Source organism: Thamnophis elegans, chromosome 1, assembly GCF_009769535.1.
Source record: "Thamnophis elegans isolate rThaEle1 chromosome 1, rThaEle1.pri, whole genome shotgun sequence".
Classification (NCBI taxonomy): Eukaryota; Metazoa; Chordata; class Lepidosauria; order Squamata; family Colubridae; genus Thamnophis; species Thamnophis elegans.
The window spans coordinates 113,374,031-113,445,670 of record NC_045541.1 but is presented as its reverse complement, the minus strand read 5'-3'; the positions used below and the strand labels follow the sequence as shown (position 1 = coordinate 113,445,670).

Sequence of the window (71,640 nt, the reverse complement as noted above, 5' to 3'; positions counted from 1 at the left end):
TGCAGAGAGAAGATTAGCAGTTGTGATCTCCCTGAATATTGCAATGGGACTTCAGAGCACTGCCCAGAAGATGTGCATGTGCAAGATGGTGCCGTGTGCAATGATGGCGTGTATTGTTATCATGGAAACTGCACAACTCATGATATGCAGTGCAAAATAATATTCGGTAGTGAAGCAAGAGTCGCTTCTGAAGTTTGCTTCAGAGAAGTGAATAATAAAGGTGATCGCTTTGGCAACTGCGGCCTTAAACATGGAAAATACAAGAAATGCAATACTGGAGATAGCCTGTGTGGCCGTATCCAGTGTAAAAGTGAAGAAATTCCTTCTTTGGAGGATCACACTACAATAATTCATACTTCCATTGAAAATGATAATTGCTTCGGCACTGACTATCACACTGGGATGAAAGTAAATGATATTGGAGCCGTGAGAGATGGGACTCCTTGTGGCGATAACATGTTGTGCATTGAGGGTAGTTGTGTCAATGTGTCCATTCTGAAATATGACTGTAATGTCACAATGTGCCACAATCAGGGAGTTTGTAACACTCTCAAACACTGTCACTGTGATACTGGATGGGCCCCTCCAGACTGCACAAATAAAGGCTATGGAGGTAGCATCGACAGTGGGCCACCTCCAGTTACATTTCTGTCTAAAGCTAATATGAAAACCTCAGCTGTAGCTGCAATACTCTCTGCTTTTTGTCTCACAAATGTTTGTGCTGGCCTGGTTATTTGGTTCAAGGATAGACTAAGAAGCCAATCTGGAAAATTTCAGGAAGGAGTCCATGCTACGAAATCAAACGATGAAGGAACACTCACGGTTGCTTAGAATGCACAAAGCATCCAGTATAATCACAAGAATTAACTCTCAATTTTTTAAAAGGCACTTGAAATTTCAATGTATTAAATTAAATTAAATCATTTTAATTTTTTTAATTTAAAATTCCAAGTTCCAACTTTGGGAGGAAGAGTTAATTCACGTTGTTCCAGGCTCCTAGTTCCTATCAACCTGCAGAAAGCTGTACTAGGAAGAAAGTACAATTACTACTTTTACTACTATTTCTGCTAGTATGTTTTTGTTCTCACTAAGAATTAGTCCAGCCAGCTGGAATTATGTTTCCAGCATTCAGCTTTGATTTTAATATTTTGCTGACCCTCTTGATATATTCCTTTTTTGTTGACTCTTTGGCTTTTCCATTCAAGATGTTATCTGCTTCCAATATGCCTAGGTACTTGTAACCATCATCCTTTGCTAATGCTTTCACTATATCTCCATTTCCCAGTTCTATTCCTTCTGGTTTTTTATTTTTATTTTTCCTCACTGCATTGATAATATAGCACATTTTTCATGTCCAAAGATTCATCTCTGCCAGCATCCTGGACTGTTGGAGATGCTGGCCTGTGCTGAACACACTCTCCTTCTTTTCCTGTTCTTCTCTCCAGCCGTTTCTGCTACTCCTCTAACAACCGACCAGTTAAATATGCCATGGTTAAATCCTGTCCTTGCATGGACTCTAGACTAATCATAAGAACATCCCATGAACTGTCCAAAGACCTAAGCACCACATATGCCTTGTGTGCTTCAGTAAAAGTCATTCTCTTTTCTTCCAACTTAAGGAATGTCCTTCTCATATTCTGCAAATATGTGGAAATACACTCTCCTGGCTTCAGTTGTGTCTTATACATTTTCCAAGTCAGCAACACCTTGCTACCTGCAGACTCTCTCACATAAACACTACGCAACTCCTCCCAGCACTGTTTTGCAGATCGTTTTTTAAAATGTTTTTTATTAGATAAACATTAAAAACATTGGACATAGTGCGACAATTCTGGCATAAGCATTTCCATGTAGTTTTTGAATCTTACAACAATTACAGTTTATATCCATTATGTGTATATATGTATGTGTAGTCAGTCAAATTATCTGCCTATTAATCCCCTTTTTATATAATTACTAACAAATACTTATCCAATTCCTACATATCACACAATCTTAATACCACATTTCCCAATTCTTAACTTGTTTGCGTTTTTCTGTCCTGATTTTTTCCCCTCATTTCTAACCATCAGTACCATTTGTCCCAAATTTCATGATATTCCATCTCACCCTTGTCTTTGAGCTCTAGAGTCAGTCTGTCCATTTCTGCGCACATCAGTATCTTATTCATTATTTCTTGTTGGGCTTTATATTTTCCATCCCATAGGAAGGCACGCCACCCCATTTGCATACCACGATGTAAATAAAGCTTTCAAAGTATCTTTTGATGTTTTCCTTCATAATGTAAAATACCTAGAAGAAACTGCTATCATATTTCTTAATAGCAAACCACATCTATGAACACCAGCATCAAGAAGACACAATAAAAACTCCTTAATCCCACAACACATGGACAGACACAACCATAATTTGAATGGGGAAATGGTCATCATCTTAGACCTAGATCAAGCTAATTCTCTACGTGCAAGTGAACTCTTGGAAACTTGGTAGTCAAACAAATGAGCTATCAATAGGCACATAGAGATAAAACAACAATTGCAGACCATTGGAAACAAATAATGAAAAAGGAAGCAAAGATGCCAAAACATTCATGTTGAGCATCTATTTTTAGTAGGCTTTTGATCCCACTCAACATCAGATGCATAGAATTTATAGAACCCAGCACAATCTTTGTTGAAGAGGACAATGGTTCTTGTTGATCTCTCATGTAACATAAAAGTACAGTCTATTCAGCCTTTAAAATTGGGTTTATTTGTGCTTAGAGTCCAACTTTGTGGTCTTTAATAGATTCTGTCCCGCTCCCCAATAACATTCTTACAGCAAAGACTGAGGCACTTGGTATGGAAAAGTATCAGATCCTTTTATAGTCAAAGATAACCTGTATGAAAGGAGCAAAAGCCAAATAAACATGAATTAGAAATTAGAAGGTTCAGCAGGTTATTGATTTGGAGCTCTTACAAAACCACACATCACCTGGTGTGATAGGCTACTTCAATATCCACTCAAATTATTGAATTTCAATTCACACCTTGAGCCAACTAGAGAAAATATCAGTTTATTACTGTTAGAGAGCACTAGGATATGAACAGTAGTTATTCTACATTGGTTGTTTAAACTCCGCCTCCATTCCAAAAATCTATTGCATTTCTGTTGCTACTGGTATGTTCAGAATTCTCATTTTCAAATCTTCAAATTCAAAACCCTAAGTCAATCTGTCTGTCTCCCCCACCTCTCCTTCCCTCCCTCCCTTGCTCTCTCTCTCCCTTTTCCAGAATAGGGTCAGTTACTACATTCGTTCTGCGAAAATGAGTGTCTATCTGTCACTGTTGAGTGTGATATTGCTTAAGATTGTCCAAAATGCAGCTTCTGGACAGGCACCTCCTCAGGGCTTCAGATATGCCTCTTACGATGTGATCATCCCAAGGAAGCTGTCTCCCAAGTATGGGCAAGAAGAACCTCAGGATGTGAGCTACCTCCTGCCCGTTGAAGGAAATCCCCATGTGGTATTCCTCAGGCAAAGAAGGAACTTCATCCCTAAAGTCTTTCCTCTCTTCACCTATAATACAGCAGGAGATCTCCAGGTGGACAATCCTTTTATCAAGGATGATTGTTTCTATCATGGATTTATTCAGAGAAAGTCCCCTTCTCGAGTCACCCTCAGTACATGTTCAGGAGGCCTGAGAGGTCTCATACAAATGGAAAATAAGACCTATGAAATTGAACCAGTTCAGGAATCTTCTACCTTTCAACATGTGGTGTTTCGGTTAGAAGTAGAGGAAGGGGCTCCCCGAATGATTTGTGGAGTAGGAGAAAAACAACAGAGCCATCAAGAATTCATTACTCCTGAAACACAGAATCTTGGAAACAAAGAATTTTTTGGAAAATCCTGGTGGCCACATACAAGATATGTTAAGGTAGCAATTGTGATTGATCATGAACGATATTTGAAGTTTCACAGCAATGAATCTTTTATTACGATGCAAGTTCTAGATATTATTCACACTGCAAATTCATTTTATGATCCACTTTCTGTTCATCTGTCAATAACAGGCTTAGTGATCTGGTCACAAAAAAATCTCATAGACATTACCCATATAGCAGATGACACACTTTTATCATTTAATGAATGGAGAACAAACCATTTACTTGATATTTTAAAGAATGATGTTGCTCACTTATTTGCTTATAAAGATTTTGGGTTAACAGTAGGACTTGCATATATAGGTACTATATGTAACAATTACATGGCAAGTGCTATTGAATCCTATAGAACCCCCAGTTTGTTTTATATGTCTGTCATATTTACTCATGAACTGGGACATGTTCTTGGAATGCAGCATGATGAGCCATTTTGTCATTGTGAAAAGAGTGAATGCATTATGGCACCATTTGCAGCAGAGACTGATAAATTTAGTAACTGCAGTTTCAAGGATTATTTCCATTATAGAAACACTGAATGTTTATTTGTCCCACCAGACACTAACACAACATTTAAGTTTGAATCCTGTGGTAACAAAAGAGTGGAAAAGGGAGAGCAGTGTGACTGTGGGTCAGAAACACAATGCAAGTCAGATCCCTGCTGCCAAGGTAATTGTCGTTTGCGCCCCAGGGCTGTTTGTTCCTTTGGACTGTGCTGTACTAACTGCCAGTATCGTCAACGTGGAACTGTTTGCAGAGAGAAGATTAGCAGTTGTGATCTCCCTGAATATTGCAATGGGACTTCAGAGCACTGCCCAGAAGATGTGCATGTGCAAGATGGTGCCGTGTGCAATGATGGCGTGTATTGTTATCATGGGAACTGCACGACTCATGATATGCAGTGCAAAATGATATTCGGCAGTGGAGCAAGAGTCGCTTCTGAAGTTTGCTTCAGAGAAGTGAATAATAAAGGTGATCGCTTTGGCAACTGCGGCCTTAAACATGGAAAATACAAGAAATGTGATACTGGGGATAGCCTGTGTGGCCGTATCCAGTGTAAAAATGAAGAAATTCCTTCTTTGGAGGATCACACTACAATAATTCATACTTCCATTGAATATGATAATTGCTTCGGCACTGACTATCACACTGGGATGAAAGTAAATGATATTGGAGCCGTGAGAGATGGTACTCCTTGTGGCGATAAAATGTTGTGCATTGAGGCGAGTTGTGTCAATGTGTCCATTCTGAAATATGACTGTAATGTCACAATGTGCCACAATCGTGGAGTTTGTAACACTCTCAAACACTGTCACTGTGATATTGGATGGGCCCCTCCAGACTGCAGCAATATAGGCTATGGAGGTAGTATAGACAGTGGGCCACTTCCCATTTCAGTAGAGGCTAAAGGTAGTGTGAAAATCTCAGCTATAACTGGAATATTCTGTGCCTTTTGTCTCACAATTGTTTCTACTGGTCTAGTTATCTGGTTCAAGGATGGGCTGAGAAACTCATTTGGAAATTTTCAGGGAAGAATCCATGCTACAAAATCAAAAGATGAAGGAGCACCAATGTAACTCATCTTTGGTAAGAATGAAAAACCCATTCAGTATAAGCCCAGGAATTAACAGTCAATTTGAAAAACAAAGACTTCCAAAATTTCATTGCTTAAAGTTGTCTCCCCAGACACATTTTTTGAGGTCGAATTTGGCTACTTTGGAGGGGAAGAAACCCCCAATCTATGTAAAGTAGAGTTAAAGCAAATCTTTCATTTCTAAATAATAATAAATAGTTTTAATTTTAGATCTCAAAGCTTCAAGTTCAAAGTGGAAAGAAGAGATAATTCAGAGGCAGCTTGTCCCAGTGTGATGGTTCCTAGTTTCTATTAACTGGCAGAAAGTTGTAGTAGCCAGAAAGTGCAATTAAAACCCACCATCACTTTTTAATTACTTCTTCATTTTTCTGCTGGAATGTTTTTATTCTCCCTAAGATTTAATGCAATGAGTCATCATAATAGATTAACTAGTGTCTTCTCTCTGGAAGTCAGAGAATTTATTTTCAGGATTAATGAAAAACTGCTTGCTCCTATCCTACCAAAGCCATTGACTGAAAAAACTGCTACATATACAATGATAGGTGGCTTTCTCTGTAGCCCAATAAATACTTTTATTAACCCTTGAGTAAACTCTTCAATGAATTTTAGAATCATCTGAAGCTGCTGATTGAGTCTGCTTCTGGATTGACCTGCAGTGATCATCAATCGGCCACTGAAGAGAACTCTCCAGAATAGGCTTGTAAATGAAGCATGTATGAGATGCAGATACATTGACCAATACACAGCTATGCCAACAGTACATTGGATGTCAAGGAAAGATTGAGAAGCATTGTTGATTATAGGTAATTTGGGCTGCCAACACAGCACTGCACATCGATCTTTCTCTAACTCTGCCCCTGTAAGATTAATGATGAAATTATTATGAATGTTTAGTATTGTGGAGGCACTCAATGACTACTGGAGAAAGACATCTCCGACATGGGCCTCTGTGTTATTCAGTTATAACTTTTCTCATCAGTTCTACTATGATTGATCTGTTTGAAATAAATTGTTTTTTAGATTTTTATCCCACTGGAAACATTAGCTTTCAGTGTCATCTGTGTACCCATGTACCAATTCCTCACACACTGCAAAACACACACACACACACAGAAACATACATTCAGAGATAGAGAGAGAAACAGACAGACAAAGAGAACAACACATTCATATAACCAACTCCCTGCTGCTCTTCATCTGATAGAAGGTTACCTTCATTCAATTACCACCCAGTTGTCTTCTGGCTCTTACCCAGAACCAAGAATCAATCAATTTTTAATGGTATCTGAAACAAAGAAATGCAGCCATGTTGATTCTTCCTTTCTTCTTCCTGGGGACAGTCCCAGTGTGGCTCCCTCTCCATTCTCCACCATAATGGGAATGTTAACTGGACAGCCCTTCCTTTTGCTTCCAAGGCTGGTCAATTGTGCTTGTGTTCAGCTCAGATCAAGACTACTGTACCAACAAGGAGAAAGTCCACCAGTGCGTCAGCTCCAAATGCAGTGGATGTCCTTGCACAAAGATCTATTCCTTCCTTGATCCATTGCTCTGTGACTCCACTTGTGGTGTTTCTTCTTTTTTTTTAAAGCCACCTTGTGAGTCTTTGGTGACCAAGATCCCAATACGACTAGGTTTAACTGCCAGTCCTTCTCTGTCTTGTGCTCTACTGATGCATTTTTAACTTGGGGAGAAACAGGGTGTCACATCCAAAACATGTCACACTAAGTAAATGAAATGGTAACAAGGGGCCCAAAAGATGATTTCTTTCTCTTTTAATGTTATTTCCTTTGGCTAAACTGTTATTGTGTGGAATTAGGTGGGGTTGCTATCTAACATTTGTGCAGCTTCCAAGAGGGAAAAGATGTCCTGTTCTACTTTCTGCTCCCATTTTACCCCTTATTTATTCTGGGACATGATAGGAATGCTATCCACAAAGATTATTCAGATTTAAGAGAATGACTAACATGTCTTTCTGTATATTTCAAAGCATGATGAATGTCTGAAGGACGCTCATTAATCTAACGTGGAGTCAAACAGGAGGGGATTATACACACTTGGTATTTCCACTAAGATAGTAGTTCACTTAGCCAGTTCTCAATAGTCTATTCCTGGCCATGAAGAGATAGCGGATGAATTGGAATTTAGTATCAGTCCTAGTATTTGCCAGTCTATTCCTGTTGCCGGCTGGTGAATGAACATTTGGGCAAGTGGATGGGGCTGGGGTTCAGTCTCAATCTTTGTTACTAAAATTTAGTTTAAAACTCCACAAGATCTCAATCTGCATCTTTTCTCAAACTTTTTTGAGTATGCGATCCTGGTAGTTTTCTTAATAGTGAAGCCAAACTTTTCACCCAAATGCACGATTTTTGAATTTTTTTTCTATGGTGTTTCTTCGAGTCAGTTTGGACAATTTTTCTAAAGCCACTAATGAGATTATATTTTCCAAATTTATTTAATGTGGTTTAATCCCACTTAACTGGGTGTTAATTTCTCTGACCAGGTGAACTGGTACCACTGACTACTATAACAACAGGGTATCACCATTAGCGCACTAAATAAACTAAAGGCCTCCAAAACACCTTAAGTAAAGTGGAAAAGTAGAAAGGCTGAGAGCGGAGAAATTGGAAAGGTACAGGTTGATGAAACAGAGAAGAGGAGGTGGATGATTTATGACTGTGTGTCTTCCCTGGACTCACCTGGATTTCAGTGAACTACCTTCTGTGTGCTGTGATCAATTGGAGCCAAGGCCCAACAGCTATCTCCTCCTGGGGAAGGAGGAGACTCTGGTCCACCTGAAGGGGCACACTGAGAATTTTGTGGATTTTCTGGATGACAACATCACTCAACTTTGTTCCTAGTTAGAGACTGGCATGATTGCTGGTCCACTGGAATATCCTGGGGCAGGTTCTTGCCGTGTTTTTTGGGAACATTTCACTGGTGGGTTTCAAAAATTGTTCGAACCTGCTCTGTGGGTGTGGCCTCCTTTGTGGGAGTGGCTTGCCGCCCATGTGACCGGATATGAAGATACCGACGACACTTGTCAGAACCACCTTAAATTACCTCACACACAGCACTGCCATGCATAAGAATATGATGTAAACTTGTTTTTTAAAAGGCATCTTTGGTTTGCGTTAAAAAAACTTCAACAACGCAATGTTCTGATTGCACCACAAACGTAGTAGTCATCCTTACCTTTCACAGAGGCACTGAGTTTTATAAATATGAGCATGATAGTGTAGAATAATCATATCCAAGGACCAGTGGTGGGTTTCAACATTTTTTGGAACATCTTCTGTAGGTGTGGCCTGCTTTCCGGGTCCACTGGTGGAACCTCTTCTAACCAGTTCGGTAGATTTGATGAACCGGTTCTACCGAATAGGTGCAAACTGGGAGGAACCCACCTCTGGAACATTTCCATTCTTGCTCCTGAGGAAGTGGAAGGTTCCTAGGGTGTTTGAGCGCAAACACTTTTGTCTTAGACCCATGTTCCCTCCAGGCTTATGAAAGGGAAGTGATATGTGGGTGGATTCTGCTGATGATCAATACTTCCTTATAGGATGGGGTAGCTCCCCAGCACTTTAAGTAGGCTGAGGTCTGCCCTCTTCTTAAAAACCATTGCTGGATTCACCCTGTTGGATAATTTCTGACCAGTCTCCAATTTTCCCTTTTTGGGGAAGGTTATAGATAAGGTAGTTGTGTGGCAGCTCCAGAGGGTTTTGGGTGAAATGGAGTATCTAGACCTCTACCATTCAGGCCTGGATATGGGACAGAAACACCATTGGTCTCATAGTTGGATGGTTTCTGGCAAGAAATGTGCATCCATCCTTGCTCTACCTGACCTCTTGGCTGCTTTCGATACCATTGACCTCGGTATCCTTCTGGAGTGATTTCGGGAGTTGGGAGTAGGGGTCTTTGTGGTATCCTGGTTCACTTCCTCCCTCTGTAGCCACTCCTGGTGTTAATAGGAAGCAAGAGGTCCAGCCCTTGTGCACTTGTCTTGCGCAGTTCTGCAGGGCTCGGTACTCTCTCCGCTTCTATTTTACATCAACAGGAAGCCATTGGGTGAGATCATCCATCACTATGGACTGAGATATCATCAATATGTTTACGATACACAGCTACACATCTCAGTCCATGGTGAGTTCAGTGATGCCCCGATCTCCTTCTCGCAGTACCTGGAGGCCATTAGGGACTGGTGGGGGAACAACAGGTTGAACCTGAACCCTGGTAAGATTGGGTGGCTCTGGGGTACTTTGGTCCATGGGCAATTGCCATCTTTGATCTTGGATGGGGTGGTTCTGCTTCAAACAGACCAGTAAATAAATGGGATTCTCCTAGATTTGTGATTCCTGCTTGAAAGAGCAGGTGATAGTTGTAGCCAGGAGGGCCTTTGCACAATGCAAATTATGCACCATTTACATCCTTTCCTGGGCCAACAATCCCTGTTCACGGTTATTCATGCCTTATTCACCTGTCTTGACTATAGCAATGTGCTCTACATAGGGCTGCCCTTGAAAAGTCTCCGGAAGCTCCATTTGTTTCAGTATCCATTGGCCTGCATGGTTTTGTGCAGACCTCTATGTGCACATATGATACCTCTTACATGGGAATTACATTGGTTGCCAATTTGCTTCCGTGTGCAATTCAAGATACTGGTTGTCCCCATTAAAGCCCTTCATCCTTGGGACCAGGTTATCTGAGTGACCATCTCTTGCCGATCACATACAGCTGACACACTAGAGTGGGGAGGAAAAGAATGTTGTGTGTCCTGTCCTCTATGGAAGTTCATCTGTTGGGACCCAGAAGAAGGGCCCCTTTAGTGTCTCTCTCTCTCTGGAACCTTATCCCTCAAAAAATTAGACTGGCGCCCACCCTGAGACTCTTTCATAAGGAACTGAAGATATGGTTTCACCAGCAGGTTTGGAGAACAGAGAATGGGGTGCAGCCCTTTAAAAGGCTGATTTGAATGTGTGTAGTCACTGAGGGGGCCGGGGAGTTATTATTTTATTTTAATTTTATAATTATTTTTTATACATTTTCTATTATTTGTAAGCCACCTAGAGTCACTGTGAACTAGTAGGCTGCTATATACATTCTCATAAATGAATGAATGAATGTGGTCTCCTCTTAAATATGAAGATCTGAGGTTAGTTAGACTGACATGCCCCCACCATCTCTCTCTCTGCCTGCCTGCCTGCCTCTCTGTCTCCTCAATTCAATAAGGTTGCAAATTCTAAGGCAAAGGCTGGGCCATTTGACTTGTACAAAGTCTCAGTAATTTTTATACCTAAAAATGTGGTTTGTTAATAGAGGAAAAAATCAAATGAGCTCTTACAAAACTACACCTCTTCTAGTATGATAGGCTACTTAACGTGAACTAATTGACTTCAATTAAACACAAAGTCATCATAATAACATTTCATAAATCTTGTTTGTTTTCTCTATTCTCTATTTTGATTCTTTAAACTCCGCCTACATTCTAAACTCTATTGTATTTTCTGTTACTAGGTACAGAATTCTCATTTTCAAATGTTTAAGTATGTCCCAGCATCTCTCTCCCCCCCCCACACAAATACACTCAATTCCCATGTGCCCACCCAAACTGGGATTCCTTTCCTAGAATAGGGTCAGTTTCTACCCTCGTTCTGCGAAAATGAATACCTGTCTGTCATTGTTGAGTGTGATATTGCTTAAGATCATCCAAAATGCAGCTTCTAGACAGGCACCTCCTCAGGGCTTCAGATATGCCTCTTATGACGTGATCATCCCAAGGAAGCTGTCTCCCAAGTATGGGCAAGAAGAACCCCAGGATGTGAGCTCCCTCCTGCCCATTGAAGGAAATCCCCATGTGGTATTCCTCAGGCAAAGAAGGAACTTCATCCCTAAGGTCTTTCCTCTCTTCACCTATAATACAGCAGGAGATCTCCAGGTGGACAATCCTTTTATCAAGGATGATTGTTTCTACCATGGATTTATTCAGATTTAGATTTTTAGATTTTAGATTTTATTAAGAATTTATATGCCGCCCTTTTCCCTGGAGGGACTCAGGGCGGCTTACAATAGTGAGGGGAAGGGGGTGCAAGACAAGACTTAAAGGAAAAAAAAAAAAAAAAAAATCGTGAATAAAAGAAAATTATCCATAAAAACACAACATTCATTCAACATTCGGGCGGGGTGAGAGTAATCCTATCCCCAGGCCTGACGGGATAGCCAGGTCTTCAGGGCTGTGCGGAAGGCCTGGACTGTGGTGAGGGTACGGATCTCCACGGGGAGGGTGTTCCATAATGTCGGAGCTGCAACTGAGAAGGCTCTCCTCCGCGTAGTCGCCAGTCGGCACTGACTGGCGGATGGAATTCGGAGGAGGCCTACTCTGTGCGATCTGATGGGACGCAGGGAGCTAATTGGCAGGAGGCGGTCTCTCAAATAGTCAGATCCACTACCATGGAGCGCTTTATAGGTGGTAAGTAGGACCTTGAAGTGCACCCGACGATCAACAGGTAGCCAGCGCAGCTCACGGAGGATTGGTGTTATATGGGCGAACCGTGGTGCGCCCATAATCACTCGCGCGGCCGCGTTCTGAACTAGCTGAAGTCGTCGGATGCTCTTCAAGGGCAGCCCCATGTAGAGCACATTGCAGTATTCCAGCCTAGAGGTCACAAGGGCTCGAGTGACTGTTGTGAGAGCCTCCCGGTTCAGGTAGGGCCGCAACTGGCGTACCAGGCGAACCTGGGCAAATGCCCCCCTGGTCACAGCCGACAAGTGATGCTCAAAACTCAGCTGTGAATCCAGGAGGACTCCCAAGTTGCGGACCCTGTCTGAGGGGTGTAAATTTTGCCCCCCCAGCCTGATTGTTGGAACATTAGCCAAATTTTTGGGAGGAAAACACAACAGCCACTCGGTCTTTTCCGGGTTGAGTACCAGTTTGTTAGCTCTCATCCAGTCTTTAACAGCCTCAAGGCCCCGGTTCATCACGTCCACCGCTTCATTGAGTTGGCACGGGGCGGACAGATACAACTGCGTATCGTCCGCATATTGATGGTACTTAATCCCGTGCCTCCGAATAATCTCGCCCAGCGGTTTCATGTATATGTTGAATAGTAGGGGGGACAGAACCGAGCCCTGCGGCACCCCATAGGTTAGGGGCCTCGGGGACGATCTCTCCCTCCCCACCAACACCGACTGCGACCTGTCCGAGAGGTAGGAGGAGAACCACTGTAGAACAGTGCCGCCCACCCCCACCTCCCGCAGTCGTCGCAGAAGGATACCATGGTCGATGGTATCGAAAGCCGCTGAGAGGTCGAGGAGAACCAGGATGGACGCGTGGCCTCCATCTCTGGCTCTCCAGAGATCATCGGTCAATGCGACCAAAGCGGTTTCAGTGCTGTAACCGGGCCTGAAGCCAGACTGGAAGGGGTCAAGATAGTTAGCTTCCTCCAAGGTACGCTGAAGCTGTAAGGCCACCACCTTCTCAACAACCTTCCCCAGAAAGGGGAGGTTGGAGACTGGACGATAGTTGTTAAGAACTGCTGGATCCAAAGACGGTTTCTTCAGGAGGGGCCTCACCACCGCCGCCTTAAGCGCGGTGGGGAGGTGTCCCTCCCGAAGAGAGGCGGTAACAACCGCCTGGATCCAGCCTCGTGTCACCTCTCTGCTGTTGGTAGTCAGCCAAGAGGGACACGGGTCCAGTATGCAGGTGGAGGAACTCACAGCTCGCATAGCCTTGTCCACATCCCCAGAGGCAACATCCTGAAACTCAACCCAGAGATGGTCTACCAAGTTATTCCCCTGTGTCCCGGCTGGATCTGCGGGGGTGGAGTCCAGTTCCGATCGAAACCGAGCAACTTTGTCCGCCAAGAACTGACTATATTCCTCAGCCTTACCCTGCAGGGGGTTCCCCGTCTCCCTCCTATTTAGGAGGGAGCGGGTTATCCTAAACAGGGCGGCTGGGCGAGACTCGGCGGACGCTACCAAGGAGGCAATGTGTGATCTTTTGGCGGTTCTCAATGCCCAAATATACTCCTTGGTGCAAGCTGTCAACAGTGCTCGGTTCGATACGGACCTGTCGGACCTCCACTGGTGCTCTAGGCGTCTCCTCCGGCGCTTTATCTCGCGGAGCTCCTCGGTGAACCAAGGGGGTCTCCGCGAGCCGCTGACCCGGAGGGGCCGTAGTGGCGCAATTCGGTCCAGAGACTCCGATGCCGCCGAGTGCCAGGCCGCAGCAATAGTCTCCGCCGAACTGTGGGCGAGAGCGTCTGGAATGACCCCAAGCTCCGTCTGGAACCTAACAGGGTCCATCAGTCGCCTGGGGCGGAACCACCTGGTCGGTTCCTCCTCCCCACGGTGGGGGTTTGGCCTCCGGAAGTCTAACCTCAGTAGGTAGTGGTCTGACCACGACAGGGGAATGGTCTCATTTCCCCTCAGACCAAGATCATAACTCCACTGCTCCGAGAGGAATACGAGGTCGAGTGTATGTCCCGCCAAGTGGGTAGGGCCTCGAATTACCTGGGTCAGGCCCATGGCTGTCATGGAGGCCATGAACTCCTGCGCTCCGTCAGAGTATTCGCCGAGCGAAGGCAAATTGAAGTCCCCCAGAACCATTAATCTAGGGAACTCAATTGCTAGCTCGGCTATTGACTCGAGGAGCGCAGGGAGGGCCGCTGCAACGCAGTTGGGAGGCAGGTACGTTAGCAGCAAACCCGCTTGACCCTTGAGGTCCAACTTCACTAGTAGGGACTCACACCCGGCAAGCTCCGGAGCAGGGATCCTACGAGGAACTAAAGACTCCCGGACTACAATAGCCACACCGCCACCCCTTCCCTGGGCTCTCGGCTGATGAAGCACCTGAAACCCGTCTGGGCACAGCTCTACGAGGGGGACTCCTCCCTCCGTGCCCAGCCATGTCTCAGTAATACATGCCAGGTCTGCCCCCTCGTCTACAATCAAGTCCCGGACGAGGGGAGCCTTATGAATAACAGACCTGGCATTTAGCGACAGCAGCCTGAGACCAGGGTCCTGATCGCTCACGCCATCTGACCTTGGAGTGGGACTCATAGGGCCGGAAGGAGGGATCTCTGCGATATAGCGAACCCTCCTTCCCCGGTAATGGCCAGCCCTAAAGTCAGAGAAAGTCCCCTTCTCGAGTCACCCTCAGTACATGTTCAGGAGGCCTGAGAGGTCTCATACAAATGGAAAATAAGACCTATGAAATTGAACCAGTTCAGGAATCTTCTACCTTTCAACACGTGGTGTTTCAGTTAGAAGTAGAGGAAGGGGCTCCCCGAATGACTTGTGGAGCAGGAGAAAAACAACAGAGCCATCAACAGGACATAATTCCTAAAACAGAGAATCTTGGAAACAAAGAAGTTTTTGGAAAATCCTGGTGGCCACATACGAGATATGTTAAGGTAGCAATTGTGATTGATCATGAACAATATTTGAAGTTTCACAGCAATGAATCTTTTATTACGATGCAAGTTCTAGATATTATTCACACTGCAAATTCATTCATTTTAACACTCACGGTTGCTTAGAATGCACAACACATCCAGTATAATCACAAGAATTAACTCTCAATTTTTTAAAAGGCACTTGAAATTTCAATGTATTAAATTAAATTAAATCTTTTTAATTTTTTTAGTTTAAAATTCCAAGTTCAACTTTGGGAGGAAGAGTTAATTCACGTTGTCCCAGAATCCTATCAACATGCAGAAAGCTGTACTAGCAAGAAAGTACAATTACTACTTTTATTACTACTTCTGCTAGTATGTTTTTGTTCTCACTAAGAATTAGTCCAGCCAGTCACAATAATAGGTTTAACCAGTTGCTGAAAATCAGAACATTTCTTTTCAGGATTGATGAAAAATTTGAAGGATGCTTGTTCCTGTCCATTCTATCATGGATCTTTCAAATAATAGAGCATCTCAACTATCTTTCAAACAAGCAAGGTCTCTGGCCTGTATTGGCCCATTTATGGATTGTTTCCCACCTTCCTGTAATGGAGGGGGCTCAAATTCAAAATTTAGCAATGAATTAACTATTCTTTGGCTGTCAGTTTTTGTTCTTGCTCTATTAAACTCCATTATATTCCAAAGGATTCCATTTATTGTTACTATAGTCAGAATCTTTCAACTTGCAATTCATACACATCCTTCCTTACTTTTTTTCTAGCCCACAAAAGTTATAGTGTACTCTCTTTCCCGTGTCAAAGGTTCTACTTTGATGGGTTTCTTTGTCTCGATGGGAAATGGATATGTATATTTCATGGCTATTTGTGATGCTGTTGAGGAAGAGCTTGGCTGGGACCGTTGAAGAGAGATGGCCTCCAGGCTTTCGGCGTATTTCTTATGAAACAACCATTCCCAGGCAAGTGACACCCAAGTCTGGACATGAGGAACCAGAGCATGTAACCTATTTACTGCAGATTGGAGGGAATAAGCAAGTGGTACATCTCAGACAGAAGTGGGGTTTGGTGCCTAAACATTTCCCTGTGTTCTATTCTAATGAAGAAGGAGATCTCCAGATGGAGCAACCTTTCATCAGAGATGATTGTTTTTATCATGGCTTTGTTCAGGACAAACCCTCTTCTCTGGTCACCCTCAGCTTTTGCTCAGGAGGACTCAGAGGTATTTCAGAATTCGAAAATAAGATAAAGGTTCGCATATATGTGCTAGTCATTCCGGACTCCAGGGTGTGTGTGCTCATCTCCCTTTCAAAGCTGAAGAGCCAGTGCTGTCCCAAAATGTCTCTGTGGTCATGTGGCCGGCATGACTAAACGCCAAAGGTTCATGGAACACTGCTACCTTCCTACCAAAGGTGATTCCTATTTTTTCTACTTGCATTTTTACATGCTTTCGAACTGCTAGGTTGGCAGAAGCTGGGACAAGTAACAGGAGCTCACTCTGTTATATGGAGCTAGGGTTTTGAACTGCCAAACTGCTGATCTTTCTGATCGACAAGCTCAGCATCTTAGCCACTGAGTCACCGTATCCCTAGAAAATAGAACATATGAATTTGAGCCAGTTGAAGAATCTGCTATCTTTCAGCATAAAATTCTAGTTGCTATGAGTGTAACAGATATTCTTCATATGGCAACTTCATTATATGAACCACTGTCTGTTAAACTGTCTTTAGCTGGACTGGAAATCTGGACCCAAGGGAGTCCCATAAACCTTAAGTGGGACATACATAAGACCCTTAGATCTTTCACTGATTGGAGAAGACGAACACTACAAAGACGTCTAAGGAATGATGCTGCTCCTTTATTTGCATTCAAGAATTTTAGTGAGCTAGGATTAGCATTCACAGGAGGAATTTGTAGAGATGACTATGGATCTGCTGTTGAACAATACATAACCACCAGCCTGTTCACTATATCTTTAATATTTGTTCATTAGCTAGTACATAATCTCAGAATGAGCCATGATAAAAAATATTTTTGGAAATATTTTTTATTATTTACATTATTATTATGTACTTTATTCATTAAACATGAAACTCAGCCAACTGAACATTCAGAAATGCATTACAAATACCAGTGAGTGGTGCTAATGGTTGATACGGGTTGCTGCCAGCATCCTAGGTATCAACCAAATACCTTTCAAAATATATGGTGTTCCGAGTAGCATAGTTTTTTTGCAGTTCCGCTGGTGTTATTGCAGGAAGCTGCAATTTGTTGATGTACCTTAGTATTGTATTCTTAGACATGGTGCCAAGTGCCCCGATGACAATGAGTATCACTGTTACATGCTTCATCCATAGCCGTGTAGTTTCGATGGCTAGGTCATGATATTTCATTATTTTTTCTAGTTCTTTTTCTTTTACTCTGGCATTTCCTGGAACAGCAATATCAATAAACTGTACACTTCAGCTCTCTCCATCTATGATATTGTTGTGCTCCAAATGACGATCCATTTGTATTTGAAAGTCCCACAAGATCTTCACCTTCTCATTTTCGATAAGTTTTTCCACTTTATGTTCCCATGACTTTCTGGATACAGGTAAACCATATTTTTTACATTATGACCATTGGATTAATTTAGCAACTCGGTCGTGTCCAGCTTTGTAATCAGTTTGTGTGATTTTGCTGCATTCACATATGAAATGTGAAACAGTTTCGACTTTGTTATTGCAAAGTCGGCAGTTTGGGTTGTCAGTGAATTTCTGTATTTTCACTTTCATGGCATTAGTTTGTAGTGCTTGTTCTTGAGCAGCCAGTATTAAACCTTCCGTTTCTTTCTTGAGGGTGCCCATCCTAAGCCATGTCCATGTCAAGTTGGCATCACATTTTCCTTCAATGTTTTTCAAGTGCTGTCCATACAAACTTTGGTTTTCCATCTATTTAATCTGTCATCCAGTTGTTTTTCCTTATATTCTGCCTTTGTTTCTGTTGTTTTTATGCTGTTCTTCATTTTCACAGCCTGCAGCAATTTTTCTGTACTTTGGTTCACATAATTTATTCAAACTCCATTTTTCTTCTTCTACAGTTTGATGGATTTGCAATAGCCCCCTGCCCCCTATTTTTCTTGGCAATACAACCTATCGATGTCACTTCGTGGATGTAAAGTTGGTACATATTCAAAAGTTTGTGTCTTTTCCGGTCCAGGTTTTTCAGTTCAGCCAAAGTCCAGTTGATTATTCCAGCTGAGTAGTGTATCACTGGAACTGCCAATTTATTAATGGCTTGAATTATGTTTCCAGCATTCAGCTTTGATTTTAATATTTTGCAGACCCTCTTGATGTATTCCTTTTTTGTTGACTCTTTGGCTTTTCCATTCAAGATGTTATCTGCTTCCAATATGCCTAGGTACTTGTAACCATCATCCTTTGCTAATGCTTTCACTATATCTCCATTTCCCAGTTCCATTCCTTCTGTATTTTTCATTTTTCCTCGCTGCATGGATAATATAGCACATTTTTCATGTCCAAAGTTTCATCTCTGCCAGGATCTTGGGCTGTTGGAGATGCTGGACTGTGCTGAGCACATTCTCCTTCCTTTCCTGTTCTCCTCTCCAGCTGTTTCTGCTGCTACTCTAAAAACCGACCAGTTAAATATGCCATGGTTAAATCCTGTCCTTGCATGGACTCTAGACTAGTCATAAGAACATCCCATGAACTGTCCAAAGACCTAAGCACCACATATGCCTTGTGTGCTTCAGTAAAAGTCATTCTCTTTCCTTCCAACTTAAGCAATGTCCTTCTCATATTCTTCAAATATGTGGAAATACACTCTCTTGGCTTCAGCTGTGCCTTATAGAATTTCCAAGTCAGCAACACCTTGCTACCTGCAGACTCTCTCACATAAACACTACGCAACTCCTCCCAGCACTGTTTTACAGATTGTTTTTTAAAATGTTTTTTATTAAATAAACATTAAAAATATTGGACATAGTGCGACAATTCTGGCATAAGCATTTCCATGTAGTTTTTGAATCTTACAGCAATTACAGTTTATATCTATTACATAGGTATGTATAGTCAGTCAAATTACCTGCCCATTAATCCCCTTTTTATATAAGTACTAACCATACAAATACATATCCAATTGCTACTATCACACAATCTTAATACCATATTGGAAACTTGGGTTTCAAACAAATGAGCCATCAACAGGCACATAGAAATAAAACCACCCGAGAGGCAGGGCCGAAGTCACGACGACACGAAGTGTGATCTCAATGCTCAGAGATCGCAGTCAACACTTTTGCCACTGGGGGGTCCAAATAGATCTAAACTGTCCCGAAGAGACAGTGAACAGGAAGAATATGTCTTGCTGATATCTGGTATATCGCAAAATCCCCGAAAGAAGCAAGAGAAGTTCTTCAAGCTGGTGACAAAAATTCCAGCCAAGGCTGATGAGATTGGGGCTTTTGGTTGGGGCCAAAACTGAAGGAATGGAAAGTGAAAGTGTTTCCAGCTGGTGAGGATTTTTTATCATTTTAAAAGAGAGACTGCCTATAAAAACTTAAAAATTGATTTAAATTGAAGAATAGAAGAATCAAGCGGCAAAATTAAACTTTTAATGGTTCTGGGTAGTAGTTATCTCACGTTTTTTAAATACTATCTTTATGGATGGAATCTTTACAAGCCTTTTAAATGCCAGAGTAAAAGAAAAAGAACTAGAAAAAATAATGAAATATTGCGACCTAGCCATCGAAACTACACGGCTATGGATGAAGCATGTAACAGTGATACCCATTGTCATCGGGGTACTTGACACCATGTCTAAGAATACAATACTAAGATACATCAACAAATTGCATAAATTGCATCCATAAAATGGATGGATTAAGTCTTCTTTTTCTACTTTTTCTCTGTGAACCTCTGTGATTTAAAGACCAAAGCTTTCCTCTTTCATTGCTGTGGGTATTTTTTTTAATTCATTTAAAGATTGGACCTCTTTTTCTAATTTGAAATACAAAATAGATATAAAAAAGAAACATCGTAACAGTGCTGCACTGCTCAAATGCTGACAGGTTTTGTTGATTGGAGCTGTATTCAAGTGGAACCTTCTCCTTTCTACATGGTTTTTTTTTATGGCTCATTACAGAGCGATAGGGGTAAGCCAGATGTCCCTTTGAAGTGTCTTTTCAACCAGAGAAGAGGGGAAAAATGGCTTTTGTGAATTCATGTTTTAACTTTAATAATTTTCCAAGCGAGGGCAGCTGTGCTTGTTAAGATGGCACAATGTCAAGAAAATATAGAGATCGTAAGCTTGCAGACAATATTTTCAGAATTACTAAAACTATCAAATACATATGAAAGAATAGAACAAAAACTGGAATATTTAGAGCAGCTTACAGTAAAATATGATGGAAAAATTGAAGATGTTTATCAAATGCAAAATGAGGGGATTGAAACCCAAAAAATTGAAGTGGAAAATGAATATAAAAAGATTAAACTTGCTGATATTTATGGCAATTGGTTTGTTTTTGAAAATGCAAAGAATGGAATATTGAAAAAGGAAATAAATGGAGAGGAAATCTATCTCAAAGGGCAAGATATAGAAGAAGAAGAAAAAATTAAAGGATTTATGGACTATGAAACCTTATCTGCAAAAATATTGATAACACTGCTGACAATAAAAGATAAACGGAACAAAGAAACAGAAAGAGGGCATCAAGATTACATGAGAGATCTTACAAGCAAGGAGTTGCTAAGAGAAGTCCATACAAAGCTGATCAAGAAGATGTTTAGAAGGTTAATATCACAAATGGCAGAAAACATGAGACTGTTTTGTCATTGGAAAGATACAGGTTGATAAATTGATTTGATTGATTTGATTTTACTTTATTTGTATGCCACCCTTTTCCCTGAGGGGACTCAGGGCGGCTCACAATTCAGGGGGAGGGAAGGACAAACAAGTTACAGACATGAAGACAATACATCGTTTAAAAAAAGCGCAACAGTCATACTATTCGAGTGGGGTTGAAGTCTTTAGCCCCAGGCCTGTCGGGACAGCCAGGTTTTAAGGGCTACGCGGAAGGTCTGGAGGGTGGTGAGGGTACGAATCTCCATGGGGAGTTCGTTCCAGAGGGTCGGAGCAGCCACCGAGAAGGCTCTCCTCCGGGTAGTTGCCAGCCGACATTGGCCGCCTGATGGAATTCGGAGGACGCCTAATCTATGGGATCTTATTGGCCTAGTGGAGGTAATTGGCAGTAGGCGGTCTCTCAAGTACCCAGATCCAATACCATGAAGGGCTTTGTAGGTGACAACTAGCACCTTGAAGCGCACCCGGAGATCAACAGGCAGCCAGTGCAGCTCGCGGAGGATAGGTGTTACGTGGGTGAAACGAGGTGCACCCACAATCGCTCGCGCGGCTGCATTCTGGACCAGCTGAAGTCGCCAAATACTCTTCAAGGGCAGCCCCATGTAGAGCACATTGCAGTATTCCAGCCTAGAGGTCACAAGGGCACAAGTGACTGTTGTGAGAGCCTCCCGGTTCAGGTAGGGACGCAACTGGTGCACCAGGCGAACCTGGGCAAATGCCCCCCTGGTCACAGCTGACAAATGATGTTCAAAAGTCAGCTGTGGGTCCAGGAGGACTCCCAAGTTGCGGACCCTATCTGAGGGGCATATTATTTGACCCCCCCAGCCTGAGAGATGGAACACTTGGCCAATTAGTGGGAGGGAAGCACAGCAGCTACTCGGTCTTATCTGGATTGAGTACAACCTTGTTAACCCCCATCCAGTCTCTAACAGCTTCAAGGCCCTGGCTCATCACATCCATCGCTTCATTGAGTTGGCACGGGGCGGACAGATACAACTGTGTATCGTCCGCATACTGGTGGTATTTTATCCCGTGTCGTCGAATGATCTTGCCCAGCGGTTTCATGTAGATATTAAAAAGAAGGGGGGACAGGACCGAACCCTGTGGCACCCCGTATGTTAGGGGCCTAGGGGTCGATCTCTGCCCTCTGACTAACACCGACTGCGACCTGTCCGAGAGGTAAGAGGCTAACCACCGTAAGACAGTGCCTCCCACCCCCACCTCCCGCAGTTCTCGCAGAAGGATACCATGGTCGATGGTATCGAAAGCTGCAGAGAGGTCAAGGAGCACCAGGATGGAGGCATGGCCTCCATCCCTGGCTCTCCAGAGATCATCGGTCAATGCGACCAAAGCGGTTTCTGTGCTGTAGCCAGGCCTGAAGCCTGACTGGAATGGATCAAGATAACTGGCTTCCTCCAAGGACCGCTGGAGCTGAAAGGCCACCACCTTCTCAACAACCTTCCCCACAAAGGGGAGGTTGGAGACTGGACGATAGTTGTTTAGAATGGCTGGATCCAAAGATGGTTTCTTCAGGAGGGGTCTCACAACCGCCGCCTTTAAAGTGGGGGGAAAGACCCCCTCCCGTAGGGAGGCGGCAACAACCGCCTGGATCCAGCCCCGTGTCACCTCCCTGCTGTTAACGACCAGCCAGGAGGGGCACGGGTCCAGCACGCATGTGGAGGCACCTACAGCTCTCATGGCCTTGTCCACGTCCTCAGGGGTAACAGCTTGAAAATCAACCCAGCGATGACCTACCAGATTATCCCTTAGTGCCTCAGCTGGTTCTGCAGGATTGGAGTCCAGGTCCGCCCGAAACCGAGCAACTTTATCTGCGAGGAATTGGACGTAATCCTCAGCCCTGCTCTGCAAAGGATCACCTGTATCCCTCCTATTTAGGAGGGAACGGGTTATCCTAAACAGGGCGGCTGGGCGCGACTCAGCGGAAGCAATCAGAGAGGCAATGTGAGTTCTTTTTGACGTCCTGATTGCCCGGATGTACTCTCTGATGCAGGATGTTAAAAGTGCTCAGTTCGATTTGGATTTACTGGCTCTCCATTGGTGCTCTAGGCGTCTCTTTCAGCGCTCCATCTCACGGAGTTCCTCAGTAAACCAAGGGGCCCTCCTGGATCCACTGCCTCGGAGCAGGCGTAGAGGCACAATCCGGTTAAGAGACTCCGTCGCTGCCGAGTTCCAAGCAGCAACCAGAGTCTCCGCCGGACTGCGGGCGAGAGTATCAGGAATAACCCCAAGTATAATTTAAAACTAGTTAAACCTAGTGAAATTTAGTGATAATAGATATAGTCAAATAAATAATTGATAATGTTACTATTGTATACAATGTGTAGTGTCATGATGAGTAAAAATTGGATATGAATATTGAATGGTACCCATGAAAGGAAGATTAGAAATCCCTTTGGATTATATATAAAGGTTAATAAAAAAGAACTAAGTTAGATACAGTTAAGTTTTGATTATTAGGGGGGAAATGTTATGATACAGGATATAGTCAAATAAAGGAGGGATAATGATGACAACCTATATATATGTATGGGTACAATATAAGGAAACTGGATGAAAATTGCAAACAGTTATCTGGAAAGGAGGATTAGAAAAGTTTGCTATTAAATATTATGGAAGTTTAGCTAGAATAGGACATAAGGATTCAGTATTAATGGAGGAATTCAGATAAATTCATATTTATCTATATCTTCCCCTATGCAGAGCTTCTGTTTAAAGCTCTGAAAACTTGAATGAAATTTCAGTCGTGTCATGATTCTTCATACCAGATGATCAGAACTAAATAGCAAATCTAACTTATAAATTTGATGTGGATTTGAAAATCTGAGATTAGTTAGATTGAAATGCTTCTCTCCCTCCCTCTCCCTCTCACACTCCCACCTCCACTCCCTTTCCCGCTCCCTTCCCCTCCCTCTCCCCGTTTGCCTGTTCCCTGCCTGACTAGCTGTCTGGTTTATCTTCAATTCAATAAGAATGAAAATTCTTAATTCAAAGATTGGGCCATTTGGTATGTAAAAAGCCTCAGTACTCCCCCCCCCAAATGACTTTTGTGCATGGAGAAAAAATTAAATGACCTTGAATTTGAAATTAGAAGGTTCAAATTTTTGGTTTTGAGCTCTTACAAAGCTACACCTCTTATAATTTGATAGGTTACTTCACTTGAACTAATTGACTTCAATTCACACCCTCAGCCAACCAGAAAAAATATGCAGTTCATTCCTGCTAGATAAACTAGACAAAAGTAGGATACGAACAGAAATCAAGCTGTTTGGAGTTAACCTGGGAACTTCAAGTAATTAAACAATGAGTCATCATAATAACATTTCATAAATTTTCCTTTGCTCTTGTATTCTACATTTGGTTGTTTAAACTCCACCCACATTCCAGAATATTTCATTTTCTGTTGCTATGTACAGAATCCTCATTTTCAAATGTTTGAGTCTGTCCTAACATCTCTCTTACACAGACACTCGTAATTCCCCTATAACGATCTCTGTTGCGATTCCTTTCTAAGAATAGGGTCAGTTTCTATCCTTGTTCTATGAAAATGAGTACCTGTCTGCAATTGTTGAGTGTGATATTGCTTAAGATTGTCCAAAATGCAGCTTCTGGACAGGCACCTCCTCAGGGCTTCAGATATGCCTCTTACGACGTGATCATCCCAAGGAAGCTGTCTCCCAAGTATGGGCAAGAAGAACCCCAGGATGTGAGCTACCTCCTGCCCATTGAAGGAAATCCCCATGTGGTATTCCTCAGGCAAAGAAGGAACTTCATCCCTAAGGTCTTTCCTGTCTTCACCTATAATACATCGGGAGATCTCCAAGTGGATCATCCTTTTATCAAGGATGATTGTTTCTACCATGGATTTATTCAGAGAAAGTCCCCTTCTCGAGTCACCCTCAGTACATGTTCAGGAGGCCTGAGAGGTCTCATACAAATGGAAAATAAGACCTATGAAATCGAACCAGTCCAGGAATCTTCTACCTTTCAACACGTGGTGTTTCGGTTAGAAGTAGAGGAAGAGGCTCTCCAAATGACTTGTGGAGTTGGAGAGGAAGAGCAGAGCCATCAAGAGGACATAATACTTGAAACAGAGAATGTTGCCACCAAGGGTATTTTTGGTAAGTCCTGGTGGCCACATACAAGATATGTCAAAGTGGCAATTGTGATTGATTATGAACTATATTTGAGGTTTCACAGAAATGAATCTTTTATTACGATGCAAGTTCTAGATATTGTCCACACTGCAAATTCATTCTATGATCCACTTTCTGTTCATCTGTCAATAACAGGCTTAGTGATCTGGTCACAAAACAACCCCATAAACATTACCTCTGCAGCAGGTAGCACACTTTCACAGTTTAATATTTGGAGAAGAGATCATCTGCTTAAAATTTTAAAAAATGATGTTGGTCACTTATTATCATATAAGTATTTTGGGGGAACAGTAGGACTTGCTTATGTTGGAACAATATGTAGCGGTCACTGGGCAAGTGCTATTGAATCCTATAGAACTTCCAGTTTGCTTTTAATTTCTGAAATATTTGCCCATGAACTGGGACATGTGCTTGGAATGGAACATGATGAACAATTTTGTTATTGTGAAAAGAGTAAATGCATTATGGCAGCCCATGCAGTAGAGACTGATAAATTTAGTAACTGCAGTTACAAGGATTATTTCCGCCGTAGAAACACTAGGTGTTTATTTGTCCCACCAGACACTAACACAAAATTTAAGTTTGAATCCTGTGGTAACAAAAGAGTGGAAAAGGGAGAGCAGTGTGACTGTGGGTCACAAGCACAATGCAAGTCAGATCTGTGCTGCCAAGCTAATTGTATGTTGCGCCCTGCGGCTGTTTGTGCCTTTGGACTGTGCTGTGCTAACTGCCAGTATCGTCAACGTGGAACTGTTTGCAGAGAGAATATTAGCAGTTGTGATCTCCCTGAATATTGCAATGGGACTTCAGAGCACTGCCCAGAAGATGTGCATGTGCAAGATGGTGCCGTGTGCAATGATGGCGTGTATTGTTATCATGGAAACTGCACGACTCATGATATGCAGTGCAAAATGATATTCGGTAGCGGAGCAATAGTCGCTTCTGAAGTTTGCTTCATAGAAGTGAATAATAAAGGTGATCGCTTTGGCAACTGCGGCCTTAAACATGGAAATTACAAGAAATGTGATACTGGGGATAGCCTGTGTGGCCGTATTCAGTGTAAAAATATACAAATGCCTTCCTTGGAGGACCACACTACAATAATTCATACTTCCACTGGAGATAATGAATGCTGGGGTACTGACTACCACACTGGGATGAAGGTAAATGATATTGGAGCAGTGAGAGATGGTACTCCTTGTGGCGATAATACGTTGTGCATTGAGGGTAGTTGTGTTAATGTGTCCATTCTGAAATATGACTGTAATGTCACAATGTGCCATAATCATGGAGTTTGTAACACTCTCAAACACTGTCACTGTGATGTTGGATGGGCCCCTCCAGACTGTAGAAATAGAGGCTGTGGAGGTAGCATAGACAGTGGGCCAGCTCCATTGATAGCACAGTGTAAAACTAATATGAAAATCTCGTCTGTAGCTGTAATACTCTTGGCTTTTTGTCACACAATTGTTTGTGCTGGTCTGGTTATCTAGTTCAAAGATAGACTAAGAATCCAATTTGGAAAATGTCAGGCAAGAGTCCATGCCACAAAATAAAAAAAAAATGAAGGAATACCAGTGTAGCTTATCCTTGCTAAGAATCCACAGTGCATTCAATATAAGCAAAGGCATTAATAGTCAATTTGAAAAACAAAGAGATTTCAAATTTCAATATTTTAAAGGTGTTTCTGAGACACATACCCTTTTGAAAAATCTGGCTTGTTTGAAGGGGAAGAAAACCTCCGATATATGCAAACTAAGTTCTGTAAGAATGAGTTCAGAAAATCTCTGATTTGTAATGAAAAATAACTTTCTGGGATAGCCTTCAAAATGAAGTGTCTGAACTGAAGATCCCTTAACTAGTAGCTGGCTATATCAATAGTACATTGGATTTTAAATAAAGATTAAGAAGCATTGTTGATTATAGATAATTTTGGCTGTCAACAGCAGCGCACACTGACCCTTCTCTAATTTTGCTCTGGCATGATTATTGATGAAATTATTATGGACATTTGGTATTTTGAAGCTACTCAGTGATAATTGGAGAAAGACATATCCAATGTTGTCCTCTGTGTTATTCATTTACAACTTTTCTCATCATTTCTACTATGTTTGATCTGTTCAAAATAAAATATTCTTTAGGTTTTCATCCCACTGGAAAAATTAACTATCAGTGTCATCAGTGTATCCAATTATCATTTCCTAACCCACCGCAAAACACAGACACATAGAGAAGGGGTGAGGAAGAGAAGGAGGGAGGGGAGAGAAAGAGAGGGAGAGGAAAGGTGGGAGAGAGAGAGAGAGAGAGAGAGATGGAGAGGGAGAGAGAGAGATATTTATATAAATGTATAAATAAACTCTCATAGAGCCAAGGTGGCGCAGTGGTTAAATGCAGCACTGCAGGCTACTGCTAGATCAGCAGGTCAGCGGTTCAAATCTCACCGGCTCAGGGTTGACTCAGCCTTCCATCCTTCCGAGGTGGGTAAAATGAGGACCCAGATTGTTGGGGGCAATATGCTGACTCTCTGTAAACCGCTTAGAGAGGCCTGAAAGGCCTATGAAGCGGTATATAAGTCTACTGCTATCATAGACTCACTTCCCTGCTCCTCCTCTGTAGAAGTGTTTCACCCAGAAGAGAGAATCAGTCAATTTTTAATGGTACCTCAACAAAGAAATGGAGCCATGTTGCTTCTTCCTTCCTCCTTCTTTTCTTTTTGGGACACCAACAGGACACTTTTCCCAGATAAGTTATTCCAAAAAATTTACCGCACAAATGAGGACAATCCCAGTGTGGCTGCCTCTGCCTTCTTCACCTTAATGGCAATTCTTCTCTTTTGCTTTCAAGGCTGTTTATGTTCAACAGAGATCTGGACAGGAGAAAGTCCACCAGTGAATCGGCTCAGAATGCAGCAGATATTCTTGCATAAAGATCTGTTTCTTCCTTGATCCATTACTATGTTACTCATCTTGTGGTTTTTCTTTTCAAAAAGCCACATGGTGACTCTCTGGTGATCCCGATCCCAATACTACTAGGTTTAATTGCCAGTCCTTAACTGCATTATGCTCTACTCACATGTTTTTAAATGGTGGAGAAACAGGTTGTCATATCCAAAACATGTCACACTAAGTAAATGAAATGAAAATAAGAGACCCAGAAGATGATTTCTTTCTGTTGAGCTGAGATGGCACAGTGGTTAGGATGCAGTACTGCAGGCTAGTTCAGCCAACTGCTACCTGCAATTTGCCGGTTCAAATCTCACCAGGCTCAAGGTTGACTCAGTCAGTCTTCCATCCTTCCGAGGTGGGTAAAATGAGGACCCAGATTGTTGGGGGCAATAGGCTGACTCTGTAAACTGCTCAGAGAGGGCTGTAAAATGAAATGGTATAGAAGTCTAAGTGCTGTTGCTATTGCTATTGTTTTAATGTTCACAGGTGTCAAACTCATGGCATCACATTGCCATCATGTGACGTATCGTGATGTTTCCCCCCCTTTGTGGAGCTGAGGTGGGCATGGCCTGCACATGACGCATCCAAACTGTGGGACACCAGTTTGACACCCCTGTTATAGCCTATGGCTGCCCTATCTAAACTGTTACTATATGGAATTTGGTAGTGTTACAATGTAACATTTCTACAGCTTCCAAGAGGGAAAAGATGTGTAGTGCTACTTTCCATTCCCATTTTACTCCTTATCTATTCTGGGGCATGACAGGAATGATCTCCACAAAGATTATTCGGATATATAGAAAGAGTAATACGTTTTTCTGCTAATTTTAAAAAAAAACCTGATGCCTGGAAGAAGCTCACTCATCTATCATGTTGGGGGAAGCAGGAGTGGATGATGCAAACTTGGCACTGGCGGTAAGCGTGTTCACATAGCTGGTTCCGGAACAACTATTCCTACTTATGAAGAGCTGGCGGGTGAATATGGAATTTAGTAGAAGCACTTTTACTTGCCAGTCTATTCTTCTGGTGAATGAACATTTGGGCAAGCGGGTGGGCGCATGGCTTAGGATTCGGTCCTAAACTTTGCAAGGGAATTCTTGAAAAATTGGTATTCAGAAAAGTCAGCCATCAACAGGCACATAGAAAAAAATATATTTTTACAGTCCCCAGTTCCACCAGGAACTGGGGACTATAACAGCAGATCTGCTGCATAATCTTGCTGTGCTCCTAATCACTGTAATAGAAAGGTGATCAAGGCTCTGGATCGGATTGCGTCGATATGCCCTCTGCTCACCCATTGATCCTCTCTGACCTCGGGGGTATACAGAGGAACCGAGATGGATGAAAGGGATTAAGAGATGTCTAGAGCACTGCTGGCAGAAGATAAGGGATGAATTTGACCGAACATGGGTAAGAGCTGCTACTGTGGCCTATCCTGTAACCATTTGTGTAGGAAGTGTAAATATTTCCCCACACTAATTGCATCTTCAGATAATTTATCAGCATCATTCTTTAAGGTGAGCAGATAATTTATCAGCACCACTCTTTAAGGTGAGCTCCTGGAGAAGGAGGAGATTGAGGTTCACCTGAAGGGGTGCACTGAGGATTTTCTGTTTCATTGTTAGCCAATTTGACTCCGGGTGCAATTCAAGGTTCTGGTTGTCACCTTTAAAGCCCTTCATGCTTGGGACCAGGTTGTCTGAGTGACCGTCTCTTGCTGATCACATCCAGCTGACCCATTAGAGTGTGGAGGAAAAGAATGTTGCGGGTCCCGTCCTTTAAGGATGTACATCTGGTGGGACCCAGAAAAAGAGCCTTCTCCATAGTGGCTCTCTCTGTCTGGAACATTATCCTTCCAGAAATTAGACTGGGCCTCCACTCAGAAACTCTTTTATAAGGCCCTGAAGACATGTTTCACGAGCGAATGTGGAGAACCTGGGATGGAGCCCTTTAAATGGCTGATTTAGTGTGTGTAGTGGCTGAGGTGTGTGTGTGTGTGTGTGTGTGTGTGTGTGTGTGTGTGTGTGTGTGGTGGCTGAGGGGGGTGGCTTTACTATTTTTTTATCATTTTTTTTTTAAACAGAACTTTTTTATTTTTCTTTAAAAAAAAACACAAATATGTCATCATTTGTCAATCATTAAGACATTGAAGTACAATTTTTTTTTGTTGTGTGTGCCCCTCCCTCCCTCCACCCCCCCACCCCCCTCCTCCTTCCCCCCCCGACTTCCCAGAACCCGTACACGGTATGGATTTTTAACTAACACAGTCTAAAATCTATTGAGAAAAAAGAAATAAAGAAATTAATGACATTCTAGATTGACCTTAGCTTCTTCTTACTGAACTGACTTTTAACAGTTTAAATCATTTCTGATCTTAAGCATAGGCTAACTGGAATTTCTTAGTCCCGTATTTATTTTGTATATAGTCAATCCATTTTTTCCAGTCTCGTTTATATATCTCATTTGAATGATCTTTGAGATATGCCGATATTTTAGCCATCTCGGCTAAGTTTGTTACTTTCAATGTCCATTCTTGGATTGTAGGCAAGTCTTCCTTCTTCCAATATTGCGCCACCAACAGTCTTGCTGCAGTTATCAGGTGCAGAATCAAATTGGTCTCTACCACTGTAAAGTCAGTACATATACCTAGTAAAAATAACTGAGGAATAAACTTTATCCTTCTTTTAAAAACATTTTGCATGACCCACCATATTTTTATCCAAAATGCCTTAACCTTTTGGCAGGTCCACCATATATGATAATATGTAGCATCGAGAGAACCACACCTCCAACATTTAGGCTGTACATTCGGATTCATAGAAGCCAACTTTTTAGGATCTAAATGCCATCTATAGAACATCTTGTAAAAATTTTCTCTCAGATTTTGAGCTTGTGTAAATTTCACATTTCTTACCCAGATTCTTTCCCATGTATCCAACATTATTGGTTCCTCAATATTTTGAGCCCATTTTATCATACAATCTTTAACTAATTCTGTTTCCGAATCCATCTGTATTAATACATTATATATCCTCTTTATATGCATTAAGCTTTGATCTCTTATTTGTTTAAACAGATTATCCTCAACTTGGATAAAACCAATTTTTTGATCTATTTTCCACCTAGCCTGTAATTGCCCATACTGGAACCATGTTTGAACTACCTTCTCCTCTTTTAATACCTCTAAAGATTTTAATTGTAATACCCCCCTTTCCGAGGTAAGAAGCTGTCTGAAAGTAGTTCTGTCCTGTTTTTGTGCTGTATTCATATTTTCAATTGCGTGTCTAGGAATTGCCCACATGGGTATCTTGTCATTTAATTTATATTGGTATTTCTTCCAAACCCGCAATAAAGCATTTCTTAAAATATGACTTTTAAAATTCTTATCCAATTTTTTGTTGAATAACAGGTAAGCATGCCAACCAAATACCAGATCGTGTCCCTCAATATTCAATATTCTATCATTGGTTAAATGAGTCCAATCACTAATTACAGATAATGCCACTGCATCATAATATAGTTTTAAATTAGGTAGTTTCAATCCTCCTCTCTCACGTACATCTTGCATTATTTTCATCTTTACCCTCGGCTTCTTTCCTGCCCACACAAATTTGTTGATACCCTTCTGCCATTCTAAAAGGTTCGCATCTTTTTTAAGTATAGGTAACATTTGGAAAAGAAATAAAAATTTTGGTAAAATGTTCATTTTCACTGCCGCTATCCTACCCAGCAAAGATAAGTGTAATTTCTCCCATTTTTTCATCTCTGTCTGTATGCTATGCCAAAGTGGTTCATAATTATGCTTATATAATTTCCCATTTGAAGTTAAAATGTTAACTCCAAGATATTTGACTTTTTTAACTACCTCACATCCTAGCATCACTCCTAATTCTTCCTTTTGTTTAATATTCATATTTATAGCTAATATTTTGGTTTTTCCTAAGTTTATTTTAAAACCCGACACTTGACCATATTGATTAATCGTATTCATTAAAACCATACTGGATTCCTGCGGTTGTTCCAATATTATGACCAAATCATCCGCAAAAGCGCGGACTCTATATTCTTGCTGCCTAATCTTGATCCCTTTTAAACCATCCAAGCCCCGTATTTTATTCAACAATACTTCCAAAGTTATAATAAACAATAATGGGGACAAAGGACAGCCCTGTCTTGTACCTTTTCCAATTTGAAAAGAGTCTGTTAAATTTCCATTGACTATAATTTGTGCTGTTTGCTGTTGGTATATTGCTTTAATTGACTGTAAAAAATTATCTCCTATCTGCATTTTTTGCAGTATCTTCAGCAGAAATTGCCAGTTAACTCGATCAAAGGCCTTCTCAGCATACAAAAATATAAACGCAGCAGGGATCTGGTTGTTCTTTCCCAAATATTCTAATGCATTAATAATTAATCTAACATTACTTTTCATCTGTCTCCCTTGTATAAAACCTGTTTGGTCCATATGTATCAATTGTTGAATGACCAACATTAACCTATTTGCTAATATTTTAGTAAAAATTTTATAATCTACATTCAGTAATGAAATAGGTCTATAATTTTTGGGTTGAGTAGTATCTTGATCTTCTTTGGGTATCAAAGATATAAACGCTGTCTTCCAAGATGGAGGGACTTTACCTTCCGTTTGAATCATATTAAATAATTCTCTAAGAGGTTCTACCATTTCTAACTGTAAGTTTTTATAGTAAACCGCTGTCAAGCCATCTGTACCTGGTGCTTTCCCTGACTTTAATTGCTTAATTACCTGCAGGATTTCCCCCGAGGTTATTGGTTGATTCAATTTTTGCCTGTGTTCTTCTCTAACTGAAGGTATTTTCTCTTTGTCTAAATATTTGTCTATGTCTAAACCATTAATTTTATCCCCTTTATACAGTTCTGTAAAAAATTCCCAGAAAGCCTTTTGAATCTCTTCCTGTTGAAACACCTCCTTCCCTCTGTAAATCAGTTTAGATATATTTTGAGTTTTCCTTTTTTTCCTAATCTGATAAGCTAACCATCTGCCAGGTTTGTTTGCATTACAAAAAGTATTGTGTTTTGCATATAATAAATTAGTAGCTACCTGGTCAGAGATCAACATGTCAAATTGAGATTTTAATATGTTAATAGCTTCCTTAACCTTTGTATCATCTGGGTTCATTGTTAACTCCAGCTCTTTTCTCTTAATTTCCTCTTCCAGTTCTGCTCGTTTTAACCCTTGCTTATTTCTATGTGTTTTATTTATATTCATCAAAACTCCTCTCATATACGCTTTGCTTGCGTCCCATACAAATTCCATAGATGTACCCTTATTCATATTCAAAACAAAATATTCAGATAGTAATTTTTTACAATCATTAATATACTTTTCATATCTAAATAAGTTTTCATTCAATCTCCAAGACCTTCTTGCCTGCACTACCCTTCCCAACTCCATCCAAACTGGGTTGTGGTCCGAAAGGACCCTAGCTGCAATCTTTGTTTTCTTGACCCTAGAAAGCAAATCATTAGTGGTTAGGATAAAATCAATCCTTGAAAGGGATTGATGCCTGTCCGAGAAGAAAGTGAAGTCATATTCCTCTGCATTTCTTTCTCGCCAAATATCTCTCAATTCAAAATCATCCATAATGTCAAAGAAAGATTTGGGTAACTTTGCTCGCGTCTTGGTATTTAGGCGGGAAATCTTCTTATCTCTCTTAGTATCTATCACTCCATTCCAGTCACCCAATAGTATACAGGAACTATAGTCCCACTGTACTAATTTAGCATGAAGATTTCTATAGAATCTATCTTGCTGTTGATTGGGAGCATAAATTCCCAAAAGTAATGTCTTTTTCCCTTCTAAGATTAAGTCTAAAGCAATATATCTTCCGAAGGGATCTGCTTCTATTAATTCAGCTTTCATATCTTTTCTTAAGTATACAACTATACCATTCTTCTTTTCCATAGCAGAAGCTGCAAAATGTTGACCAAGTTTTGAGTTGATCAAATATTTTTGATCAGTTGACTTGATATGAGTTTCTTGCAAACAAATTACATCGTTCTTAAACTGTTTGAGATAATGAAATATTTTCTTCCTCTTCTGTGGAGAATTCAGTCCGTTGACATTCCATGTTAAAATCTTAGTTGTCATCTTTGGTTGGTTGAAGCATTTTTAGAGCTTCCTGCACGGCCTGTTTAACCTTAGGTCTAGCTCCTCCCACTGCTTCCAGATTTGTTATTGTAGTTCCTTGATCGATGGCCGATGATTGTTGATGCTGTTGCTTTTTAGCTTGTTTCTCCATACGTCTAGTAGTCATGCGGCTAGGTCTTAGTTCCATAGCACCTTGCACTTCTAGAGAAGAGAGATGCTCCATCTTGTCTGGTGGTTGTGTAGTTTGCTGTCTATCCTGTCCTTCTTGTGGTCTTTCTCTGGGTCCAGATGGTGCAGGGTGTCCGGCCTTCAATATATTATAATAAAAATCTCGGGCTTTCCATACAGAGTTGAGGCGGTACCTTTGCTTATCAAATGTAAATATGATGCCAAATGGCGCATCCCATCTATACTGTATCTGACGATTTCTGAGTTCTTCGACCAAAAAAGCGTAGTCTCTCCTGGCTCTTAACATTTGAGGTGGTATCTCTTTCAAAACAGCCAGGTCTTGACCGCCAATTTGAAGCTTAGTGTTATAAGACGCTTGCAGTACCATATTTCTAAGCTCTCTTGTAGTAAAATATATAACGATGTCTCGAGGAAGCTGCTTCTGCTTTGCCAGCCAGGAGTTAACGCGGTAAGCTTTGTCAATTTGCCAGTCTTGGTTGGTCCCTGGTCTTCCCATCAGGCGATCAAAAGCTTCCGATAGGATCTGTTTCAGGTTCTCCTGTTTCTCCTCACGCAGCCCCCTTACTCTTAATGCGAACTCCATTTGTCGGTACTGTATCATAATAATTTCTTTTTCAGCATTTTCCACTTTTTGTTCCACCACCTCTGTTTTCAATGTCAAGTTAGCATTGGCATCATTAAGAACCTCTAGAGTATCTTCCATTCCAGAAATATGTTCTGTTAATACAGTTACAAGACTCAGCATGTTGTCTCTAATTTTATCAACCTTAGCGTCAAATTTCTCATACAGCTCCTGTTTAAGTCCTTTTATTTCACTTTTAATTTCTTCTTTCATTTCTTTTATTTCCTCTTTTCTCTCCTCTCTATTATCTCTAAACTTATCTTCCATTTTAATTGTCTGTGCATTAAGAGCCTCGCTTAGATTACTCAGGAAAAATTCTTTCGTTAACACATCCCCAGCAGGGGGCGTAGGAAGCGGAGGCTGCAGCTTTGTGCCAGGCACTGAAGATGTGCCCCTGGAAGTAGAGGGTGACGACTTCAAGTTAATATTTGGTTTTGAGGCCATTTCAAAATTTATCTGCCTGCAGTTAGTAGAACTCTATTGCCTGAATATGCAGCTTTAAGTAAAGAGGCTTTTATTTTGAAGTTTAAGGCTTGGCAAAACTTTCAGTGAGTAAACATTGTATCAAAACCGTTCAGCAGATTCATCACCATTTAACTTCCAAATAAGCAAAGTTAATGAAGGAGTAAAATTCTTCTATTGTGAAACCAAAACATATGATAAGCAATCTCTTTTGTTTTGAATTCTTGTGAGGATTAGCAAAAAGTGTTCGTTATTACCGGAGAAACCAGCCTGCTCGGCGCCATTTTAAAAGCCTCTAAGTAAATAATTTTTCGGAGGAGAAAAAGAAAAGAAGCTAAAATGTTGATAAACAATTATTGTCCACGCAGTAAACGGATTCAGCTCGTGATAAGATTAAATCAAACAAAACTTTGAGCAGAGTGGGGGAGACTTACTTTGTCCCTGCACAAGGCAGTTTGAAGTTCCCAGCACGGACAGCTGTTCTGCCTTGGGCTAGCCCCCCTTTCCTTGCAAGCACAAAAGCTGCAAAAATCGAAGAGCATTTGCCAGCAAAACAGTTTCTTCTTTCCTTCTTGCCTGAAGGATAAGAAAACCTGATAAGACGTCAGATGGAAGATCCTCTAAACAGGTACGTAGCCAGGAATTCGGAGGCAGCTGATTTTTTGCTGCCTCCACCAGCAAGCTCCTCCCAGGAAGTCCTTTTTTATCATTTTTAATACATTGTTTATTTATCTGTAACCTATCTAGAATCACTTTGAGTAAATAGGTGATTATAAACATTCTGTAATAATAATAAATAATAAATAATGAATAATGAATAATGAATAATGAACAATGAACAATGAACAATGAACAATGAACAATGAACAACAATAAACAATAAACAATAAACAATAAACAAACACATAAACACTTAAACACAAAAACACAAACATTAAAAGATAAAAGATAAATAACTGAATAACTGAATAATGATAATAAATAAATAAATAAATAAATAAATAAGAAAGCAAGCAAGCGAGAAGACCCACTAGCCCCAAAAGAAAAGGGAAAAACATTAGGAGGCATCTACAATATACAGGGTAAGGATTGTAACAGCCACTAGGTAGGATAGGCAGCAGAAAACCAGCACAACATATCCATGAATATCAACACTCAGTGAGATGACACAATGAAACTCCTTAGTCACACAACACAGAGATTGACTCGACCATTCGGATGGGGAAACAGTCAGCATCCTCGACCAAGTTAAATCCCAAAGTGCAAGGAAATCTTGGCATATTTGGTATTCAGACAAGTCAGTCATCAACAAACACATCAAGAAGTTTAAAAGAAAGCTGTCAGCTTCTGCTTTGCTGTTGCTTCAGCTGCCATGAAACGGGGAGGGAGGGCACGGTATTTTGGGTGGGGTTACTCATTGTGCTGGAGGAAGGTTCTGGAGTTCTCTGGATGGACGGACTACGCATGCATGGGGGTTTTCCCGCTTAGACTAACGGCACCGACATTCCATCTTCATGATGCCTTTTGAAGTTATCTCACACCTGACACTTGAAGAACTTATGATTGGACTGGGCCGATGATGCCAGGGTGTGTGGAAAGGGCTATTCTATATATCAACTGCTTTCGCGCCTAATTAACCAGACTTTGCTATGCAACTGCTCTCTAGCCATATGTAATTAGTAAAAGTACTTTTGATTTCCTACACATGGAATCGTTGAGTCTTTCTTTCCTAATTATATTATGGAGGGATGCTGACAAGTAGCAAAGTCTGAAAAACCCTTTCCAGGAGACCAACATCTACCGTGTAAATGTCTTCGCCAGCCAGCAGAGAAAAGGAGGCCGTTTGTGAGGGGGCTTCCACCGAGGCCGGGCCCCCCGAACTCTCGTTTCATGAGGCCGGCCCTCCCGAACTCTCGCTTCATGAAGATTTACTTCAGCTGCAGATTTCAAGCCAGCCTGACCCACCTCCCCCCCGATGGTCCACCTCGGTAGGACAAAGAGAGGAGGGGGCAAGCTGGGATGCGGGGGTTACCCGAAGACAACCCCGACAAAGACCGTTGGAGACGGGAGCTGTGAGAAAACCCCAGAGGAGAGATCTACCTGATTACTGGGGACAAAGGTACTTTGGGGAAATAGGTGGAGAAGATGAAGAGGACAGGAGGGGCTGGGAGCGAGAGTACCCATGCGCTGATTCACCCCCCCCTCGGGCTGTTACACCCCCTGCTGCTGAGGCTTTTGCCAGACCAGGGGCTCCACCTCCCCAAAGACACCGAATGGCCAAAATCCCCCCCCCCTGCCTGTGAGATTTAATGGAGATTCTGCAAACCTGGGGCCTTTTATTATGCAAGTCTTTAATTACATGGAAATCTATGGCCGTGATTTTGAAAGTGACACTATGAGAATAAGAATGATTCTGCTCTCTTTAGATGGCGAAGCGGCTGACTGGAGCAATGCATTGCATCTGTCAGCTTCCCCCCTCCTGAGGGATTTTAATAGGTTCATGGAGGCTTTCAAAAGATGCTTTGATGACCCCCTGACAGAAGCGAAGCAAATTAAAATTTATAACCCTCGAGCAGGACGACAGGCCTGTGGCTCGGTATATTCAAGACTTTCAACGCCTTTCCCAGGACATGAGTGGATGGAGTGAGGACGCGCTTTTGGACAAATTTGCTTTGGGCTTAGATGAGGAAATCTATCAGCAATGCGTCAATCGCAATCTGCCCAGGCGCTTGACCGTCTGGTTTGAGCACGCAGCTGACATCGAGCTGGATTTAACCAGGCTTCGTTGTGCCAAAGAGGAAAGACGAATGAGAGAGAAGAAAGCTGCAAAGACCACCCCCCCACCAGGCCGCAAAGCCCCGTTAGGGGGGAAGGGGGAAGGGTGAGGGGGCCCCTCCGGGAGGTCCAGGCCAGTAACGTGCTTCCGTTGCAGGAAATTAGGCCATCGCGCCCCCGACTGCCGTGCTAAATTACCCTCCACCTCCCAACCCCCACCCAAACGAGAGGAGAAGTCTGGCAGAGCCTCCGACAAGAGGAAGAAGGAAGCTGCCTTTGCTATGGATTCCAGACCCCCTCGCTTCGGCCACGCCTTGGAGGGAGAAGCAGACGCCCCCTCCACCTCTTCCGAGGACTCAGATGATGAAGCATCGCCTCACTGGGTGAGTTCAAACAAAGCCCCCATGCTATTCCCCATAGAATTAAAAGTTCCCCCTGATGGGCAGCCGGCATCCCTTCACGCCTTGCTTGACTCAGGGTGTTCCCGGTGCATGATCAACCCTACCATGATTGAAAAACTGGGTCTCAAATTACGGACTTTGAAAACCCCCATTGCTTTTTGCCAGATTGATGGGTCCATTGCGGGAGGGGCCCCCGCCCATTTTTTTACTGAGCCCTTGGAAATGAGGATGGGCTCCCACACAGAACTAATCTCTTTTATAGTAGCGCCTGGAATGGACAGGCCTCTAATTTTGGGCCTTCCTTGGCTCCGGAAGTGGAACCCTTGCATAAATTGGAGGGCTGGCTGGCTGCGCATTCGCACAAAGGAGCCTCCGGAGGGGGAGGGCATTCCTGAACGAACTGTTTCTGACGCTCCTGAGGTGGCCGCTAGAGGGCAGGAGAGGATTGATGGAGAGGAGAAAATTCCTAAAGTATATTGGGACCTCAAGGAGGTTTTTAGCGAAAAGTCCTCCGACAAACTTCCACCCCACAGGCCTACCGACTGCTCCATTGACATTCTACCCGGGGTTAAGCTGCCAAAACCCCAGATCTATTCCATGTCTCCCAGAGAAATGGAAGAAATGCGCAAGTTCATAGATAAAAATTTAGAACGTGGGTTTATCGAACCTGCTCGACCCAAAGTGGCTGCTCCTGTATTATTCCGTGAGAAAAAAGATGGCTCTCTCCGTTTGTGTGTTAACTTCAAAAACTTAAATTGCATCTCCGCCCAAAACCTCTACCCACTTCCGTTGATGAATGACATGTTGGCCCAGCTGGGAAAGGGCTGCATTTTCACTAAATTGGACCTCAGGGAGGCTTACTATAGAGTGTGCATAAAAGAGGGAGACGAGTGGAAGATGGCTTTCAATTGCCCTCTTGGCTGTTTCCAGTTCCGGGTCATGCCATTTGGCCTGCAGGGGGCGCCTGTGGTTTTTATGCAATTAATTAATGAGATCTTGCATGACCACCTCTACAAAGGCGTCATCATATATTTGGATGATATCCTTATCTATACTCTCACCTACTCGCACCTACGACCAACATGTCGCACTTGTGCGCACTGTTTTGAAGAAACTCCGGGCCGCTGATCTTTATGCCAAATTGTCTAAGTGTGAATTTCATCAAACTAAAATTGACTACCTTGGATATCGCATCTCTCCAGCCGGCATTGAAATGGACCCTGAAAAGGTGAGGACGGTCACTGAGTGGGACGCCCCCAGAACTCGTAGGCAATTGCAAAGATTTTTAGGTTTTGCTAATTTCTATCGTCAATTCATTCCTTCTTTTGCCAAAATTGCGCTTCCTATAACTAATTTGCTCAAATCCAAAGGAGAACCTAAACCTAAGCCTAGCAAACCTCTAGACTGGACCATGGAATGCCAGGCGGCTTTCGAAAAACTTAAACGTCTGTTTGCTGCGGAGCCGGTGCTGAAGCATCCCGACATGGACAAGCCTTTCGTCGTCCAAGCTGATGCCAGCGACGTCACCGTTGGGGCCGTCTTGCTGCAAACCAATGACCAAGGTAACCTACAACCTTGCGCATACACCTCCCGGAAGCTCACGGACACAGAGAGACGTTGGGCGGTTTGGGAAAAAGAAGCATTTGCGGTCCGTTGGGCCCTGAGCACGTGGCGCCATTTCCTGGAAGGCGCTAAACACCCTTTCGAGGTGTGGACTGACCACAAAAATTTGGAAGCTTTGAGGACGCCGCGCCGTCTCTCCCCCAAACAAATGCGGTGGGCCCAACATTTCAACCATTTCAACTTCACACTCAAATACATCCCAGGTGGGAAGAATTTCATGGCAGATGCCTTGTCCAGACTCCCTCAATATAACTGCTCTAAACTGAGCATCGTACAACCAGTGGTCCCCGCTTCCAGTCTGGCGGCCCCGGTCATTACTCGCCAACAGGCCCACGCAAAAGTAGAGGTGCCTCAAGACATTCTTTCTGACCTCAAACTCGCACTTCCTCAAGATGACTGGTTCCTAAAGCATCGGGATGAGTGCACTATGAGGGACGAATTGCCATGGGTCGGCACCAAATTGTATGTCCCTGCGTCCCTCCCTCTCGGGATCCTCCGCCGCGCTCATGACTCCAAACTGGCGGGTCATTTTGGTTTCGTTAAAACTTTACATTTAGTGAAGAGGCAATTCTGGTGGCCCTCTTTGAAGAAGGACATTGAACTTTATGTTGCCAGTTGCCCCATTTGTGTGGCCGCTAAACGGGCCCCTGGGAAACCTCAAGGGTTACTCCAATCTGTTGCCCGGCCTGTTGCCCCTTGGAAGGAGATTTCTATGGACTTTATTGTTGAGCTCCCCGAGAGCCAGGGGCATACCGTCATCTGGGTTGTCACGGACTTGTTTTCCAAACAGGTTCATTTCGTGCCATGCCACAAAATTCCTTCCTCTAAGGCACTAGCTAAACTCTTCATTTCCCATATTTACCGCTTGCATGGGGTACCTGATCACATCATCTCCGATAGAGGTGTCCAGTTCACATCAGTTTTCTGGAAAGAATTTCTCAAACGTATTGGCTCCGCCCAGGGCCTTAGCTCCGCCTACCATCCTCAGACTAATGGCGGCTGTGAATGGACTAATTCTGTTCTTGAACAATATTTACGTTGTTTCATCAATTATCAACAAGATGATTGGGTCGATTTGTTACCCCATGCTGAAGTGGCTTACAACAACTCTGTCCATTCCAGCACGGGGTTCACACCTTTCCGAGTCGTCTATGGTCAAGATTTTGTCCCTATTCCTGAATTGCCTCAGGACCAGCCCCAAGTTCCCTCCGTCGCTGACTGGAGTGACCGTCTCAGCCGCATTTGGCCTTTGACCCTGTCAACTCTGGATGCTGCACATCAGGCCCATAAGAAACAGGCGGACAAAAAGCGTATGCAGCCTTATGAATACCGGGAGGGGGACATGGTTTATTTGTCCACTAAATTCCTTCACACCACGCAGAAGTCCAAAAAGTTGGGTCCGAAATATGTGGGTCCGTTCCCCGTTGTGAAGGTCATCAATCCTGTCTCCGTTCGCTTGCAATTACCCAAGCACCTCAACCGGGTTCACCCGGTATTCCACATTAACCTGATTAAACCTGTCCGGGTTTCACATCTGCGTCCGCCTGATGACCCTCCGCCTGCTCCTTTGCTCATTGATGGTGAACAGCATTTTGAAGTTCGTCAAATTCTTGATTCCCGCAAGCGGCGTAATCGCATCCAATACTTGGTGGCTTGGAAACATTTCCCTCCCTCTCATACGGAATGGGTTGACAAATCCCATGTTCGTGCCCCCCGCCTCCTTCAGAAGTTTTATGATGCTTATCCTGACAAGCCTTACTTTTTCTCTTTCCCCTCCCTATTTCTTTTGTGTTTTGTTGTTCATCTGTTTTTTGTTTTTTTTTAGGCATGATCGCCTTTTTCCGGGGGACGGCCGGATGTCAGCTTCTGCTTTGCTGTTGCTTCAGCTGCCATGAAACGGGGAGGGAGGGCACGGTATTTTGGGTGGGGTTACTCATTGTGCTGGAGGAAGGTTCTGGAGTTCTCTGGATGGACGGACTACGCATGCGTGGGGGTTTTCCCGCTTAGACTAACGGCACCGACATTCCATCTCCATGATGCCTTTTGAAGTTATCTCACACCTGACACTTGAAGGACTTATGATTGGACTGGGCCTATGATGCCAGGGTGTGTGGAAAGGGCTATTCTATATATCAACTGCTTTCGCGCCTAATTAACCAGACTTTGCTATGCAACCGCTCTCTAGCCATATGTAATTAGTAAAAGTACTTTTGATTTCCTACACATGGAATCGTTGAGTCTTTCTTTCCTAATTATATTATGGAGGGATGCTGACAAGAGCTAAAAGAACAAACATTCATTTTTGGAATCTAATTTTAGTAGGCTTTTGATCCCACTTAACAGGAGGTGTATAGACTCTGCAGTATCCGATGCAATCTTTGTTGAACAGGACAATTTTTTGTCTTGCTGTTTCATGTAGTTTAACACCACAACATTTTATACCTGACACAAATATTTGCCATTTTTCCTGCTCTTGTATCTTGGTTCACCCTTTCAAAAATGAAGAAGACTTCAGACTGAACAGCCTTTTAAAGTGGGGTTTTTGTGCTAAGAATGCAACTTATGGTCCTTAATACAGTTTCACCCCACAATATTTGTAAATTTCATCAGGTACAAGCTTTAGGGAAAAATAGTATCAGAATTGTTTTCTACAATCGCCATACAACTTCCGTTGCCAAACCTTCTCTTGGTTACTGTCAATCATTCCAAGCATTATTCCTTCCTATTGCTAAATCAACAGATTAGGCAATAAATTCATATTTATCTATATCTTCCCCTATGCAGAGCTTCTGTTTAAAGCTCTGAAAACTTGAATGAAATTTCAGTGGTATCATGATTCTTCATACCAGATGATCAGAACTAAATAGCAAATCTAACTTATAAATTTGATGTGGATTTGAAGATCTGAGATTAGTTAGACTGACATGCTTCTCTCCCCACCCCTCTCTCTCCCCGTTTGTCTGTTCCCTGCCTGACTAGCTGTCTGGTTTATCTTCAATTCAATAAGAATGAAAATTCTTAATTCAAAGATTGGGCCATTTGGTATGTAAAAAGCCTCAATACCTCCCTCCCCCCCAAAATGACTTTTGTGCATAGATAAAAAATTTAATGACCTTGAATTCGAAATTAGAAGGTTCAAACTGTTGGTTTTGAGCTCTTACAAAGCTACACCTCTTATAATCTGATAGGCTACTTCACTTGAACTAATTGACTTCAGTTCACATCCTCAGCCAACTGGAAAAAATATGCAGTTCATTCCTGCTATATAAACTAGACAACAGTAGGATACGAACAGAAATCAAGCTGTTTGGAGTTAACCTGGGAACGTCAAGTAATTAAACAATGAGTCACCATAATAACATTTCATGAATCTTGCTTTGCTCTTGTATTCTACATTTGGTTGTTTAAACTCCACCCACATTCCAGAATATTTCATTTTCTGTTGCTATGTACAGAATCCACATTTTCAAATGTTTGAGTCTGTCCTAACATCTCTCTTACACAGACACTTGTAATTCTCCTATAACGATCTCTGTTGAGATTCCTTTCTAAGAATAGGGTCAGTTTCTATCCTTGTTCTATGAAAATGAGTACCTGTCTGCCATTGTTGAGTGTGATATTGCTTAAGATTGTCCAAAATGCAGCTTCTGGACAGGCACCTCCTCAGGGCTTCAGATATGCCTCTTACGACGTGATCATCCCAAGGAAGCTGTCTCCCAAGTATGGGCAAGAAGAACCCCAGGATGTGAGCTACCTCCTGCCCATTGAAGGAAATCCCCATGTGGTATTCCTCAGGCAAAGAAGGAACTTCATCCCTAAAGTCTTTCCTGTCTTCACCTATGATACAGCAGGAGATCTCCAGGTGGATCATCCTTTTATCAAGGATGATTGTTTCTACCATGGATTTATACAGAGAAAGTCCCCTTCTCGAGTCACCCTCAGTACATGTTCAGGAGGCCTGAGAGGTCTCATACAAATGGAAAATAAGACCTATGAAATTGAACCAGTTCAGGAATCTTCTACCTTTCAACACGTGGTGTTTCAGTTAGAAGTAGAGGAAGGGGTTCCTCGAATGACTTGTGGAGTAGGAGAGAAACAGCAGAAACATCAAGAGGACACAATTCCCAAAACAGAGAATCTTGGAAAGAAAGATGTTTTTGGTAAATCCTGGTGGCCACATAGGAGATATGTTGATGTAGCAATTGTGATTGATCATGAACGATATTTGCAGTTTAACACCAATGAATCTTTTATTACAATGCGAGTTCTGGATATTATCCACACTACAAATTCATTTTATTATGCACTTTCTGTTCATCTTTCAATAGTAGGCTTAGTGATATGGTCACAAAGCAACCCCATAGAGATTACCACTTCATCAGATGACACCCTTAAATTGTTTAATACTTGGAGAAAAGACCACCTGCTTAAAATTTTAAAAAATGATGCTGGTCACTTATTTGCATATAGGGATTTTGGGGTAATAGTAGGACTTGCTTATGTTGGAACTATATGTAGCAGTCATTGGGCAAGTGGTATAGAATCGTATAGAACTTCCAGTTTGTTTTATATGTCTGAACTATTTGCCCATGAACTGGGACACAATCTTGGAATGCAACATGATGAAAATTATTGTCATTGTGGAAAGCCTGTTTGCATTATGGCACCCTATGCAGCAGAGACTGATAAATTTAGTAACTGCAGTTACAAGGATTATTTTCACTATAGAAACACTTGGTGTTTATTTGTCCCACAAAACACTAGCACAACGATTACATATTGTGGTAACAAAAGAGTGGAAAATGGAGAGCAGTGTGACATTGGGTCAGAAACACAATGCAAGTCAGATCCGTGCTGTCTACGTAATTGTCGTTTGCGCCCCACAGCTGTTTGTGCCTTTGGACTGTGCTGTGCTAACTGCCAGTATCGTCAACGTGGAACTGTTTGCAGAGAGAAGATTAGCAGTTGTGATCTCCCTGAATATTGCAATGGGACTTCAGAGCACTGTCCAGAAGATGTGCATGTGCAAGATGGTGCCTTGTGTAATGATGGTGTGTATTGTTATCATGGGAAGTGCACGACTCATGATATGCAGTGCAAAATGATATTTGGTAGTGGAGCAACAGTCGCTTCTGAAGCTTGCTTTAGACAAGTGAATAATAAAGGTGATCGCTTTGGCAACTGTGGCCTTAAACATGGAAATTACAAGAAATGTGATACTGGGGATAGCCTGTGTGGCCGTATTCAGTGTAAAAGTGAAGAAATTCCTTCTTTGGAGGATCACACTACAATAATTCATACTTCCACTGGAGATAATCAATGCTGGGGTACTGACTACCACACTGGGATGAAGGTAGATGATATTGGAGCCGTGAGAGATGGTACTCCTTGTGGCAATAACACGTTGTGCATTGAGGGGAGTTGTGTCAATGTGTCCATTCTGAAATATGACTGTAATGTCACAATGTGCCACAATCGGGGAGTTTGTAACACTCTCAAACACTGTCACTGTGATATTGGATGGGCCCCTCCAGACTGCAGCAATATAGGCTATGGAGGTAGCATAGACAGTGGGCCACTTCCCATTTCAGTAGAGGCTAAAGGTAGTGTGAAAATCTCAGCTATAGCTGGAATATTCTGTGCCTTTTGTCTCACAATTGTTTCTACTGGTCTGATTATCTGGTTCAAAGATAGGCTGAGAAACCGATTTGGAAAATTTCAGGGAAGAGTCCATGCTACAGAATCAAATGATGAAGGAGCACCAATGTAACTCACCCTTGCTAAGAATGTACAACCCATCCAGAATAAGGACAGCAATTAATAGTCAAATTGAAAAACAAAAAAATTGAAACTTTAATGTTTTAAATATATTTCCCTGTCATTTCTTTGAAGGTGAAGAAACCTTGTGATATAGTCTGTGAGAATGAGTTGAGTAAATCTCTGATTTGTAATGAAAAATAACTCCGCAAGACAGCCCTGAAAACGAAGCGTCAGAACTGAAGATAACCTCAAGCATTAGCCAACTATACCAACTGTACATTGGATGTGAAACAAAGATCAAGAGGCATTGTTGCTTATAGAGAATTTGGGCTGTCAACACAGCACTGCACATCGACCCTTCTCTAATTCTGCCCTGTTAAGATTAATGATGAAATTATTATGGACGTTTAGTATTGTGAAGCCACTCAATGACTACTGGAGAAAGACATCTCCAACATGGCCCTCTGTGTTATTCAGTTACAACTGGTCTCATCTGTTCTACTATGATTGATCTGTTTTAAATAAAAGATTGTTTAGGTTTTAGCCTAGCTCTTAGTGTCATCAGTGTGCCCAGCTACCCTTTCTCACACACTGCAAAAAACACACTGACACGAGAGAGAGGGAGGGAGAGAGGGAGGGAGGGAGAAAGATTCATATAAACGAACTCTCATAGAGAGCTACGTCTGGTAGAAGAGCCCTTCATTCATCCACCACCAATTCCTCCTCTGGCTCACAGCTACAAGAAACATCAGTCACTTTATAATGATAATAACTTAGCAAAGAAATAGAGCCATGTTGCTTCTTCCTTCCTTCTTCTTATTGGCCAAGTGTGATTTGGACACACAAGGAATTTGTCTTTGGTGCATATGCTCTCAGAGTACATAAAACGAAAAAGAAAGGGAAAAAATACATTCATCAAGAATCACAAGATACAACACTTAGTGATAATCATAGGTTACAATCATACTAGGAAACAAACAGAACAATATAAACCGTAAAAATACAAGCAAGTGGTTATAGTCCTAAGTGGGAGGAGATAGGTAATAGAAAGGATGAGAAGAAGAATAGTAATATAGTCTTTATTTCCACTATAGAAACACTGGCTGCTTATTTGTCCCACCAGACACTAGTACAAAATTTAGTTTAAATCCTGCACTGTCCCTTTCTATCTTCTCAAGTGTTTCCCCCAGATCACAGAATTTATTTTTCCACATGGAGCTTTCTTGAAATTCAATAGCTCCATTTCCACATTTCCTAAGTCTAACCAGTGTAAACAGATAATATCAAGTTCTTTAAATTTGGCTTTATCTGGAGAAGTAAGAAAATACAGCATTGTCTCCACCTTACTGAACTGTAAAACTCTGTTACCAAAATTCAACTTTGGAGCTGCTACAATGCTAGAAAATTCCTTATTGATTTCCTGATGACTTGTAGGCTTGTCTGCAAATGTAGAAATTTCTAAATGCATTTTTAGATTTGGAAAATATTTCAGCTGCCCACTTTCAAAGTCTCTTTCAAAAACTTCCAGTTTTCTCTCAAATGTTTTGATATCACAAAAGATCCTTTCTGCTGTTTCCCCAAAACCTTTTAGTTGTTTGTTCAGTACATTGAAGAATACTGTAAAATCTGTAAAAAAAAAAATGTGAGGTTGGTAACCAGGCCATTATCAGTGAGCTGTGGATATTCCTGCCCTTTTTCATCCATAAACAGCCTAATTTCATCCAAGCAGGCTATATAACTCTGCAGGACTCATCCTCTGCTCAGCCACCGGACATTATTGTACATAAGTAAACAATTATACTGTGCCTGAACTTCCTCAAGGAGTTCTTTAAACTGTCGATAATTCACAACACGGGCTGTTGTGGCCCAGCAGAAGCCGTTGGAGCTGCCACCAGACTCCGACAGCGAGGGGCCCTATGAGTCGGCTCTGGAGGATGCAGAGGACCCGGACAGGGTTCCGACTCCGAGCAGGACGCAGAGAGGCTGGTTGGCCACCAGGAGGCGCCTGAACCTTGAACCAGTGGGGAGGAGACAAGGGAGTGTGATCCTGACATCATGCATTTGAGCATTTGGGAGGAGACAAGGGAGTTGGTCCTGGATGCCCAGCAACGGAGAGCTAATAGGCGTAAGGAACAGTTATGCAGTTACAGGAGATAATTGCACTCAGCTGGTGGTAATTAGGCTCCTCTCAAGACTATAAAAGGAATGATTGTGCGCACGCTCAATGCAGGAGTCAACATATTTACTAGAACTGGAGAACTCTTGTGGCTAGCTTGGCAGGCTGGATTGCTACCAAGGACTGGTCTGTGCTGGATTGCTGCCAAGGACTTGTCTGTGCTGGATTGCTTCCAATGACTGGTCTGTGCTGGATTGCTGCCAAGGACTGGTCTGTGCTGGATTGCTTCCAAGGACTTGTCTGTGCTGGATTGCTTCCAAGGACTGGTCTGTGCTGGATTGCTACCAAGGACTTGTCTGTGCTGGATTGCTACCAAGGACTGGTCTGTGCTGGATTGCTTCCAAGGACTGGTCTGTGCTGGATTGCTGCCAAGGGCTAGTCTCTGTGTTAATAAATCCTTGAAGTATATTTGTCTCGGCGTGCTTTGGTGTAGGACGAGGGGGGATGGGTCAGAACAACGAGCCATGATGAAATTCACAATTTTTGTGACATTTTTGAGGACATCTTCAAATTTTTTGCTGCTTTCCCTGGCACAAAGAGCTTCTTGATGTATAATACAATGGAACTGGATGACTATGCTTTATTTCTTTAACAAACAACTGTATGAAACCAGATGTTGCCCGCACCATAGAAGGTGCTCCATCAATAGTAATTGAAACCACTTTTTCTGGTCTTATGTCTTGTGACGAAAAAGCCTCCATCATAGCATTGTAGATATCTATCCCTTGTGTTCTTTCAGGCAAAGACACCAGTTTCACCAGCTCTTCTCTCATGATGTCACCAACAGCATAATGCAAAATTACTGCTACCCTTGCATGAGTATTTACATCAGTGCTTTCATCCAAGCACATGGAGTAACAGGCTGCCTTTTGTAAGTAAGAGGTGAGTTGCTGACTAACATCAGTTGCCATGCGCTGGATTCGAATTTTAACAGTATTTCTGCTAAATAGAACCTCAGAGATGCATTTCATAATTTTATCCTTGCTTGGGAAATCCTGAAAAAGGGAATCAGTTCCAGACAACATGGCTGTTTTGATAATATCCCCATCAGAGAGGGGCCATGTTCTGCTTAGGCACAGTGAAATTTGAAAACTGGCAGTTGTCAGATGATTTGTTCTGGGCAGAAAATTGGAAAACCTAAGAGTCTGGGAATGATAGTTCCTCGCTTTTCTTTCAATAAACTCTTTTCTTTTCTTTCAATTGCACAATGAGGGATCCAAATCAAACCTATCCCTGTACCAAAAGTAGCTCACACTATTAGTTAATACTGAAGAAATTCCCTGAATCAACCAATCTACAGCAGTGATTCCCAGCTGGGGGTTCTTTTGAATTTGCTGAATAGGAGAAAGCAATTTCACAGAAGAGGGGATGGAGAGGTTCGTGGGATGGTTTGTCTGGGGAAATTCTCACTCACTCCCAGACCCCTTTGGGATCAAGCAGAACACCCGCAGCCCTCCACTGTGTCCTCAGGCATTGGAACATTAGGGGGGGGTGCTTTTCAAGGAGCCACAAGGGGGCTGAGAGCTGGTTTTTGTCCCACAAGTAAGATTTGGTCCAACATGAAGGTCTTTTATTTGCTCCTTGTACTCTTTGTCTTTGCATTTTTATCAGTCTTTTAATTCCAGAAATCAGGCTCTGGATTAAATGGTACTCTAGACAAAAGATGGAGAAGAGTATCTTGCTTTTAGACATGATAATAGCTGTCTGTCATGTCTATCTGCCAGCAGCTCCTCTGGGGGAAGGAGAAGAAGAATGAGAAGTCAGGATAGGGAGGAGACGACCAGGAAAGGGAGAGAGAATGGGAGAAAGGAAGGCTGAGAGGAGGGAGGGAAGGCTGAAGGGTGTGTGTAGGGCTCATTTGTGAATATTAACATGGGTGCTCTGAGCAGAGACAGACATCCCAGAGGCACTGAAGCAACCGCCCCTCTTCCCTCCGGGCAAATGAGGGGTTTCCTTGCTATAACTTTCAATGACCCAACAGCTGCATGGAAGCCAGATGTTGGGAAATCACTCCTTGCTCGGTCCTCTACAGAGCAGGAGCCTCCCACCCGCACTACTGAATCAGTGATCTCCTTCGAATAGTACCTGGAGGCTGTTAGGGGCTGGATGGTGAGCAACAGGTTGAAACTGAATCCTGGGAAGATCGTGTGACTGTGGGTTTAGGGCGCTTTGGTCCATGGACAGTTGCCATTTATGGTCTAGGAGGGTGTGGCACTTCCCCAAATACACCCACTGCATAATCTTTGAGTTCTCCTGAATTTGTGACCTGCTGAAAGAGCAAGTGGCAGTTTTGGGGAGAAGGACCTTTGGACAACTACGAGCTGTGCACCAATTACACCCTTTCCTGGACCAACCATCCCTACTCTCTATCACTCATGCCTTAGTCACTTGTCTTGACAATTGCAATGCGCTCTACATGGAGCTGCCCTTGAAAGCCCTCCAGAAGCTCTAGTTGATTCAAAATGAAGTGGCCCACATGGTTTTGTGCAGATCTCTACATGCACATGTGTCACATCTATCACAGGAGCTGCATTGTTAGCCAACGTGGCTACAGGTTCAATTCAAGGTGCTGGTTTTCACCTTTAAAGCCTCCTATCAATACAGGGTCTTGGGGCTCATGGGGTAGTGGCCTCAGAATTGACCTGACCACAGGTTTTAAGAGGCTGCTATGGAATACCAGGTGTATCTTCCATAGCAGTCGGGGCCATTTTAATTGCACTGTGACCAGGTTGATAATCTTCACTATGGGTAATGGCCTCCTGAACTTAGATCCCAACTTTTTGCTGGGGAGTTTTAACTTCAAGTTTTTTGTGGAGAGGTAGACCTTTCCCCCCATCTGGGATGGCCATTGTGGGGTTCAGTGTTCATCTGCCTGTGTCTTATAGGTCTGTGCTGCTTTAGCTAGCACTTTCTTGACATTTTCCAATGCTTCTTTTACCATTGACAGCTAGTCTGTCAAGCTGATTGAGGAGGGGGGGAAATCCCTTGGGTATTCTGGCATTGGGACAAAGTCCATGCCACTCACTACTTTGAACGAAGTTGGTCCCATGCTACTGTGAACAGCATTATTATACGCAATCTCAGTGAAAGGCAGGAGGTTTGCCCAATTGGACTGCTAATAGTTTGCCTGACACCTCAGGTATTGCTCTACCATGGTGTTCAGACATTCTTCTCATTATTAGCTGGATGAAAAGCCGAGCTAAGCTGCTAGGACACACCTTTGTACCGCAGGAACTCCCTCCAGAACAACCATGAACTGGACCTCTCGGTCTGAGATGATTCTTTGTGGCACTCTATGCAGGTAGTAGATGTGCTTCAGGAACAGTTTGGTTAGCTGGTGGGTTGAGGGTAGGCTGCTGCAGGATATGAAGTGTGCCTGCTTGGAGAATAAGTCTAGCACAATCCAGATCACAGTGTCCCCCCTCAATTCTTTGCCAACTCCACTATAAAGTCCACTGCAATTTCCTCCCATGGCCTCGCTGGCTCTGCCACTGGTTGTAGCAGTCCGGGGGGAGGGGTCTTGTTCCTGTCAGTGTTCCAAATGTCATCCAGAATTAAATCAGAGTTCAAGGCATAGCTTTCATCAACATTCCAATTTAATAAGAGAGACATGTTGGTACATCTGAGGAAAACCCGATCCTGAAAGCTTCCTGGGTTTCCCACCCGGTTGAAAGTTCATCCTCTTCCCCCACACCCACAAGTCCATCACATGGTCCAATCTTCCATTGCCATGCTGCCATTTCCACCCATCTAGTTCCGGTCAGGTTGAGAGGTGCAGAGACAAAGAATGACCTTGGGATTCTAGAAACGAATGTTTTATTTTGACAACAATACATTCTACTCCTTACTATTCCTCCTCCCAATTCCCCACTAATGAAACAGCGTAGTAAAATAATAGAGTGTGTGGCAGGCCAAAGATCCTAAAAGGAATATGAGTGCATGCCTGGTGTTCCCCTTAGTGAATTATTCCCACCAGGCTTCTGGGTGTTTCACCAGCTGAGCCCAGGGCAGGGGTGGGGGGATGGGGGTGGTTATTAGGGAAAGTCTCGGACCTCAGGAGGTCACCGTGCCTCAGATAGGTGGGTGTGAGTCCCTTTTTGTGAAATGGGGCCTTGGAGTTCAGGTGGGCCTTTTTGTTACGTACCTGTCTCCCTGCTACGTTTCATCGGCCCTGCTGGAGCTGCTGGATGTGTTAGCTGGATTGGCGGTTGATTTCCCCAGGCTGATGATCCTGGGGGATTTCAATCTGCCTTCCATTGGCGAGACATCCAAGTCAGCTCGGGAGTTCATGGCTTCCATGATGGCTATGGACCTAACTCAGTTAATTCAAGACCCCACCCATAATGTGGCAGTGGATGAATGATCTAGATTTAGGGGATATTTCTATCCAACCCTTGTCATGGTCGAACACTAATAAGAATTCATATTAAATCCTACTTAGTGGCGATAAAAGCGGCAAAACGGCAACACTTTCTGCTCTTATCGCGTCCGCACATAACTGCCCAGCCGCCCTGTTTAGGCTGACCTGCTCCTTACTTAACCAAGGAACTGGGAAAGGCCCCTTGCAGGGTAGAGGTGAAGAATTTGTTCAGTATCTGCAGGATAAAATCACTCAGATCCAAACAGGCTTGGACTCTGACTGGGTAGATTTGGGTGAGTCGACAGGGATGAATCTTGTGGAGACCATCTGGGATGAGTTTGACCCTGTGACACCCAAGGGCATGGACAGGATTATGGAGATACTCAGTGCTGCTACTTGTGTGCTGGACCCGTGTCTCTCTTGGTTAGTCTCAGCTTCCCGGGAGGTGACACGAGGCTGGCTCCAGGCGATTACCAACACTTCGTTGAGAGAGGGGTTCTTTCCCACCACCTTGAATGAGGTGGTGGTGAGGCCCCTCCTTAAGAAGCCTTCCCTGGACCCAGCTTCTTTAGCCAATTATCGTCCAGTCTCCAACCTTCGCTTTGTAGCGAAGGTTGTTGAGAGTGCAATAGCACGTCAGCTTCCCCAGTTTCTGGATGAAGCTGTCCACCTGGATCCATTTGAGTCGGGTTTCAGGCCCGGATACAGCACTGAGATGGCATTGGTCACGTTGGTCGATGATCTCTGGTAGGCTCAGGACAGGGTCTGCTCCTCTGTCCTGGTCCTGTTAGACTTCTCAGCGGCTTTCGATACCATCGACCATGCTATCCTACTGTGACGACTCAGGGGGTTGGGAGTGGGGGGCACCTTTTTACGGTGGTTCTCCTCCTACCTGTTGGATCGGTCACAGTTTGTGTTGACCGAAGGGCAGGGATCAACCCCGAGGTACATCACTCGGATATGCGGCTTAGTTTAGAAGAACACCTGATGGCCATAACCAGGGGTGCCTTTTACCAGGTTCGCCTGGTACGTCAGTTGCGCCCCTTCCTGGATCGGGATGCTCTGTGCACAGTCACTCATGCCCTCGTCCTTTCTCGCCTGGACTACTGTAACGCTCTCTACATGGGGCTGCCCTTGAAGAGCACCCAGAGGCTTCAGCTGGTCCAGAATGCGGCTGTGCGGGTTATCATGGGGGCACCTAGGTGCTCCCATGTTACACCCCTTTTAGGCAGCCTGCACTGGTTGCCGGTTGTCTTCCGGGTGCGATTATGACCTTTAAAGCGCTCCATGGCTTAGGCTCAGGATACCTGCGAGACCACCTACTGCCACCGGTAGCCTCCCACCGTCCAGTGCGATCCCACAGAGTTGGCTTCCTTAGGGTGCCGTCGGCCAGACAGTGTCGGCTAGCGACCCCCAGGGGGAGACCCTTCTCTGTGGTAGCGCCTTCCCTCTGGAATGAACTGCCCCCGGAACTTCGTATAATCCCCGACCTCCGGTCCTTCCGATGTGCCCTAAAAAGGTGGCTTTTCCAGCAAGCCAGCCTGGCCTGAACAAAGCAAAATAAATTATTGATCATTGTTAATTTTAATTCGATTTTTTTTAAAAAAAATGTTATTGTTAATTCTAATTGGGTTTGTTTGGAATATTCTATTTAATTTTTTTAAACTTTTGTATTATGTGTTTCTTTTAATGTTGTATGCCGCCCTGAGTCCTTGGCAGAAGGGCAGCATATAAATCTAATAAACCAAACCAAACCATTGTGGTGCAAATGGTGCACTTTTCACATAACTGTCCAAATCTTTCTTCCCGCCAGACCACCAGAGTTGCCCCCATACTAAATGTAAAGTCTTTAGAAACTCAAAGTGGCCCGCCAATTTGATGTTGTGGCTCTTCCTCTGCATAGGGACTCTGGGATGTAGAGTTTTGTCCCCTTTTTGTCAAGATATGTTGGTTGTCATGGAAGTAGGGATCTGCTAGCATTTCTATTTTGAGTTCAATGGTTAGATCACTTGCTGTTCAATCTTGCCAGTCACGGTGTTGTCATCTGGTGGTCACTTGGGCTTCTGGTGGTCATGTGGTACCAGGTTAGCAGTGCCCATCTTACAGCAAAAGCTTCTTCTTTTTCCCTTGCAGCCCAGTGCCTCTCTGTGTCCATAGGTTTGTGGGAAGTGCAGGGCTGTAATTTTCCTTGGCTAGGAAATTCCTCCCCCTGGGATGCGTTTCAGCATGAAGTTGAAATGGCTGAAGTATTGAGCCCAATGGACTTGTTTGGCCGATAGTTTTCATGGGGTCCTAAGGGACTCCAGATTTTTGTGGTCAGTCGAGACTTCAAATGTTTTCTCTCCTCCTGCCCCACTTCCAGCATGTGGCACCAGGTTAGCAGTGCCCATCTTACAGCAAAAGCCTCCTTTTCCCTTGAAGCCCAGAGCCTCTCTGTGTCCATAAGTTTGGGAAGTGCAGGGCTGTAATTTTCCTTGGCTATTTCTTGGGAGTAGCATTGCTCCCACTGCCATGTCACTGGCATCTGCTTGGATAATGAAGGGTTGTTTGGGATGAGGAGGTTTCAGCAGTGGTTCCTTTGAAAAAAGTTCTTTTAGTGTTTTGAATGACTTTTTGCAGGTCCCACTGTTGGGGTTGTCCCGGGCAGGGCTTCCTCCCTGGACTCCCTGTCTTTAGGAGGTCTGTCATGGGTTTGGCAATCTTTGCAAAGGAGAGGATGAATTGCCTGTAAAGGTTTGTGAAACCTAGGAAGCTTTGTAGCTGTCTGTAGTTGCAAGGAGGCTGCCAGTTTAAGATGGCTTGTACTTTGGCTGGGCCCATCTCTATGCCCTCATTTGACATGTGGTAGTCCAGGTTGTCTAGCTGTGTGCAGTGAAACCCAGATTTTGACAGCTTGGTGTACAGGTTTGCCACCAGACGTTTTTGCAGTACCTGGTGGACTAGGGGTGTGTGGTCCTCCATTGTCTCAGTGTAAATGAGGATGTCATTCAGGTAGACAAGAACCCCCTTATAGAGGTGCTCATGCAGCACCTTGTTTATTAACTGCATCAACACCACTGGGACCAGCGACGTGCAGTGAGGTTTATGGCTGGTGAGGCACTGACGTCTTCACCCAGATGCTGAGGAACAGAAACATTTTACATTTACAAAATATAACAAATACATTTCAGTACTTCAACAGCATACAGGTAGTCCTCAACTTACAACTGTTCATTTAGTGACTATTCAAAGTTACCCCACTGAAAAAAGTGACTTAAGACCGTTTTTCACTTATGACCATTGCAGCATCCCCATGGTCACATGATCAAAATTCAGATGCTTTGCAACTGGTTCATACTTTTGATGGTTGCAGTGTCCTGGAGTCACATGATCACTTTGTCCAACCATCTTACATTTTGCAAACTTCTGACAGTAGATAAGCAAAGTCAATGGAGGAAGCCAGATTCACTTAACAACCGTGTTACTAACTTAACACCTGCAGTGATTCACTTAACAACTGCAACAAGAAAAGTCGTAGAGTGGGGCAAAATTCACTTAACTGTCTTACTGTGCAAAATAAAATTTTAGGTTTGATTTTTTTTTACTAAAAGTTTTAATGAGTTTTACAATTATATACCTTTCCTCCCTCCCCCTCGATCCCTCATCCCCTCCCTCTTCCCCCCCACAACCTCCCAATGCAAATACAGGGTATAAACATTTAGCAACCATATACTAAAATAAACTAACTAACTTTAGCGTCATCCCTCGCTTGTACTTTTACTCCCCTTTTGTAAAGCTAACTTTAAATAAGTTGTAACATTCCTTGCTCATTCATTCATAAGCTATCTGAAGTTTCTTAGTCCCATATTTATTTTGAATGTAATCAATCCATCTTCTCCATTCCAGCTTGTATTTCCCATCTGAATAATCCTTGAGATATGCTGATATTTTTGCCATCTCTGGTTTGTTACTTTTAACGTCCATTCTTTCTTCTTCCAGTACTGCGCCACCAACAGTCTTGCTGCCATTGTTAAGTTCAGAATCAAATTAGTCTCTATAACTGTACAATCTGTGATTATACCTAACAAGAATAACTGAGGAGTAAACTTTATCCACTTTTTAAGAATATTTTGCATAATCCACCATGTTTTAATCCAAAATGCTTTGACTTTTTTACAAGTCCACCATATATGATGATACGTAGCATCAGCACAATCACATCTCCAGCATTTAGGATGTAAGTTCGGAGACATACAAGCTAATTTTTTAGGATCTAAATGCCATCTATAAAACATCTTGTAGAAATTATCTCTCAGGTTTTGGGCTTGCGTAAATTTTATGTTTCTTACCCATATCGTTTCCCATGTTTCCATCATTATTGGTTCTTCAAAATTTTGTGCCCACTTTATCATACAGTCTTTAACTAACTCTGTTTCAGAATCTATTTCTATCAATATATTATATAACCTTTTTATATGTATTTGACTTTGGTCCCTAATTTGTTTTACTAGGTTGTCCTCATTTTGCATAATACCAATTTTCTGGTCTTTTTTTCCATCTGGCCTGTAGCTGTCCATACTGAAACCAGGTTTGAATTACCCTTTCCACTTTTAGTACATTCAGAGGTTTTAACTGTAATACACCTCCTTCTATAGTAAGAAGCTGTCTGTATGTGGTTACATCCTGTTTTTGTTCTGTGCTTATATTCTCTATTGCGTGTCTGGGTATTGGCCACATAGGTATCTTATCATTTAATTTATGTTGATATTTTTTCCAGACACGCAATAGAGCATTCCTTAAAATATGACTTTTAAAAATCTTATCCACCTTCTTATCATATATTAAATAAGCATGCCAACCATATACCAAATCATACCCTTCAATGTTCAGTATTCTATCCTCTGTTGAGTTGATCCAATCACTAATTATTGATAAAACTACTGCTTCATAATATAATTTTAAGTTTGGCATTTTCAAACCTCCTCTCTTACGTACATCTTGCATTATTTTAAGTTTTATTCTCGGTTTCTTCCCTGCCCAAACAAATTTATTAATACCCTTCTGCCATTCTTCCAAATTTGCATCTTTTTTAAGTATTGGTATCATTTGAAAAAGAAATAAAAACTTAGGCAAAACATTCATTTTTACTGCTGCTATCTTTCCCAGCAAAGAGTTGTAGTTTTTCCCATTTCTTCATCTCTACCTGTATTCTATGCCATAATGGTTTGTAATTATACTTATATAATTTCCCATTTGAGGTTGTAATATAAACTCCTAGATACTTGACCTTTTTTACTATCTCGCATCCTGTTATTCTTTTAATTCTTCTCTTTGATTTGCGTTCATATTTTTAACTATCATCTTTGTTTTCCCTAGATTTATTTTAAACCCAGATACTTGACCGTATTGATTAATTATGTTCATTAAAGCCATAGTTGATTTCCCCAGTTGGGGAAATGCTCGTAATCTGTATTCATAATGCCTAATCTTAATTCCCTGTAAATCATCTGACCCGCGTATTTTATTCAACAATAACTCCAGGGTTAAGATAAACAATAATGGAGATAGGGGACACCCATGTCTTGTTCCTTTTTCAATTTTAAAAGGTGCTGTTAAATTACCATTAACTACAATTTGTGCTGTTTGTTCCTGACATATTGCCTTGATAGATTGTGTGAAATGCTCTCCAAATTGCATCTTTTGTATTATTTTCATTAAAAATTGCCAATTTACTTGATCAAATGCTTTCTCCGCATCCAAGAATATGAACGCTTCGGGACTTGGTTGTTCTTTCCCAGATACTCCAATATATTAACAATTTGTCTTACATTACTTTTCATTTGTCTCCCTTGTACAAAACCAGATTGATAATTGTGGATCACTTGTTGTATAACTAAATTCAACCTATTTGCTAATATTTTAGCAAAAAAATTATAACCTGTATTGAGTAGTGATATAGGCCTATAATTTTTTGGCTGGCTAAGATCATGAGCTTCTTTTGGAATCAGGGAGATAAAGGCTGTTCTCAAAGATGGAGGTACCCTTCCTTACAATTGGATTCTATTAAATAGTTCCTTAAGAGGTTCTACCATTTTTATAATAAACCACTGTCAGTCCATCTATACCAGGTGCCTTCCCAACTTTTAATTGTTTAATTACCATGAGGATTTCCTCCGAGGTTATTGGTTGATTCAATCTCTCCCTTTGCTCATCCGTAACTATAGGGATTTTCTCTTTCTCCAAGTACCTATCTATGTCTAAACCTTGTATTTTATCACCAGTGTACAATCTCGTGTAAAATTCTAAAAAAGCCTTTTTAATCATATCCTGTTGATAAACTTCTTTACCTTTATAATCAATTTTTTCTATAGTACAAAATTTTTCTTTTTTCCTCGTCATATACGCTAACCATCTACCTGGTTTATTTGCATTGCGAAAAGTATTATGTTTAGCATAAAATAAATTAGTAGCCACCTGATCTGACATCAACATATTAAATTGCACTCGTAGTAAAGTGATTGCCTCTTTTGTCTTATTACCTGGGTTAGATATTAGCTCCTGCTCTTTCTTCTTTATCTCTTCCTCTAATTCCTTTCATTTTGCCCCCTGTCTATGTCTATATAGATTATTTAAGTTTATTAAAACTCCTCGCATGTATTACTTGCATCCCAAACCATTTCCATAGATGTTCCCTTATTCATATTAAGAGCAAAATATTCTTCCAACAGTTTTTTACATTCATTGACATTTTTTTCATATCTAAATAAATTTTCATTTAACCTCCAAGACCTTCTAGGTTCCTTCCCTTATTCTGGTTCCATCCAAACTGGGTTATGATCTGTTAAAGCTCTCGAGCATATCTTCCTCTTCTTTACCTTAGAAAGAAAATCATTTGTGATTAATATAAAATCAATCCTAGAAAAGGATTGATGCCTATCAGAGAAAAATGTAAAGTCCTGTTCTTTAGCATTCCTTTCCCGCCAGATGTCTCTTAGCTCAATATTGTCCATCATATCAAAGAAAGACTTAGGTAATCTTGCACATGTTTGAATATTTTGCAATGGACCCTTCTTGTCTTTCTCAGTATCCAATACTCCATTCCAGTCACCCAATAATATATACGATCTAAATCCCATTGTATTAACTTGGTATGGAGCAACTTATAAAATTTTTCTTGTTGTTGATTGGGGGCGTATACCCCCATTAAGAGTATCTTTTTATCTGGAACTTCCCATCTATATTGTATCTGGTGGTTTTTAAGTTCATCCACTAGGAATGCATAGTCTTTCCTAGATTTCAACATTTTTGGTGGAATTTCCTTCAAAACTATCACCTCCTGACCTGCAATCTGCAACTTGGTTTTATAGGACCAAGTAGTATCAGGTTCCTTATATTCCTAGTAGCAAAGTAAACTACAATCTCTTGGTAATTGTTTCTATCTGGCAATCCATGAATTAACACAGTATATTTTGTCCATTTGCCAATCATACTCAGCTCTTGGTTGACCAATTAATTGGTCAAAAGCTTTGGCAAGAATCTCTTTCAGATTTTTTTGGTTATTCTCTTTCAGGCCTCTTATTCTCAAAGCAAATTCCATCACTCTATATTGTATCATTGTAATTTCTGCTTTTGACTTATCAGTCTTATTTTGAACCTCTTCAACTTTACTTTCTAGGTTGACATTGGACTGGTTAATTTCTTCCACTCTATCATCCAATGGGGATACATAGCTAGCCAAATCTTTAAAGGCTTCTACTATGTCTTCTCTTATTTACTGGTTACGAGTCTGGTTTAGCTCTTTGATCCCAGATATTTCCTCTGAAACCTCCTTAAAGGCAGATGTAATCTTTTCTTCTATCTTAAGTTCTAAAGCAGAAGCCTGTTCTTTTAAGGCGCCTTGCAGTGGAGGGAGGTAATAATGACTGTAATTTGTTTGTCGGGGCTGGAGAGCTGCCAGCGCTCTTTGAAGTAGTTGTTGTTCTAACTTGTTTTGAGGCCATTTCAACTATTCAATTAAACTTATCTTCCACCAAATTGTTAAGTCCAAACAAACCACTTAGTCCAATTATTAAGTCTTGTAGCTTATTAGTAAATCAATGCTGTTTTGAGTGAACTTAAACTCTTAGTTCTTTTAACAACGTTAGGAAGCACTTAAGATGTAATAGCTTGTTAAGTTTCGATTCAGCCACACCTTCAATATTCGGGCACCATTTTCACTTCAATCTTGTTAGTTTTAACAGAAGGAGTTTTTGTAAAACGGAGTTAAAGTTTTAAAATACCTGCAATTGTGAAACTCTCCAGTATTTGCTCTGCCTGCTTCTTACTCAAATGTAGATCAAACATTGATTGCAGGGGTGGTCGTGGCTCTTTGATCTGTGGAAAGCAGATGCATCCTGAGAGCGGAGTGTGTCAAGCTACAGGGGGGGTCACACCTTCCAAACCCTAGAATTTACTCCTGGGGGGTTAAGGGAGCTCTACCCACACTCGGCAGCTCTCCTCTTTCCTTTTCTCCCAAGGAAAGAGTTTTCAACCTGCCAGACAACTGATTTACACTGTCCTGGCAGTGTAACACGATTTCAGGGCTGGAACGTCTCAGAGGAGACGTCGTCAGAGCAGCACGGTGCCACCAGAAGCCCGATTCAATTGTGGTCATAGGTTCAGGACTACCTGTCTCCTATTAAAACACAACAAATGATCATCGTGAAGGGAGGACAGTGACATCTTTGATCTTTTTACAATTGCATAGAAAATGGCGAGAATTAATATTCTACTTCAGTTCTACTTGGAAATGAACAGCTATCAGTAATAAAGGTTAGCAGGGCATGGCATACACTATTGAAAACATATCGTCCCCTACAACCCTGGATAGAAGTTTTGGAATATATTTAAGGCAAGTTTAATATTAATAATTAATTTATGTTGCCTGCACTGGATGTTTGCATAATGGAATGGAGGAGGAGGAGGAGGAGGAGGAGGAGGAGGAGATGAAATGCAAGGGGGGAGGAGAAATTCCTACTCTTTCCCCCAGTGTATTCCTCAGCAGTGGCAGGTAACTGTAATTCACGTCCAGGTCTGCTCAACCACCCCGCTTTGCACCGCAGGTATTATTTAACTAGGGGTGAGTAGAAAAGAATGAAAAATAAACGTGTTCCCCCTGGAGCTTGGGGGGGGGAGCAGCAATCCCCGTCTGTCACCAAAGGAACCTCAGGCAGTTAAAAGGGAATAAGCATGGCCTTAGCTCAGCAGAAATGACTGGATTCTATTATTAGCCCACCTCGTATAATAAAGCGCTGTTGCCATCAATGCTCTAGCAGGCAGTGGGAGACAATTTTTATCTTCATCCAATTTTTATGCTTCATTGTTGCAGGAGGCTGCCAATTGTTCTGGTGGGACATTTTTGGGGGGGGGGGTCCTATGTGGGCAATGTTTCTATTTGCTGGTGTGGAAGGGGTTTGGGTCCTCTTGCTATCATCAGCCTCTGGATGCCCCTCTTCCATCAGATTGTCCGCCCCCACTTGTCTAGCCAAGAGAGCCCCTATATGACCGTGTCTGTCATCTTAGGGGCTATTTTATGAATTGGGTTGCTTCCCAGTGGACTGCTAGCTCTAGCTTCACTGATTTGATCAGGTAGGTTGTGTAGACTCCCCCTAGTAGGGACCCATCGACTTGTTCGAATCTGATCAGATGGGCTAGTCTCTTTGCTTTAATCCCCAACTTCAGGACTGTGGTTAATCAAGCATCTAGTGCAGCCTGAGTCTATTAGGGTTTGAAAAGTATCCCGGGTCTCCATTTTTGGGATTGTGAGAGGCATATTGGGAGGATATAGGGGTGGATCATTCACTCACCATTGGGTCATTTTTATCTTCATCCTCTCTGTCATAGAGATCCGGCAATTGGTCATTATTGGCTGGAGTCCCACCCCACTTTGTCTGGGTAGGGGGTACCCCTACAAACTGGAGAGTTTTTCAGGATGTGTCAGTGGCATGCCTGGGGCCTCATTCCAATTGTGACCTGGGTGGTGGCTCTGGCTTGGGTTTCGGAGCTGGGGTTGCACATGTCAATGTAATGTGGCCCATCCCTCCACATCTGTAGCATTTCAACTGGCTTTGTGGGAGGGATTTTATTTATTTATTTTATTAAATATATTTATATGCTGCCCAATCCCGAAGGACCCCGGGCAGCTTACAAAAAATAAGAGGAAAAAAAACACATAACGAGAAAAGAAACAGTTTAAAAACAGCAACACCCTCATACATTCATTCTAATCGGGGCTGGACCTCAACAGTGAGGTCAACAGCCCCAGGCCTGCCGGAACAGCCAAGTTTTTACAGCTTTCCTGAAGGCCATGAGAGTGGGTATGGTCCGGATCTCCGGGGGTAGCTGGTTCCAGAGAGTCAGAGCAGCCACAGAGATGGCTCTCCTCCGAGGTCCTGCCAGCCGACATTGTCTGGCTGACAGCATCTGAAGGAGGCCCAATCTGTGGGATTTTACTGGCCCCTGGGAGGTATGTGGCAGCAGGCAGTCTCGAAGGTACTCTGGCCCTAAGTCATGTAGGGCTTTAAAGGTGATACCCAACACCTTGAATTGAGTCCGGAGACCAATTGGTAGCCAGTGCAGTTCATGGAGGACAGGTGTAACATGGGTATACCTCGGCACCCCCAATATCACTCGCGTGGCCGCATTCTAAACTAACTGCAGTCTCCAAACGTTTTTCAAGGGTAGCCCCATGTAGAGCGCGTTGCAATAATCCAGCTTCGAGGTGACAAGGGCATGAGTGACCGTTTGAAGTGCCTCCCGATCCAAATAGGGCCACAATTGGTGCACCAGACGAACTTGGGCAAAGGCCCCCCTGGTCACAGCTGACAGATGATGTTCCAGTTTCAGCTGCGAATCCAGGAGCACTCACAAATTGCGAGCCCTCTCTGAGGGGTGTAAATTTTCACCCCCTAGGGTTAAGGATGGACTGTCCAAGCAGTCCTTCGTGGGCAACATCCAAAGCCACTCAGTCTTATCTGGATTGAGCACAAGTTTGTTCACCCCCATCCAGATCCTAACAGCCTCCAGGCATCAGCACATCACGTCCACCACTACACTGAGCTGGCACGGGGCAGAAAGATACAATTGAGTATTGTCCACATATTGGTGGTACTTTACCCCATGCTGCCGCATGATCTCACCAAGCGGCTTCATGTAGATGTTAAATAGGAGGGGGGACAAGACCAAACCCTGTGGCACACCACATTTGAGGGGCCTAGGGGTCGACCTTTACCCCCCGACCAACACCGACTGCGACCTGTCAGAGAGGTAAGAGGAGAACCACCATAAAACGGTGCCTCTCACTCCCACCTCCCCTAGGCGCCGCAGAAGGATACCATGGTCGATGGTATCGAAAGCTGCTGAGAGGGCAAGAAGCCCACCAGAGATCATCGGTCAGGGCGACTAAAGCGGTTTCTGTGCTGCTGAAAGGAGTCTAGATAATCCATTTCATTCAAGGTCCGGTGGAGTTGAAGCGCCACCACCTTCTCAACAACCTTCCCTAAAAAAGGAAGGTTGGAGACAGGACGATAGTTTTTTAAAATAGCTGGGTCCAGGGAAGGCTTCTTGAGGAGGGATCTTACCACTGCTTCCTTTAATGGTTGCGGGAAAAACCCCTCCTGCAAAGATGTGTTGGTAATTGTCTGGAGCCAGCCTCATGTCACCTCTCTGCTGGTCGAAACCAGCCAGGAGGAGCACGGGTCCAGTAAACAGGTGCAGGCACTCATCGCTCCCATGGCCTTATCCACTTCTTCAGGGGTGACAAATTCAAACTCATCCCAAAAAATCTGATTAAGACTAGCCCTCGGCATCTCGGCTGGTACTGCCCAAGCAGAGTCCAGGTCTGTCCGAATCTGAGTGATTTTATCCGACAGAAACTGAACGAACTCCTCAGCTCTTCCCTGCAAGGGTTCCCCCACCTCCTCACCTTTCAGGAGGGAGCGGGTCACCCTAAACAGGGCAGCTGGGCGAGATTCCGCAGATGCAATAAGAGCGGAAAAATGTGTACATTTTGCCGCCCGTATCGCCACTAGATAAGTCCTAATAAAGGCGCTTAATAGTGATCAATCAGACTCAGAGTTACTAGCCCTCCAACATCGCTCTAGCCATCTCTTTTGGCACTTCATCTCCCGGAGTTCCTCGGTAAACCAAGGTGCCCTCCTGGATCCACTGCCGCGGAGAGGCCTCAAAGGAATTTTCCAGGCAGTGACCAAAGACTCGGCCAGATTGCAGACAATGGAGTCAGGTATCTCTCCAAGCTCCCTCTGAAATCCCTCCGGGTCCATCAGGCGCCTGGGCGGAACCACTTAATCGGCTCCACCTCCCTGCAATGGGGGAGTAGCGTCCTGAAGTCAAGCCTCAGCAAGGAGTGATCTGACCATGACAAGGGCAAGGTCTCTATTCCCCTTAACTCAAGATCACGTCTCCACTGCCCTGAGAGAAATACAAGGTCAAGTGTGTGTCCCATTCTATGAGTTGGACTCTGAACTACCTGGGTCAAGTCCATGGTTATCATGGAAGCCATGAACTCCTGTACCCCATCTGAGTGTTCACCAAGAGATGGCAGATTAAAGTCCTCCAATACTATTAGTCTGGGGAACTCCACTGCCAACCCGGTTACTGCCTCTAGCAGCACAGGCAGGGCTGTCGTGACGCAGCTGGGAGGCAGGGATGGTTTTGGAGCCGGCTATCCTGGTGCAGCCTCCCATTGACCAGATGGTCTCTGGTATGGTTGTCCTTCCCCTTGGTATCTGGTTGCTTCTGCATGTTGTGAATGCACAATCCACAGTCAACTTTTATGGTTACTCAGAACTCTTCAGAGAGGCTGTTTAGAATATCCCGATAGGCGATTCCTTGGGCAATTTGCTTGTCCAGGCTCATTCTGAAAAAGTGAACTAATAGCCACTCCAGCAAAGGGGATAGCTTCTCCATGAGTCTCCTGAATTCACAGATGAATTCCTTAATAGGTCGCCCTCTGTGCTTTAGGTTTCAAAGCTCATCCTCCATGTATTCATCCTCCTCCACCACCTCAAATCTGGCTTCTAGCTCTTGTAGGAAGTTGTCGACATCTTGCAGCTGGGGGGGCTCTCCTTTTATGGAGAGCTGCTAGCCATTCCTTTGCTTCTCCCTCTAGCCCCTAGGTGGTGTTATTCACCATGGCTCTCTGTGATGGGTAAAGGTATCCTTAGTGCTCTAAATGGACTCTAGCAAGTCAAGAAATAGAGCCAGTTGATCTGAGTCCCCATTGAGTTTTCCCCGGAATCAGGGTGATTTGTTCAGCACTACTCTTCCCACATCATGTTGGTCCCCATATGCCTGTGCTTGGTGTGTTTGGCAGTTTCTCTCATCTCTAGTTCATAGAAAGGGATGGCTGCCCATCTTGGGTAGCTTCCCTGTTGTGTAGAGGGGCCACCAGCAGCAGCCTTGGGCTCATTCTCCCTGGTGATGGAGAAGGGGAACTGCATTCCAGTCTGCTTCTCCCTCTTCAAATTCTCAGTTGCAACCTCTCTCTTTTTGGGTGGCACAACAGCCCTTCATCACAAAAGGCATTTCAGTCAAATTTCTCACTCAGCTGTTCTAAGGATCCCATAATGGTTCCATCAGAGTTTTTGGGAGTCTGGCCTGTTCCCAGTCCCTCCCCCATTCCAGACTTCCTAGCTTGCTCAGGGGCTTTCCCCAGCCACAGACGCGAGGGTGGGGAGCAATACCTCAGCTGCTATGCTTTTGTATTCTTCGATTCTTCAAACTCCGCCTACATTCTAAAACCTATTGCCTGTTTCTGTTGCTATGTACAGAATCCTCATTTTCAAATGTTTAGGTCTGTCTCAACATCTCTCTCACATACAAACAATTTTAATTCTGCTATTCCCATCCCTATTGAGATTCCTTTCTTAGAATAGGGTCAGTTTCTACCCTTGTTCTGCAAAAATGAATACTTATCTGTCATGGTTGAGTGTGATATTGCTTAAGATCATCCAAAATGCAGCTTCTAAACAGGCACCTCCTCAGGGCTTCAGATATGCCTCTTACAACGTGATCATCCCAAGGAAGCTGTCTCCCAAGTATGGGCAAGAAGAACCCCAGGATGTGAGCTACCTCCTGCCCATTGAAGGAAATCCCCATGTGGTATTCCTCAGGCAAAGAAGGAACTTCATCCCTAAGGTCTTTCCTGTCTTCACCTATAATACAGCAGGAGATCTCCAGGTGGATCATCCTTTTATCAAGGATGATTGTTTCTACCATGGATTTATACAGAGAAAGTCCCCTTCTCGAGTCACCCTCAGTACATGTTCAGGAGGCCTGAGAGGTCTCATACAAATGGAAAATAAGACCTATGAAATTGAACCAGTTCAGGAATCTTCTACCTTTCAACACGTGGTGTTTCAGTTAGAATTAGAGGAAGGGGTTCCCCGAATGACTTGTGGAGTAGGAGAGAAACAGCAGAAACATCAAGAGGACATCATTCCTGAAACAGAGAATCTTGGAAACAAAGAAGTTTTTGGTAAATCCTGGTGGCCACATACGAGATATGTTAAGGTCGCAATTGTGATTGATCATGAACGATATCTGCAGTTTGACCGCAATGAATCTGTTATTATGATGCGAATTCTAGATATTATTCACACTGCAAATTCATTTTATGATCCACTTTCTGTTCATTTGTCAATAGCAGGATTAATGATCTGGTCACAATACAACCTCATAACAATTACCCATTCAGCAGAGAGCACACTCTTATTTTTTAGTATTTGGAGAAGAACGCAACTGATTCACATTTTAGAAAATGATGTTGGTCACTTATTTGCATATAAGTATTTTGGGATAACAGTAGGACTTGCCTATATTGGAACGATATGTAGCAGTGACTGGGGAAGTGCTATTATATCATATCAAATTTCCAGTTTGTTTTTGATTTCCGAAATATTTGCCCATGAACTGGGACACAATCTCGGAATGCAACATGATGAACAATTTTGTCATTGTGGAAAGAGTGAATGCATTATGGCACCCCATGCAACAGAGACTGATAAATTTAGTAACTGCAGTTACAAGGATTATTTCCACTATAGAAACACTGAATGTTTATTTGTCCCACCGGACACTAGCACAACATTTAAGTTTGAATCCTGTGGTAACAAAAGAGTGGAAAAGGGAGAGCAGTGTGACTGTGGGTCAGAAAGACAATGCAAGTCAGATCCCTGCTGTCTACGTAATTGTCGTTTGCGCCCCACAGCTGTTTGTGCCTTTGGACTGTGCTGTGCTAACTGCCAGTATCGTCAACGTGGAACTGTTTGCAGAGAGAAGATTAGCAGTTGTGATCTCCCTGAATATTGCAATGGGACTTCAGAGCACTGTCCAGAAGATGTTCATGTGCAAGATGGTGCCTTGTGTAATGATGGTGTGTATTGTTATCATGGGAAGTGCACGACTCATGATATGCAGTGCAAAATGATATTTGGTAGTGGAGCAACAGTCGCTTCTGAAGCTTGCTTTAGACAAGTGAATAATAAAGGTGATCGCTTTGGCAACTGCGGCCTTAAACATGGAAAATACAAGAAATGCGATACTGGGGATATCCTCTGTGGCCGTATCCAGTGTAGAAGTGAAGAAATTCCTTCTTTGGAGGATCACACTACAATAATTCATACTTCCACTGGAGATAATCAGTGCTGGGGTACTGACTACCACACTGGGATGAAGGTAGATGATATTGGAGCCGTGAGAGATGGTACTCCTTGTGGCAATAACATGTTGTGCATTGAGGGTAGTTGTGTCCCTGTGTCCATTCTGAAATATGACTGTCATGTCACAATGTGCCACAATCGGGGAGTTTGTAACACTCTCAAACACTGTCACTGCAATGTTGGATGGGACCCTCCAGACTGTAGATATAAAGGCTATGGAGGTAGCATAGACAGTGGGCCACCTCCAGTACAGTCTGAAGATAATATGAAAATCTCAGCTGTAGTTGGAATAATCACTGCTTTTTGTTTTATAATTGTTTGTGCTTGCTTGGTTATCTGTTTCAAGGATGGACAAAGGAGCCAATCATGATAATTTAAGGAAAGAATCCATGCTACAACATCAAAAGATGAAGGAACATTAGTATAACTCCCCCTTGCTAAGACTCCACAATTAATCCAGAATCAGCAAAGGGATTAATAGTCCATTTGAAAAACAAAGAGATTTCAGATTTCAATATTTTAAAGGTGTTCCTGAGACACCTACCCTTTTGAAAAATCTGGCTTGTTTGAAGGGGAAGAAACCCTCTGATTTAGGCAAACTATGTTTTGTGAGGATTAGTTGAGGAAACTTCTGATTTGCAATGAAAAATAAGGCTTGAAAATGAAGTCTCTAAACTTGCTGGCTATACCAACAGTACATTGGATGTCAAAGAAAGATCAAGATGAATTGTTGATGATACAGAATATGAGCTGCCAACATAACACTGCACACCAGATCTTCTCTAACTGCACCCTACTAAATTATTGATGAAATTATTATGGATGTTCAGCATTGTGAAGCCACTCAGTGACTATTGGAAAAAGACATCTCCAACACGGTCCTTTGTGTTATTCAACTATAACTTTTCTCATCAGTTCTACTAAGATTGATCTGTTTTAAATAAAAAAGTTCTTTATGTTTTTACTCCATGGGAAATATTAGCTCTCAGTGCCATCAATGTACCCAGCTACCAATTCCTCATACAGCAAAAACCACACTTGGAACATATGAAAGAGAGGGGGAGAGAGGAGAGAGAGTGGGGGGAAAAGGAGAGGGAGAGAGAGCAAGAACACAACACATTCATATCTGGGATGAGATTCAAATTTTTACCACCGGTTCAGTGGGCATGGCTAGATGAGGGAGGGCATGTTACTGAATGGGCATGGCCAACTTGACATCACTCATGCACAATCAGTCACATGACCACCACCACCAAGCCACGCCCACAGAAAGGGTGGCAAAAAGGGGGAGGCATGCCAGGCCGAAAAACTTGCAAGATCCAGAGCTGCCAGTCTCCGGTAAGAACCTGCCCCACCTCATGGCCTGCCCCACCCCATCCCCTCCCTCACCTGCCACCCCCAAATTGCCCTCCACTGCAAGCATCTCTCAGCCATTGTGTGCAGGGAAAGACCTTGGACTGGAAAGCGAGGTCGTCCACTCCCTGCTTGCCCAGCGCTCGCTCAGAGACCTCCTACCCAGCTACTCACCCTACCCAACAACCCCCTGCCCAACCTGGGCATAGCCACTCACCAGATCTTTCTTCTGTTTCCAAACTAAGCCCCAGTTGGTTGGTTAAAGTGCGGTTTGATCCTATTGCTCCATCACTGGAAGCTTTTAAAAGGCAGAACTTTTCCACAGCCAGCTGGTAAAGAAAGCTCTCAGTCATGACCAGTGCTGCTGCTGCTGCTCCCACCAGATGGATGGGCAAAGGGAGTGGGCAGCTACGGCCTTGGTCTGGTATGAGCTGCGGGCCTGGTCTGGGGAGGTTGGCGAGTGGCTCCCCCGGGTGGCTGCTGCAACAGCCTTGGGAGGAGTGCCTCTATTGCTACATCAGTGGCATCTGCCTGGATTACAAAGGGTTTATCTGACTGTTTTAGTACCAGTTCTGCAGAAAACAGTCTTTTTAGCTTTTTGAATGCCACTTGGCATTCCACTTTCCACTTTAAGGGCTGCCCTGGGTTGGTCGTTCTCATACACCTAATAAAGGTGGTGTTTTTTTTAAAAAAAAATCTAGGTCTCAAAGGGGAAAAGAAAACTCCTTTTTATGAATTCAGAATATTTGTGCAGCATTTTCCCACAACCCATCCCTCCTTAATTAGGTGAAAACTACTTCTGACAGTAATTTGTAAACCCTTCCAAATGAGAAACGCCAAAGTACTTAATCATTAATGCATAGTTGTGCACCGTTTAAAAAGCCTTTTACTTTATCAACTCAGAGAGAGAAGACTCAAAATCTTCAAATGACTTATCTAGAAAGTTGTTCAAATTAGGTCCCAAGAGGAATAGAAATAACTCAATACAATACAATAGCAGAGTCTCCACATCTTTTTTACATCGTGGCGACCAAAACTGAATGTCATATTCCAAATGTGGCCTTACCAAGGCATTATAAAGTGGTATTAACACTTCACGTGATCTTGATTCTATCCCTCTGTTTATGTAGCCTAGAACTGTGTTGGGTTTTTTGGCAGCTGCTGCACACTGCTGGCTCATATTTAAATGGTTGTCCACTAGGACTCCAAGATCCCTTTCACAGTTACTACTATTGAGCAAGGTACCACCTATACTCCACCTGTGCATTGGACAGTGGACATGTCTACATTTACCGAGAAAAACAAACATTCACTACAAAAGGCCATCTGTAGAAATTGCTAGCAACACAAGTCACCCCCTCCCCCCTAAAAAAAAGAATCCCAGAATTAGAAAACAAATTCTGTTGATAAAGAAGCCTGACTAGGTCTGCCATTCTATTCCATATTTGATCTCCAAGCTCCACCCACATTCCAAAGGAAATCCCATTTACAGTTGCCTGGTATAGAATCCTCTTCGTCTTTGTGGAGGACATTTTGTTTACAGCCTTATAAACTTGTTCTTAGATTCTCATCAGTTGCTGGGAGCATCCTTCTCTGAACTGAAATGTCAGAAAATGTATTTTGTATTTTAAGGGATTCCTTTCTTAGCCATAGAATATGAATATTCATCTTCCCTGGCTCTTGATGACATTCTTGATGAATTTCCTGACTGAAACTGCCCTTCAGAAACCAACTTGGGGCTTTATTTATGCTTCTTATGAAATAACCATTCCAAGGTCGTTAACTTTCAAATTTGGACAACAGAAATCCAAGAATGTGACCTATTTGTTTCAAATTGAAGGGAGGAAATTTGTAATGCACCTTAGGCAGAAAAGAGGCTTACTCCCCAAGCATCTGCCCATCTTCACTTATAGTAAGGATGGGGATCTCCAGCTAGATTATCCATTCTTCAGAGATGACTGTTACTACGCTGGCATTGTAGAGGGTGAGCCCTTCTCTCTGGCCATCATCAGCACTTGCTCTGGAGGACTCAGGGGCCTACTGCAATTTAAAGATAAGATTTATGAAATAGAGCCACTTCCAGAATCCGTTACATTTCAACATGTAGTCTTTCGATTAGAACAAAAGGTGGGAGTCATTCCAATGATGTGTGGCCTAACACAGGAAGAGCAAAGACATCAAGAAGCCATGATCC

General features: G+C 42.8%; 6 protein-coding genes across 6 annotated transcripts in view; all 6 read left to right on the top strand.

Moving 5' to 3' along the window:
- Positions 1 to 831, top strand: part of LOC116505805 (disintegrin and metalloproteinase domain-containing protein 24-like) — a 1,974-nt gene extending 1,143 nt beyond the window's left edge. The window contains 1 exon segment of the mRNA XM_032213210.1: positions 1 to 831. This exon segment is cut by the window's left edge and continues 181 nt beyond it. Coding sequence (XP_032069101.1) covers positions 1 to 831 — 831 coding nt within the window.
- A 2,433-nt stretch (positions 832 to 3,264) lies between these two features.
- LOC116505797 (disintegrin and metalloproteinase domain-containing protein 20-like) lies at positions 3,265 to 5,495 on the top strand. The gene has a single exon (XM_032213196.1). The coding sequence runs from the start codon at positions 3,306 to 3,308 to the stop codon at positions 5,493 to 5,495; it is 2,190 nt and encodes a 729-aa protein (XP_032069087.1). The 5' UTR covers positions 3,265 to 3,305.
- Positions 5,496 to 24,342: 18,847 nt separating this feature from the next.
- Positions 24,343 to 26,445, top strand: LOC116505792 (disintegrin and metalloproteinase domain-containing protein 20-like). Its single transcript, XM_032213184.1, has one exon. It carries the CDS (start codon positions 24,343 to 24,345, stop codon positions 26,443 to 26,445), a length of 2,103 nt encoding a protein of 700 aa, XP_032069075.1.
- Positions 26,446 to 37,930: 11,485 nt separating this feature from the next.
- LOC116505782 (disintegrin and metalloproteinase domain-containing protein 20-like) lies at positions 37,931 to 45,869 on the top strand. The gene is made up of 3 exons (XM_032213171.1): positions 37,931 to 38,125; positions 39,159 to 39,211; positions 43,712 to 45,869. Exons 1-3 carry the CDS (start codon positions 37,931 to 37,933, stop codon positions 45,867 to 45,869), a joined length of 2,406 nt encoding a protein of 801 aa, XP_032069062.1.
- Positions 45,870 to 66,336: 20,467 nt separating this feature from the next.
- Positions 66,337 to 68,463, top strand: LOC116505774 (disintegrin and metalloproteinase domain-containing protein 20-like). Its single transcript, XM_032213162.1, has one exon. The coding sequence runs from the start codon at positions 66,337 to 66,339 to the stop codon at positions 68,461 to 68,463; it is 2,127 nt and encodes a 708-aa protein (XP_032069053.1).
- Positions 68,464 to 71,102: 2,639 nt separating this feature from the next.
- Positions 71,103 to 71,640, top strand: part of LOC116505766 (disintegrin and metalloproteinase domain-containing protein 20-like) — a 2,163-nt gene continuing 1,625 nt past the window's right edge. The window contains exon 1 of the mRNA XM_032213150.1: positions 71,103 to 71,640. This exon is cut by the window's right edge and continues 1,625 nt beyond it. Coding sequence (XP_032069041.1) covers positions 71,103 to 71,640 — 538 coding nt within the window.

Coding starts and splice junctions, on each gene's coding strand:
- LOC116505797 (XM_032213196.1), top strand. CDS start 3,306: ATGAGTGTCTATCTGTCACTGTTGAGTGTGATATTGCTTAAGATTGTC.
- LOC116505792 (XM_032213184.1), top strand. CDS start 24,343: ATGAGTACCTGTCTGCAATTGTTGAGTGTGATATTGCTTAAGATTGTC.
- LOC116505782 (XM_032213171.1), top strand. CDS start 37,931: ATGAGTGGATGGAGTGAGGACGCGCTTTTGGACAAATTTGCTTTGGGC. Junction 38,126..39,158: donor GAATGAGAGAGAAGAAAGCT/GCAAAGACCACC, acceptor CTCGACCCAAAG/TGGCTGCTCCTGTATTATTC. Junction 39,212..43,711: donor ATGGCTCTCTCCGTTTGTGT/GTTAACTTCAAA, acceptor GCCATTGTTGAG/TGTGATATTGCTTAAGATTG.
- LOC116505774 (XM_032213162.1), top strand. CDS start 66,337: ATGAATACTTATCTGTCATGGTTGAGTGTGATATTGCTTAAGATCATC.